Source organism: Ictidomys tridecemlineatus, chromosome 2 (genome assembly GCF_052094955.1).
Source record: "Ictidomys tridecemlineatus isolate mIctTri1 chromosome 2, mIctTri1.hap1, whole genome shotgun sequence".
NCBI classification, from domain to species: Eukaryota; Metazoa; Chordata; class Mammalia; order Rodentia; family Sciuridae; genus Ictidomys; species Ictidomys tridecemlineatus.
Window position 1 is genome coordinate 62761415 of NC_135478.1, and position 72089 is coordinate 62833503.

Consider the following 72089-nt stretch of genomic DNA (forward strand, 5'->3'; position numbering starts at 1 on the left):
GCTGACCACTGTTGTCCAGAACGAAAATTAAAAAATCATATTTGTAAAAACTTTGATAGGTATACAATTATCTCAAGTATTAAAAAAAATAAATATTTCCAATGCATCTGCCTTCTCTGAATAGAATAAAGCTCTAAGTTTATCTGTCAACTGGTGTTTCAATCACACAAAATTTTTACCTCTGAATTTTTTGGGTTGACATTGATGACTGTAACAACCAAAATTAGTCCATGATGACATGTTTTAAAAACTTTTTTAAAACTTACTTCTCAGATATTACAACAGTTATCAATTTTTTACAGTATCAAATTTGCCAAATTTGCATTGCGGTCCTGTGGCACACATCATATAATTCAAAGCCTCAACTCGTTTGTCCCTGTGATATCTTCTTTCACACACACACACACACACACACACACACACACACACACACACACACACTCACACACATACAAAACACATTTCTTCATCAGCAGTCTTGTATAGTAAAAGTGTCCAGCTTTTGCTCATTTTCTATGCAATACACTTCTATCTACAATTTCATTACATGCATACAGCAAAAAGAAAATTATGGGGTTTACATCCTTTATGATAATTTTATATACAGGGAGGTTTAAAACAGTACTTCAACAGTTTGCCTAGTAGTGTGACACAGAATGATTGTATCTCCTTCTCAAAATTTTAATTAGGAGGTATAAAATACAGGTTCAACAATTTTAAATCAAATATCCATTTTTTAAAGAATAGTGTTGCAGCATTGTTCTTTGCATTACTTTTAAAACTTTTTAAGTTTTACTTTCATGGCACAATCTTCGAATACTTCATATATGAGAGGCGATTTTTTAAAAAATTGCAACTTTTGCTCTTAGAAGGGCTCTGCAGTGACTGAATGGCATATGAATTTTTTATTGATTTTATATATTTACATATATGACAGTGCAATGTATTCCAATTCTTATTATACATATAGAGCACATTTTTTCATACCTTTTTATAATAAGTATGTTCACACCAATTCATGCCTTAACACAATAACTTTCTGGTTTTTTTTTTTTTGCAATACAATTCTTATCCCACATATATACAACAATTTTTTCATATCTCAGGTTGCATATAAAGCATGTTGAACTGCAATTCAAATCTTCATACATATACTTTGAATAATGATGCCCATCACATTCCACCATCCTTAGTAATCTCCTGCTCTTCACTTTACCTCCCACTCCTCTTTTCTATCTAGAATTAATCTAATCCTCTCATGTTCCCCCTCCCTACCCCACTATGAGTCAGCCTCCTTATATCAGAGAAAACATTTGGCATTTATTTATTTGTGGATTGGCTAATTTCACTTAGCATTATCTTCTCCAATGGCATTCATTTACCTCAAATGCCATTATTTTATTCTCTCTGATTGCTGAATAAAATTCTATTGTGTATATGTGCCACATTTTTTAATCCTTTCATCCTCTGAAAGGCATCTAGGTTGGCTCCACTGTTTAGCTATTGTGAATTGTGCTGCTATAAACATTGATGTGGCTATGTCCCTGTTGTATGCTGTTTTTAATTCCTTTGGGTATAGTCCAAAGAGAAGGGATACCTGAGTCAAATGGTGGTTCCATTCCCAGATTTCCAAAGAATCTCCATACTGCTTTCCATATTGGCTGCACAAATTCTCAGTCCAACCAGAAATGTATGAGTGTAGATTTTTCTCCACATCCTCACCTACATTGTTGTTGTTTGTCTTCATAATAGCTGCCATTTTAACTGGAGTTAGATAATAACTTAGAGTAGTTTTTTTTTTTTAGAGAGAGAGAGAGAGAGAGAGAGAGAGAGAGAGAGAAAGAGAAAATTTTAATATTTATTATTTTTAGTTTTCGGTGGACATAACATCTTTGTATGTGGTGCTGAGGATCGAACCCAGGCCACATGCATGCCAGACGAAGGACCTACCACTGGAGCCACATCCCCAACCCAAACTTAGAGTAGTTTTGATTTGCATTTCTCTAATTGCTATAGATGACAAGCATTTTTCAAATATATTTGTTGATTGATTTTATATCCTCTTCTGAGAAGTGTTTTTTCAAGTCCTTGGCCCATGTGTTGATTGGGTTATTTGAGTTTTTTTTTTTTTTTTTTTTTTTTGGTGCTTAGCTTTTTGAGGTCTTTATGTATTCTAGAGATTAGTGCTCCACCTGATGTGTGAGGGGTAAAAATTTGCTGCCAGGACATAGGTTCTCTGCTCACCTCACAAATTGTTTTTTTTCTGACAAGAAACTTTTAGTTTGATTCTACCCCATGCATTGATTCTTGCTTTTAATTTTTGTGCTATAGAAGTCTTATTATGAAAGTTGGGGCCTAATACCAAATGATGAAAATTAGGGCCTACATTTTTTTCTATTAGGCACAGAGTTTCAGGTTTCATTCCTAGGTTCTTGATCCATTTTGAGTTTAGTCTTGTGCAGGTAAAAGATAAGGGTTTAATTTCATATCATTGCATATGGGTTTCCAGATTTCCTAGTACCATTTTTTGAAGATGCTCTCTTCTCTCTAGTGCATGTTTTTGGCACCTTTTTTCATATAAAATAATTGTAATTTTTGGGGTTAGTCCCTGTGTCCTCTATTCTCTATCACTGGTCTACATGACTGATTTGGTGTGAATAGCATGCTGTTTTTGATACTATTGCTCTGTAGTATAGTTTAAGGTCTGGTATATTGATGCCACCTGCTTCACTTATCCTGCTAAGGATTGCTTTACTTATTCTGAGTTTCTTATTTTTCCTTATGAATTTCACGATTGCTTTTTCTATTTCTATGAGGAATGTCATTGGAATTTTGATGAGAAATGCATTAAACCTGTATAGTGCTTTTGGTAGTATAGTAATTTTGATAATATTAATTCTGCCTAACCAAGAACAAGGTAGATCTTTCCATTTTCTAAGGTCTTCTTTGATTTCTCTCTTTAGGTTTTTGTAGTTTTTATTATACAGATCTTTCACCTCTTTTGTTAAGTTGATTCCCAAATATCTTAATTTTAGGTTATTGTGAATGGGGTAGTTTTCCTCATTTCCTTCTCAGTGGATTCTCACTGATATACAGAAATGCCTTTGATTTATGGGTTTTGATTCTATATACTGCTACTTTGATGAATTCAATTACTAGTTCTAGCCATTTTCTGGTGGAGTTCTTGGGGTCTTCAGGTATGAATCATATTGTCAGCAAAGAGTGCTAATTTAAGTTCTTCTTTTCCTATGTGTATCCCTTTAATTTCTTTCAACTGTCTAATTGCCCTGGCCAATGTTTCAAGAACTATGTTGAATAGAAGTGGTGAAAGAGGGCATTCCCGTCTTGTTCCAGATTTTAGAGGAAATGCGTTCAATTTTTGTCTGTTTAAAATGATGTTGGCCTGAGGTTTAGCATAGATAGCCTTTAAAAGGCTGAGATATGTTCCTGTTATAACTATTTTTTCTAGTGTTTTGAACTTAACTGGATATTGTATTTTGTCAAATGCTTTTTCTGTGTCTATTGTGGTGACCATATGATTTTTACCTTTAAGCCTATTGATGTGGTGAGTTATATTTTTTTTGATTTCCGTATGTTGAACCAAACTTGCATCCCTGAGATGAATCCCATTTGATGATGGTGCACAAACTTTTTGATATGTTTTTGTATTAGATTTGCCAAAATTTTATTGAGAAATTGGCATCTATGTTCATTAGAAATGTTGGTCTAAAGTTTTCTTTTTTGATTTGTCTTTGCCTTGTTTGGAGATCAGAGTGATATTGTCATCATAGAATGAGTTTGGAATGACTGCCTATTCTACTATATCCTGAAATAAATTGAAGAGTGTTGGTATTAGTTCTTCTTTAAAGGACTTGTAGAACTCGCTTTTGTAAACATCAGGTCCTGGGCGTTTCATGGTTGGTAAGCCTCTGATGGCGTCTTCTATTTCCTCACTTGATATTGGTCTGTTTAAATTGTTTATATCTTCCTGACTCAATCTGGGCAGATCACATGACTTAAGAAATCTGTCAATTCCTTCAATGCCTTCGATTTTATTGGAGTTTAAGATTTTAAAATAATTTCTAATCATCCTCTGTATTTCTGTAGTGTCAGTTGTGATATTACCTTTTTCATCATGTATGCTGGTAATTTGATCTCTCTCTTCTCTTCATTAGCATGGCTAAGGGCCTATTAATTTTATTTATTTTTTCAAAGAACCAACTTTTTTTGTCAATTTTTTTCAATTGTTTTTTTTGTTTAGATTTCTTTGATTCCAGCTTTAATTTTAATTATTTCTTGTCTTCTTCTGCTTTTGCTACTCATTTGCTCTTCTTTTCCTAGGGCTTTGAGATGTAGTGTGAGGTCATTTATTTTTTGACATTTTTTTTAAGAAATAAACTTCATGAAATGAATTTTTTTTTAGTATATGCATTTATAGTGTCCCAGAGATTTTGATATGTTGTGTCTATGTTCTCATTTACTTCTAAGAATTTTTTAATCTCCTCCATGATGTCTTCTGGAAACCATTGTTCATTAACTAGCATATTGTTTAGGCTCCAAGTAATGGAGAAAATTTTGTTTTTTATTTTTATTTCCAATTTCATTCTATTATGATCCAATAAAATGCATGGTAGTATATCTAACACTTTGTGTTTCCTAAGAGTTGCTTTGTGGCAAATTATATGGTCTATTTTAGAGAAGGATCCATGTGCTGCTGAGAAAAAAGTGTATGCACTTGGTGCAGGTTGAAATATTCTATATATGTCAGTTAAGTCTAAGTTGTTGATTGTATTATTGAGTTCTATAGTTTCTTTATTCTACTTATGTTTGGAAGATCTATCCAGTGATGAGAGAGGTCTGTTAAAGTCAACCAAGATTATTGTGTTGTAGTCAATTTGACTCTTGAACTTGAAAAGTGTTTGTTTGATGATCATAGCTGCATCAATGTTTGGGGCGTATATATTTATGATTGTTAAGGTTTATTGGTGTAGGGTTCCTTGATCAGTATATAATGTCCATCTTTATCCCTTTTGATTAAATTTGACTTGAAGTCTACTTTATTTGATATGAGTATGGTAACCACTTCTTGCTTACAAAGTCCATGTGAGTGGTATGATTTTTCCAAAACTTTTACCTTCAGTTTGTATATGTCTTTTCATATCAATGAGGCAGCATATTGTTGGGTCTTTTATTTTGTCCAATCTACAAGCCCATGTTTTTTTTTTATTGGTGAGTATAAGCCATAACCATTTAGCGTTAGTATTGAGACATGGTTTGTATTTCCAGCCATATTTGTTTATTTTTGTTATTTAAGTTGACTTGGTTTTCCTCTTTGATTAGTTTTTTTCTTTACTGCATACCTCCCTCTGTTGATTTTCATTGCTGTTTTTCATTTCCTGTTCATGAAATATTTTGCCAAGGATGTTTTTGTAGCACCAGTTGTCTAGTTATAAATACTTTTAACTTTTGATTATCGTGGAAAGATTTAATTTCATTTTCAAATCTAAAGCTTAATTTTGCTGGATACAAGATTCTTGATTGGCACCAATTATCTTACAGAGCTTGATATGTGTTGTTTCAGGATCTTCTGGCTTTCAGGGTCTTGGTTGAAAAATCTGCCATTATCCCAATTGTTTTTCTCCTATATGTAATCTTTTTACTTTTTATCGTGGCTTTTAAAATTCTCTCCTTATTCTGTATGTTGGGAATGTTTATTATCCTGTGCCCTGATGTGGATCTGTTGTGATTTTGTACATTTGGCATCCTGTAGGCTTCTTGAATTTGGATTTCCAATTTATTCTTCATGTTTGGAAAGATTCTGGTATTATTTCATTGAATAGATTGTATATTCCTGTGATTTGGTCCTCTATGCCTTCTTCTATCCCAATACCTCTTAAATGTTAGCTCTCAAATAACTCTGAAATTTAAAAATCGTTTTTTGGACTTTCCTTCTTTGCATTACTTTTAAAACATCTTCTTAAGTTTTTCTCTTATGGCATAATCTTCGTATACTTCAGGTATGAGAGGAAATGTATTTTTTAAAATGCCTTCTGCCCTTAGAGGGCACTATAGTGACTGAACAGTACATGAAATTGTAATACTTTTCAAATCACTTCACCAATGACTTGCCTGACCGAGTTCATGAATGTTGGATCAGCACACAGTTTATTCAGAGAGAGTATGATTTTCTATGAGAATAAAAGTTTTCTAGAAGTGTTTCACCGTAACTCTCTCTGTCACTGTGTATTCAAGGGCCATATGTCTCCCATGGAAGCCTTCTTACCATTCTCTTGGTGTAGACATTGAAAGATGATCAGTGCTTGGAATGATTTGGTCCCTAATACTTTACTATTATTAAGTACAGTTTCTAGAACCACTTTCATCTACACAGGGGTGGAGTTGGTGGACAAAAAGCTGAGCTGGAAGACAATGTTTTATTTGTATTTTATTTGCCTAGATGGTAAGACAAATGAACAAACAAGTCTCTCATCTTGCTGCATTTACCACGGGCAAGCAAAGGCAATTGTCACTTAAGTGATAAGCAGGCAGGATGGTCAAGTCATTATTGGGCAAAGAGTTCAGAGACAGAAATTCATAGGTTAATTGCCTATGAACTCCACCTTCGGTCACAACCCTTTGGAAATGATGGAGACACATATTGTGCCTTCAAACCTTAGTAGACACTGCATCTCACACAACATTTGGTTCAATAGGGCACTCAAGGACTGAAGTGGCTGGTGCAAACGTGTAAGGTATTTGTAGGGTTTGTAGATCTACCCAGCCTCTGGCCCTGGAGGGAGGATCACAGTAGTAGTGCCAGGAGTTTCTTTTGGCATGACAGAGGTCTGTATTTGTCTGATAAAAGGCCTTATGGTAGCGTCAGCTGGAGAAGAGTACTCAGGGTCACTGGTGAGAGAAAATGTGCAGCTCCAGTTATGACCCTTGGAGCAGCCAGGGTTGTTGCCACAAGAGAAAACGCAAGGGCTGGTGATTTAAAGTTGGCACCTCTGCAGGTGTCATTCAGAATCAGAAGCTCATAACTGATGTCTTTAGTTTTACTTTGCTCTATTCTGAGCATCTTCTACATTGATTAGTACATCTGAATATTCATGTATATGCCCCCAATTCAGTTTGTTCTATTTCCTCCTCGTTCGATTTATCTTTTACTGACCCATTGCCTCAGGTTATTGTTTTACATAGATTTTCTGTCCCAAGCTCTTTAGCTGTAAATCCTCTGGGGCCAAAGTTCCAACCAAGAAAATTAAAATCTAGATATTTAAATTTTTTGATAATTTTTACACAAATCGAGCACATTTTTTTCATTTCTCTGGTTGTACATGATGCAGAGTCACTCCATTTGTTAAATCATACCATACAGAGGGTAGTAATGCCTTTCTCATTCCACCATCTCACCCCTACACACACTCCCCTCAACCTGCTCTCCTCTGCTCAATCTGAAATTTCTCCTTCTTTCCTTGAGTTTCCCCCAGAATATTATGGACCTGATCCACTTATCAGAGAATATATTTGGAACTTATTTTTTTTCATGATAGTCTCCAACTCTGTCCATTTACCTGGCAATGCTACAATTTCATTCTTCTTTAAGGCTCAGTAATATTCCACTCTGCATATGTACCAGTTTGTTTATACATTAAACTGTTGAAGGGCATCTAGGTTGTTTCCATGAATTACATACTGTGAATTTAGCTGCTATGATCACTGATGTCACTGCATTACTATGGTGTGCTGATTTTAAGTCTTTTGCATATACACTTAGGAGTGGGAAAGCTGGGTCAAATGATGGTTTCTTCAAATTTTTCTAAGGAATCTCCAATCCACTTTCCAAAGTGGTCACACCATTTTTTTAGTGGCAAAAATCTGAATATTCTTTTACAGACACATTCAGTTTCTGTCATAACTGACGAATAGATCCCAAATAATAAGGCAATTTTGAACTCTTTTTTTTTTTGTTGTACTGCCATTTAATGTGTGTACATGTCTTTAGATACTCTGATAATTTCTTCCTCTGTCAACTGCTAGAATTGGCTGGAGATCCTGCAGAATTTGGACAGGCTGCTCAAGAGCATCTTGTCCTTCACCAACTGCATCTGGTTATCTGGGATTGCCACTTCCCCTGACCATATTCCAGACTCCACAGATCACTTAACCCAATGCAATGACACCAGCACCAGACAGGAGGAATGGGCAGGGGCAACCCCTGGGCACTGTCTGCTGAGGACTCAGTGTACCTCTCTGCACTGGCCCCTGCTCTGGGTCCAGAGCTGAGCCCCTTGGAGGCTTGTCTATGAACTACAGTGAAAGTTGAGGAATGTGTATATATTACACTATAAGGAGATATAGTGACACATGCCACAGTGGTTCTGGTGGCCCAGCTATATGGACAATCTTATGCCCTAGATGTATGCTAATAGAGGAATTGGTGATAGGAGACAAAATATGCCTTTTAGGGAAAGCTCCACAGAACAATTTTAATGTAGACCATGGAAGTTTTGGAACAGTCATGTCACGTGATGTAGAGAATGACACACCTTTTGAATTACAGCTCATGCTGCAATGCCTGGTAGGTACAAAACAACACCAGTCATCACTTGAACATGAGGCCATAACTGTGTGACTTGCCGGTCAAGGAGGCTCAGCATAGTGGATAATTTGCATCTGGGAAGGAGTAAGAGCAGGGATTGCTCCCAGTACTCTGCATGGGCACATGGTAAAGGCCCCATATCTCCCAAGTTTCCAGGACCAGACATTCTCCCAGGAGTCCCATGTATGTCCCATGGGTGGAGATGAGGCTTTGGGCACAAGGTGAGCGTGACACTACTGCTACCTGAGGGCTACAGTTCAACAATGTCTAATAATAATACAGTGAAACCTGATTATGCAACATCTTCTAACCACATTAAAATTAAAAAGGCATGCATAATTATTTTAATAATGTTATATAATCCACTATATAAAAGAAGTATCATTTCCACAAAGATTGAATGAACATTATTTACGATATAATTTACATTCTTTTTCTCATGTCGTTTCTTTGAAATATGTTACATGTTAATTTGGACAGTGAAATTTTCTCAGAAACATCTGATTTGTTTTCTATTTTCTCATTTATATTTGTTAAGGTAGATTTACTTAACAAAATAACCAAAGCATGATGCGTAATTTTCTAACCACTGAGTTGTTAATAGAAATGACATTTACCCTTTGATATTTACAAGCACATAATATAAATATGATTCATGATTTTTAGAATAAATTCAACTTTGAAAGAAAATGATGTTTGTTTCAAAACTACAGTTTGACCAACTATTATGAAAGTCCATAATTTAAGTAATATAATAACACAACATTCCTGAATCTACATTGTATAATTTCTTAAGATTTATTTTTTCTTTTTAGATATACATGACAGTAGAGTTGTCTGGGATATATATATATGAATGGAATATAATTCACCATTCTTGTCATTATACATGATGCAGAGTTACACTAGTTGTGTATTCATATATAAGAAATAAAAGTTATATAAATAATCTAATTTGGGGTTATAAAAAAGCAGTATTTTTACTGTTCACTGTTACAAGCTTCTGTCATTGTTATGTTTGTGTTCATAGAAATGCAATGTTGATTTTAATTGACGTTTTTGATCATCAAGCTTTTAGAGTAAAAAAAAAACTAACTCTGTGTTTGCAATGTCAAAAAAAGCATGAAGATATTTTGGTGCCAGGTCATATTCAACAAAGAGTGACCTGAGAAGGAAATGACCCTGATGATGAGGTGAATCTTAATTCAATTGGTGTATCTCAGATGGCTTCCATCCCTAGACACAAATATGTTTTCCCATTCAAGTCATGAACACAATGCCCATGCTTTCATGAAGAGAGATTATTCATGTGGTAATGAAGACAGATTTCCACTCACAGAGGTGACCTGCCTACAGCCAGGTGGCAACAGCCAAATCAATCCCTGAATTCTAATATGAGGTTATTTCCTATGGGAAGCAGCCAGGTACCTCATAGCAGATTGATGACACTAGACCTTTCATCATGGCAGATTGACATTAGTTCTCCGTGAAACATGCATTTACCCTTGAGGGAGCTTGTTTTCCTTTCCTGCAGTGCTTCTGCCAAAACTCTTATCCATGGACTTAGTGAACACCTTAACCACCATCGTGGTATTCAACATGGGGCTTCTGAGCACAATGCTTATGTCAAGCCAATAAAGGGGAGCAATCAAGCCATATTCCTGCCATTATTGCTCTTACATTTCCCCAACATCCTAAAATATCAGGTCTGACAAAAAGGTTTACTGGCTTCTGAGGAGTCAAAGATCAATTTTGGTGACTGGTTTCACCCATATTCAAAACATGATGATGTTTGTGGCATAGGCAGGATTTCTGGAGCTGGAATGAGGGCCTGGGACTGGAAGTGACTCCATACACTAGTGATCCACTAGCACAATGTTTACTTCCCATTTCAGTAATTCAACGCTATATTGGTCTAGTGCAGAGGACTTAGCTCCACACATGATACAAGAATGACTGCTCTAACCTGGGTCCAAGCCTCCCTTTTGCTACTCATGACAAGGAATCATTAGACAAAGTTGGGGCTATTGGGACATGATTGGTTTGATAATCAGGGGAATTAGGTTGCCACTGCTGACTCAAAATAAAGAGGCAATGCATGGAAAGAAGCATGTTCTCTATTTCTTCATTAGAATGCAGTTAAGGTCAGAAAACCAACACAATCCACTTCAGCAGGGCTATTGGTGCACATATGTTGTCTGCAGTGATGATTTGGGCCATTCTACCTGGCACTACTAACTAGAGACCAACACTAGCCAAAGCACTTTTTGGTGGTCAAGAAACTTAGAAATGGGGAGTGAAAAAAATATCAATGATGAACACAGGAATTAGAATTCTATGAGAAAATATTTATTTTAATGTGAATGTGTTTGAATATGATTTCCTTTCTCTGTCTGATCCTAGTGTCATCTAACATAGGTGTGTAGAAAATAGGTAACTCTAGCCGAGCATGGTGACACATGCCTGTATTTCCAGCTGCTCAGGAGACTGAGTCAAGAGAATCATGAGATCAAAGCCAGCATGAACAAAAAGCAAGGCACTAAGCTATTCAGTGAGACTACAAAGCAATCTGTTCAACCTGCAGAGCCCTTGGAGCAGGTAAGGAGTCTTGGGGGAACATGAAAGTCTGAGTTGAAGCTGGGAATGGGTGGTAGAAGAGGGCAGCAGATGTAGCAAAAGTGGTAAGAAAGGATCAGCCTGAGACAGTGGCCTAAAGTGCTGATTTTTGTCCATTGTGGGTTTGTTTGAATTAATTTTCAACATTCTATTGAAGTATTGTTTATCTTGGTTCCTCAATCTTTGTGCACTAAGGATAGTGCCTCACTCACTCTCCCTAGTCCATTATTAGTATCTCCCATTTGCACAGGGTTCAGCCATTTTACTCCTCCTTCGCCCTGTGTCCTCCTGGCTGTACTCTACACCCTTATGGTTTGGCTGAACCACTGAAGGTGGGAATCAGGGATCCAGTCATCAGACCCTTAGCCTAGGATTCTAAACCAGGGCTGAATTTGAGGTTTCCTTCCTCCCCAGAGATGTAGATGCTTAATCATGTCTTGTATTTTGTGACAAAAAAGGGAGGTGCTAGGGTGTGTGCCCAGTGATTGGCCCATCATAAGCACATTTACCACAGAGCTACATCTGCAGCTCTGTTTTATGATGGTCTAAGAGAAAGGGTGTTCTGCAAAGCCCTCTCCTGAGAATAAAGTATGGATTTCACTTGATCTCTCCCAAGCATGTGCCCTCACTGCCTTGTTTATTAACATTTCCTGCATACTAGGCCTGGAGACAACAGAGAGGACTGGCCTGCACCAAGGGACCTGTCTAGTCATGAGGATCAGATTTGTGGTCTTTTCTAGAAGCCATAGAGTTAGAGAAGAGGTGCTCCCTCTGTGGGTTGATGTCCAATCTGGTCTCACTCTACAGATGAATGGGTGCTGGCTACTGATACTACAGCCCAGCGGAGACACTAGAGTTCCATGGAGAGTTAAACGGGTGGGCACCAAGGGAAGCAGGGAGCTTCTGGGATAAAGCAGGTGGAACACCTAGGTCTGGTTCCCGAGACTATGTTTTGCTGTCTGGGTGCAGGCTCTGGGGGATTTAAGTCCAAGTCAAACTTGTGTTTCTGAAAAACCAGCTCAGGTCTGGAGTCTTTGTGAGGCCAGAATTGAGTCCAGGGACAGAGACAGAAGACAGAGATGGGGCAGCAGCGGGGGATCTGGAAGGTGGTTAACTGGGACCACAGACTGCTCCTAGGCATGGGGAGAATGCATCGGTCAACAAGCTAAAATTGCTATGAAATTGATGAATGAATTCAGAGCAATGATACCTGGGAGGAATGTGCACTTTCATGGACCATTTATAAGGGTTTCAATGTAAAACAAATTCAGGAATAGGCAGCAAGACATGACAGAAACTGGGCTTATCTAAAGTGTGTAATTACATTTCTCAAAATTTTTCTGAAGGTGGAAAATAAAGGCATAACCAAAGATTTATAAACAAGGCCGTCTATCTAGCTCAATGTTATTGATGATGGGAAAAATTGGAGATAACCCAAATAACCATGAGAAAAGGTGTGACATAGTAGTGTCGCACATCATAATAAAGCATCTTTCACAAACTTCAAAACTATATTTGAAAGATTGAAACTGGAAACAAGTTACTGCTTAATAATGTTATTTTAATAATATCATGAGAAAGGAATCAATTTCATAAAAAACTGTTTCTGAAACATCTTTAGTAATAAGAAAACTCATTTTTAAATGATAATTTGGTAATTTATAGAATGTTACATATGATGTTCTTAATATATGTGTGCATTTTGAAAAGCCAGTCTTTTAAATTTGAAAAAGTTTTTTAAATTTTTTTTTTAATTTTCATAGTTTGTCTCCAGCTGGTGTAGTTTCACTTCATTTAAATTTTAGTTTTTAGTTTTCTGATGTTATGAAAATGTTATCAAAGAGAAGTATTTCATTTTTTCTAAGATAATTCTAATAAAATTGTAACAGTTTTTGTAAATATATTAGTACTTTCCTAAAAAAAAAAAAGTAGGGACTGGATTGTGGCTCAGTGGTAGAGCACTTGCCTCCCACATGTGAGTCACTGGGCGCAATCCTCAGAACCACATAAAAATAAATAAATAAATAAAATGAAGGTATATGTGCATGTAAAACTCAAAAATATATAAGAAGAAAAGAAAGAAGTATATTATATACAGAAGTATAAAAATAAACAGCAGATATTTTCTGTTACCCTCTCTCTTCTAACATTTTTCCCTGAAAACCTATTCCACTTTCCATGGACACTGTCTTGTTCTGTATAGTTCAACTTTTTCACTGTAAGTGCATTCTTGAAAACACATACACACACACACACACACACACACACACACACACACACACACATGCTCAGCGAAGAGAGTTGGTGTTGATATTTTATTTCTTTAAAATAAAGTCATACTCTTTATATTACCTTGAAGTTAGCTTTCTAAGCTATCTATGATTTATTTTTCTAGGTAAGTTCCTATATATCTATGGTATTCATATATCTAGAGAAAGTTTAAGTGTACCAAGAATTTTGTAATAATTCCCCTTTTAAAGATCACGTAGATTGTTTCTACTAGAAAATAGGAAGTGATGATGCATTGAAAATTTGGGGTTTGAGGGTGAGCTTAGTGTACTTCTGTATTTCTAAAGATTAAATGCCTGAAAGTGGAAATTCTGAATCTCAGAAGAACTCTTGAAATTGTTCAGGTAGTTCCAAACTACTTCCGAAAGACTGTTCACTACAGTGAATTAGAGTGCCCTTTCTCCTACCTCCTTGCCAATAATGTGATATTATGGATCTTTCTTTACTTTACCCTTGTGTAGAGAATAAAGGGAATGTGTTTGATTTATTATTTATTTGCATTATTGGTTAAATGTTTATCTTTTTTTATTTTTTACTTAGTGTATTCCTCCTGTGAATTAAGAAGTCATAAAGTTGCCTTCTTTTTTACTCCATTGCTTGTATCTGCTTATATTATCTATAGAAACTTAACCTTTTTATAGAAAATGTGTTCTAAATATTTTTCCCTTGGTCTATTTTAAAACTTTGGTTTATGAGGTCTTCCACCATAAAGTGGTTGTTAATCTTATTGTGTCACATTGGTTTAGCATTATGTTGATGGTTTCTGTGATCCATATCAAATTTAGGAAGGTGATTTTTATTTGGATGTGATAAAATCACTCTTCTATTTTGATCTATTACTTTTGTTGTTTTGGTGCATGTGTGTTTAACTTTATCTGGAGTTCATGCTATAGGCATATAACTTTGTTTATTTGCTAAATGGAAAGACATCTGTGAATATAAATGAGACTTTTATCAAATGATAAATAATGACTTATCACATCTTTTATGTGCTTCTCTTGAAGTATTGATTTATTCCTGTATCCTTCTATTTTGTTTTGATTATTTTAGCTTTATAATATGTTTTTGTATTTTCTAGGGGAAACAACCCATCATAATTACTGTTTTGCAAAATATCCATACATACTCTCCATCTTTCTTCCTGTTGAACTATGGAGTCAATTCACTAGTTCTCAAAAATCATTCTTTTGGTGTTATGTTTGTAATTTCTAGGAATATATGGTTAACTTGAGGTGAACTGATACCTTTATAAAGCTCAGCACTTTCATCCAGAAACATGACACGCTTTCCATTCACTTACTTTTATGTTCACTAATCAAGTAGTCTTGTATTTAATTCATTGAAAATCTAGAGTTATTAATTTATTAATCTTAGTTATTTATTTGAAAGATAGGTTCGGAAGTCAAATATATTTTTTTAATTAAAAATTTCCTCAAATTTTATATTCTAAAGTGTTACTGCTTATGCAGCAAAGAAACCTGATGATTTTTACATTTAACTCTTATGTTCAGCCACTTTAAATCTTGTATGGATTCTAACAGTTCAAATAATTATCTTAAGTACGTTTGTTTGCTTTTTAGCAGACAAGCACATCATTTTCAGAAAACATTTTCACTTTCTTTTCTTAATACTTATAACTTTTCCCTCTTCATCTCATTACATTTTGTAGAATCCCTTGAATATTGAAAGTTGTGGGTGAGGGGCTGGGCTTTGGCTCCGGGGTAGAGTGCTTGTCTAGAATGCACAATCCACTGGGTTTGATTCTCAGCACCACATAAATGTAAAATAAAGAAATCATGTCCACCTAAACCTTTAGAATAAACATTGAATTTTTTTTAAAAAAGAAAAGTTTGAGTGAGCAACTTTTCTAGTTTCTGACACAAATGTCTTTTTTTTTTTCTCATTACGTATGAATGTTGTAAGTTTTGGAAGACATTATTTAATAAATTGAGAAAATTTTCTTGAATAAGTTTTTGCAAGGATAAATGTTTCCTTTTTTATTTAGAAACAAGAGTTGGATTCATATTAATATTACACTAAATTCTGAGTTTCCAAAGATAGGAGGGTATTGGGACAGTTTGAGCAAAGTCACTTACCTAGAATTGCGAGCTGGGTCTCAGCACCAAAGTATACCACAGTGATTGAGGTATGACTTGTACACAAATTCTACAATAATTTCAAAAAACCTAGGTGCATGTCTTTAATACATCCATTGTCAAATAGTCCTGATGGTAAGTTTAAAATCATGGTGATCCCAATGCAATTCATAATCTTCCAATGTACTTTATTTTTAAAGATAAAATCACATTTGGCAAAGACACCATCAATTCTTAGAGTATAACTTCTGTAATTTTCTTTTTATTTTTCTTTTGACAATTTTAATGTGTTGTGGTATAAGGTCTAGGAGACACAAGGTGATTCAAACAGGGAAAGCATTCTAAGATGACTCCAGGCCACTGACTTGGAGACAAATTGCTGAAATGAGGACATTGCAGGGGATCAGATTTTCAAGGAAATGTATTTAGTTGAAAGCTGTTGAGTTCAAGGTGCTGCCAGACATTCAAGCAATGATAGGTTCAGAAATCAAAATAAATGTAGATCTGGATTTGAGAAGAAATTTCAGAGTAAGAAATAGAGATCTGAGACCTCTGGGCAATTGTGGAGTGCATCATAAGAGTCAAATCAAAGACAGTGAGAACAGAGGAAAACCACATGGTCGTGGTTTAGGCTCATCAGCTATGCATGGGTCAGAAAGAAAAGAAAGCTATAAAAACAAGAGAGTGGACCATCTCCATAACCAAGGAGAAAGGAATGTCCAGAAAAAGGGAACTCCTACAGAGACCCCAGGTTACTGGGAAAGACCTACAGATTTAGACAATGGCCTTTTAGACCAAGACTTGAGAAGTTTCAGGAAAATATGAGGGTGAGAGCCAAGGGAATCCACCCATATTCTAGAATGCAAAACAGTTCCTGGTGTATCTGCGTGTTTCATAGACATTTTGGATTGATTAATAGACGGACGGATGGATGGATGGATGGATGAATAGATGGATGCATGGATTAATAAATGGAAGTATGAATGAATACAAAGAGTGGTCTGAGAGATCAGGGAAGGTTTCATGAATGTGGCAGGACTGCACTATGTCTCCACGGAGAGAAATGCAAGTAGAAGAGTCTCCATATGGAAGTTCGTTAAGTCAGGCATGACCCAGTGTTTGTGGGTTCAGCAAAAAAACTTTCAAGATTGGAGTACTGGGTATTTGTCTAAAGGAGATTAAGAAGTTCTAAAATGAGGCCAGGAAAGGTTGAACAGGTCCAAGACACATCAGGACTCTCTCACACATCACATAGCCACTTCAGAATATACTCCACTATAGGATTTTTGGCAGGAACTATGCTTACCTTTTCTGTCAGTACTGAGAAACTCAGAGATAGGGGACACACATGGGGAATCTCCAAAGCCATGTGCAAAGCATGCCTGGGAAAGGGAGATAAGTGTCTGGAGAACAGTCAACAACCTGCAGTATGCCAAGGACACAACCCTTCCCATCACACCCAATAGTTCCCACTCTTGCCTAACCCCCAGGGGGCAGACCCCAGGTGTTGATGCTGTGGGATTTAGTCCAAGCCTAAATCACTGTGGTATGTCTTTGGTAGTGAGACCCTGCTCACTGTTAAAGGTAAGTGGCACTTCTGACTTTTCTCACTCTGTCATATACCCCTCCTGTCTTGGGAAAGTCTATTTTCTCTTCTTAAGGGCTTCTTACCTTCTTCCCGACCCTGTCTTAAGGAAAGACCACTTACCTTTCTCCATGGGGTATAGGGGAGGTTGGTGGTCATGTGGTAGCCAGCAGAAAGGATTGATCAATAGAAAAATCTACCTTCAGATTTCAACAATTTGATATGGCCTTGTCCTGGAAGCTTGGGCTGAAGACAGGGAGAAGGGTCTGTTTTCCTCCTCTGAGGCTGTAGACCATGTGGGGACCAGAGTTCAGGTCTAATTAGGGAGCACTAGGCCATAGTGAGAGTTCACAAGACCTCAGAATCTAGGCTGAGGGCTGAATGTTAATCAAGTTTTGGAAGGCTTCACATAATACTCAGTGACGAGGCTGCAGTAGAATCCCTAGCCCCTGGGCACTCAAAAGGTTATCCCAAATAGACACGAACACAAGACAGATAGAGAGAGATCTGGCTCACTCTACAGTGCACCTATCTGGTCCACTAATGGGCCATATGGGCAGAGGGATTCAGAGCCAGATCAGACTAAGCAAGATGACCAGAGTCCAGCCCTGGAAGGGTGGTCCTCAGAAAGAAGCAAAGACTCCTCTGTCCTTTGAGCCCCTTTGCCACAGGGAATGACACCTTGATTATTCTTGCATCAGACTCCTGCCTTCCTCAAAGCACAAGTTAAATTCAGGAGATGATAAATGAGAAAGCAATTGGAAGTCTCAGAGATCTATTTGGCTGCTAGGTGAATTCAAGGGTCATCAGGGACTGTGAGGGAAAGTGAGGGCTTCTGTGCCCCCATAGTCTGGGGCAAGAAGTGGTCCCAAGAACACAGCAGAGGCAATGGACTTATAATGAGGAGATGTCAGACTTGAAGGAGCCTCCTCTTGTCTAGGTATAGCACAACTCCTTGCCAAAGAGCTGAGAGGAACAGGCTGGAGCAGAACCTGATGCAGTGGAGGACAAGAATTTCAGGAACCCTGTGAACTGAGTACAGGCTCAAGACTTCCCCACACCCACCAGAACCATCCTTCCATGCTGGATGGACGAAGTTTACAGAGGAGGTTCTGGGCACTAGAAGGAAAAAGAGGTGGAAATATGGACTGTGGAGAGGGCTCTAGGAGTCAGGGCCAAATTCCAAACTCAGACTTCAGACCAGAGAAGAGGGTGCACAACATACTCTTTTGATATCTGGTAAACTAAAGTTACAAAGGGGAGGGACACAGACTATCTGGGAGAGATAACTTGGAAATGGCTGTCTGTTCTCCAGGTGGCTTAAGTTCACAAGAAAGGAAAGAAGAGGGAAGGAGATTCCCTGAAGGCAGAAGAAAACCACAATGAAAATGGTTACAGAAACTTTGGGGGTTATTCCCAACAGCCTGGCTGTCCTCTGCTCACCCATATCACTTCTCTATCCACACAGGTCTTCACAAATCTTCCCCCTTGATCACTATATTTCCATCCTTCTCTGAAGAACCACAGACCAACAAGGCCACACTGGTGTGTCTGATCAATGACTTCTACCTGGTGCTGTGACTGTGGCCTGGAAGCAAGATAGTACCACAATCACCCGGGGTGTGTGGACTACCCAGCCCTCTAAATGGACCAGCAACAAGTACATGGCCAGCAGCTACCTGACTGTTACACCTGACAAGTGAAAATATCACAAAAACTTTAGCTGCCAGGTCACACATAAAGGAAACATTGTGGATAAGAGTGTGTCCCCTGTAGGATGTTCTTAACCTCTTTCACACACCCCACTCTAATTATCCTGGAAGTGAAGGACCCTGGTGAGGGACTCCTCATTTCCCTAGTCTTCCCACTAAGCCTTTTTCTCTGAACCCACTGACTGCTCAATAAAATATCCCATTGTGAATCATAAAACTTGTTCTGTCTCATTTGTTCTTATCTTTAGTTGCAGTGGTCTCAGAGTTCTCAGTGTAGTGTGAAGGGAATCCTGGCACCCAGTAGGAAAATTAGGGTCTTTGGATCATCTCTTGGGGAATAACCCCAGGAGGTACCTTCTTCAATCATATACCAATTTCCCCAACTCTCTACTGTATTCTTGAGCCCCCAACACCTAAGTTCACACCATGTATATCTCACATGTTCCTCATTCCTAAATCTCATCAATAAAGACCTAATAATCATGTATCATTTCATATTTTTAATATGACACTGGTAACTCATTGTGTCTCTAAGCAGAAAGGTCACTGCTCAGAGGCCTGGATCTCCTGAACCCTGGGGCTTGGGGCCTTCCTTATTCATGCATCAGACTCCTGCCTCCTTCAAATGAAATGCATGTGTGCTAAACTCAGGAGATGAGATATGAGAAAGCAAATGGAAGTTTCAGAGAACAAGATGGCTGCTAGTTGAAATCAAGGGTCATCAAGGACTGGGCTGTAGTTCAGGGTCAGAGTACTTGCCTTGCATGCATGAAGCACTAGATTTAATCTTCAGCACCATATAAATATCAACATGTAAAATAAAGGCATGCTGTACATCTACAACTGCATTGTATTTAGAGAGTCACAGAGGCTGTGAGGGTGGGTAAGGGCTGCTGTGCCTCACAGTTTGGGGGTGAGGGGCACTCCCAAGGACACAGCAGAGCCAAAGGCTAATGAGATGCCATCTCCTGCTCATTCGATCCACCAAACCCACCATAGACTTGGTGAGTTCCCTATGATTGATGAGACTGTAAGCAGAAATTTTATCCCTGCAGAATGGCTTTGCCTACCTGGAAGGGACAGAGGCCTGTTAGAAGAATGGCATTGGCCATAATGAGGAATTAGGGAGAATTAAAGGGACTCCTGATGCTCATCTACAAGCTAGAGGTAGAAACATGAAGATAAAGAAGAACCTTGAGCCAAAGTCATAAACTTTCCATATCCTCTGAGAAACCATATTGGGAGACTATTAACCAAGTGAGTTCTCCATAGTTTGTCATCACCAGGAATCCCATGGAAAGATTTGGAAAATGAAATCTACATGTGCATTCCTAAGGCCTTCACATTGCATGTTAACTAAGTAAAGTAGGAAAAACAGCTGATATAATGAAACAGTATTTTCCACACTATGTTCACCTGCTTCTTCACTCTTGGGAGTCCTATAATACTCTCAAAAAGACTCATATTTCATGGAGATAGTTAGGGGAACATAGGGTAAAGCAAAAGCATAGAGGAATGATCACTGTGTGATCCAATGAATGTGAAATCAAGATTAAGTTTGACAATATTATGGTGTTGGAAAGAAACCCTGAAAGTTTGGACCACAAGCTTCCAGGATGAAGGTTTATGGATGGTTGATGGCTAGAATTGTGTGATGGTCAGCCTGTTAAAGAAGGAAATTGAAACAGTTGGAAAAGATATGGAAGAAATTAGACAAGTGAGAAAAGTCACCAAACTGGGCACAGAACCAGCATTCATTGATTGTTCCTAGGAAGATGTGTCAGAGATCATTTAAAGACAAGAACTGAGTAAAGTTAGAGTAAATCAAGGGAGGATGAATACATCAAAATAGCTACAAGTGAAGTCTAGTTTAAACGGGGACTCAGAGCTCCCAGATTCTCCATCCCACAAGATCCACACCCTTCCTCTCTCATATGGCTCAATCATGTGAACCTCCAGCCCAAAGTCAGAGAAACACTCTCAGGGGCCATGAAAATAGGTTAGATAACCTAAATATACATCCCTGCTGTCTCTATTAGTCTTCGTGCCCAAAGTGCTCACAGACCCCCCTTTCTGAGAGTCCACCTCATCAAGAACCTGACAAATGTCCTCACCAGAGCTGCCAAAACAAAGACAGCAGTTGCAAAGACAGGAAGTTCTGGTGTCACAATGGGACAGAAAAGAAGTCCTCCTTGACCTTGATTATAGACACACCTGATCACAAACCTCATCTTTAATATGCGTCAGCACTAAACTTACTCCAAGGTATGGATATAGAAGCTGAGACTATCCAATACCATATCAATGCTCTCAGTGGATATAATGCAAGGGTTCAACCCATCCCAAAAATCTGCCCCAAAAATAATCTCCTCTTCATTTTAAAAATTGGTGTTTATGGTGAGAATTTTCAACACAAAGAGAAAACAGGAATAAGAATGACCCCCATGGTCTCATCAAACCACCTATCAAAATGATCAATTCACAGATGATTTTGATCCACCCACAACAGAATAATATCATGCTTACATGATATTTTGACATAAATGCCAGACATCTTGTCTTTTCATCTGCAAATACTCCGCTTCTGTTCTGGAAAGTTCAGACATAACTAAAATATATTTATCCAACCTAAGCTGAAATTATCAGTGATATGTGAATACCAAAAGACAGTGAGGGACTCATAAAATCCCTCCCAAATGTCAGATGTATTTACTTTGTTCTGAGTATAGTGCTGTGGTTATTTGTGGTTGTTTTCTGTGTGTAAGAAGCTGAAACAAGAGTTGAAATGGTACTTTCTGCATGTGTTCTTGACCTCTCATCATCTGGCATGGTTCGACATTCCTCTGGTGACTCCAGGCTAGGCAGAAGGTAAGAGGAGCTGAGCTCTTGGTCCTGGTACTTTCCCCAATTGCCACCCAGCCCATGGTATTCAGGAGTTGTCACTGAGTACTTCTGTTTCTTTCTTTTCCAAAAAGTGGTTCTTCCATGGAGAACATGAAAAGGTCTAGTTGACATTTTGGTGAGATGTTGGGATGGTGGCTCCTGAGAAAAACCTCATGTACTGATCATCTTTCAGCAAGAGTAACTTCCCTTCATGCAGGTTGCCCAGTTCTATCAGCGGCTGCTGCCAGCAGAGATGCAGCTGGTTGGGGGAGGGTCAGGTCAACACAGAAAGAGATTTTTTGCACAAGTCTGTGTCACAGTGTTTGGCAGAGGGGCCAAATTGACCATCTTAGGTTACTTTTTGTTCTCTTCCTCACCTTTGTTTGAAGAAAATTTTCTGCTTTTTTGCTCTTTTTCTGTGTCCTGTTTCTGTTCTGGGACAAGCAGTCTCCATTGATTTTATTTCTGGGACACTGAACTCTTCCCTTTCTGTTCAGATGCTTTTGATTAACTCAGTGATTTGTAGGCAACTGTTTAACCTCTGACTCCAGAGGAAGAAGACTGAACAGAATGAACTACTAAGATTTCATTGTCTGTCTGCCTGTCTGTCTGTCTTGGAATGCTGGTCCATAAGAAGTACTATGAACTGTTCTCCCTTGTTAGTCACTTTTCTAATTTGTTTGTGAGGGGTTAATTTGAGGCCCTCTCTAAGGGGAAGAGGAAATAAAAAACAAAGGGTGGACATAAAAACACTTAGCACATCAAGGAGTAACAGTGGGGAACAACATTTCATAACTCAGTCCAGACATCCTGGACTGTAACCCAGGATCACAGGTCACAAAAAGGATGAGAAGTACAAGGAAAGCCAAGTCTTCAAGTTTGGCCAGGGTCAGAGCCCAGACAGACATTGGGTTTCAGGAAACTTAGGAGAAAGAGAAGAAGAGAGGCTCTGGATAACAGATAAGCAAGAGAAGAGTGACTGAAGATGAGAGTGGTGGTGGTGGGTCTCCATAGGTCACATGCTGCAGAAGCACAGGCTCCTGAGTTTCCACATGAACAGGTCTCAATACAGGAAACCTACAGATATGACCAGTAAGCAAGGCATTCTGGTCTGACTCTGCACAAAGAGAGGGGCCAAGCCAGACAGACAGACAGACTTAAAGAAACAAAGTTTCTTAGCCATGGTAGAGACTCAACAAGACATAAATTGTGGTGAAAATGGGCTCCTTAGAAAAAAACTGGACCTCAAAGCCAAGAAGTCAGGTCATAATTGACCCACAATGAAAAACACTGGGGTCCTGGAGAGCTCAGAGGACAGACAAAGACTACGGGTAGACCATAAAGCTGTCAGAAAGAGGCAGGCAGGAAGGCAAGGGTGACATATTTGTGTGAAAGACCATGGTCTAAGAGGTGCCATGGTCTTTCACACAAATATGAATAATAATAATAAACAGGTGTTCTGGGTTTCTTTATGCCTATGAACATGGGGAAGGATTTTTAAAAGTCCCCAACACACCCTCTACATCACACATGCTCTAACACAGAGTTCATGAACAAGAGGACACTCCTCTCACACTGAGCATAGGGCCTCCAGAGAGGACACCAGAACACTGATCCCTTTAGCCTTGTCCATTTGGCAGTCAGCCTAAGGCTGGGCCCTTGCTCACCCTGTTCTCACCGTCCTCTTAGGAGCTCCCGAGCAACAAGGCCACCCTGGTGTGTCTGATCAGCAACTTCTACCCAGGTGTTGTGACCGTGGACTGGAAGAGAGATGGCGCCATGGACACCCAGGGTGTGGAGACCACTCAGCCCTTCAAACAGATCAACCATAAGTACATGGCCAGCAGCTACCTGACTGTGACAGCAGATGAGTGGATCTCATGAGACATAGACCTGCCAGGTCACTCATGAAGGGAGAACCATGGAGAAGAGTGTGTCTTTGGAACAGTGTTCCTAGGTCCCTGACCCTCATTTCACCTTGGAGCTGAAAACCCCAGGGAAGATTCTCTCTTCCGGCCCTACCATCCCAGCCCTTCTCTCTCAACCCAGAACAACCTCAATAAACATCCTCTATTTCAACTAAAAATCATGGTCTTTTTCATTTTAGCTTACACACTTCCCATCTTAATTTTGACCATCCCCTCAACGTGGTCAAAGACTTTGAGATATAAAGGCCAGGAAAGGCTCCTGATATTACCCTGGCAGATCCACAGGATTTTCTTCAGAAAAAGAATGGCCTTCAGTAGGAACACAGCCTACATATTTTCACCTATCCACCCTGTACTTGCTCCTCTTGTGCAGACTAGTTTACCTACCTACTCTCTCTGGGGATCAGTCTCTCCTGGAATCCCCAAGGCCTCCAAGAGAATGTGTGAGCTTCCTTCCCTGGAGCAGTCTGAAAATCATTCTATCCTCAAATGTCTTGCAGTCTCAGGTCTAAGCCTCTATCACTGAGGGCATCCCTTTTTTTTCTCTTTGTCTCCCTCCCTTACCTGTAATACCTTTTCTTGCTGCCTAGAACCACTTGCTCTTTCTTCTGTGTCAACCCTGCTCCTACCTCTCTGGGGATACAGCATGGGCCCCATAGCACTACTCACTCCCAGCCCCATATCACTTATTAATAGGATATTCAGTCCATTTAACTTGGTGATTCATCCTACACTCTCTTCTTGGTATCCCTTGTCTATTTGTGTCCCTCTATTTTCTGAGGAACAGAATTCAGTATTGCTTCTAATGAACACACCATAGGTACCCTAAGATTGTCATTGGGTCTAATGTGTTCAAAGTCAGTAGTCACATTCTGGGATACGTTCCACATACTTGTGTGCAAGCTGATGCACCTTTTTAACAACTTGGTGTAAGCTCCCTGCTGTTATAGAAACACATACACATAAACATATATGCCTGCTAACAAACACGCATCTTTACACACAAAATGCATATAACAAGCATAAGTCCTTTGATACACATTGTCATGTTAAGCATCTGTATGAATGGATGGGGAAGACTCTAGGTAGCAGGAGAGGCAGTAAAGCCCTCTGGTGTAATGAAATCAATTATCAAACATCATCATCAAAATCCTAGAATAATGGTCTCTGTGGTAGGCCACTCACATTCAGGAAAGGAAGGAAGTTTCTATCCATTCCAAGAGTGAGAAAGAGTTGAGGAGAAATCTTGGAAAGGGCTGTTCTCAGGGAGCATCAGGTGACTTTGGAGAACTAGGGAGATACTTGTAGGAAAGGACACTTCAGGGATTTCAAGCTGTTGGTGTGTGTCTCCTTGTGAGCTCTACAGGTTAATGGGCAACCACAAGGAAGTTCATTGAGAGCCTGGTGCTGGGATCTGATTCTGCTTACATCCTTCTCATGAGGGTTACCATGTGTGTCTCTAGGCTATAAGTGATGGTGACAATATGAACAGATGCTGACTGCTTCATGTTTGTGCAAAGGACATGTTGAAGCAAGTATAGTCATACGTGCATGTGTAAGTCAGAAGGAGGTCAAGGGGAAAGCAGAGATTTCACCCTTAGAGCTTATGAAATAAACTCTACTGTGAAGAAGGGAAATCTACCAACCACTATCCAGGAACTACCCCTGAAACTTTTAAATTAGGATCATCGATCATGAGATTTATACTGCTGTTAGAATATTGTATTATTAGAACATTATTTTTATTAGAATATTACATGATGGGTGTTTGTCCAGTATATTCCTGTGATTTAATTTTGAGTATTCTCTGAAGTTTAAGGAGAGAGCAATAAATCTTGTAAAACATGTATGTATTTGAGTTATCAAATATCTGCAAATATATATATATATATATATATATATATATATATATACATACATATATACTTATATATACACATATATACTTACCTATACAAATATTACTTACATATGTGTATATATATATATATATATATATATATATATATATATATATATTCAATATATAAAATCATCATCAAGTCAGAAATTTTAAGGTTTTCATATTGTTTTTAGAAATTACAATAAAAATTATAAGATGAGAAGAAAGTTATTCAGAAACTCATCACCTCATGTAAATGGCATTAATTTTTGACAGGTTTCTGCACTTTAAAATTTTCGTATCATAATTAAAATGCATATATATAAAAGTTTAATAAAGAAAAGAAAGAAATCCTCTCCAACCCTTGGGAGGACTCAAGATGGTTCTATTCCACAGCCTTTAAAGAGGTCATGATTCAGCTCAAGCAGAAGCACAAAATCTCACTCACCCATAGACTGAGCAGCCCCTGTAAAAGAAGGCCGAACCTATGATCTCTGATGCAGCTGCCTGGGGGTCTGGGTTATGTTGCAAAAAGTGATTCATGTACAGATCTGTGTCACAGTGTGCTGTGTTTGGCAGTGGGACCAAGGTTACCATCTTCCGTGAGTTTTCTTCTTCCTCTTTCATTTGGTGAATTCTCTATCCTTTCTACCTTTACAGAGCTGAGGTTTCAACCTGTGCAGGAATGTGTCATCTTTGCCTCTCCTCATCTGCTTACTCATTCTCTCCAGTTCATCCCCTAGTCTTAGTTATTTACTGGGGCAGGATAGAAATGACCCTTTCCTGTGTCCTGCTAGAAACTTCTTCTGTCCTAAGGGACGTTTTCAAGGGGTTTCCTTTGACTGTTTTTCAGAGTATCCACTTGCTGAATTCTCTGGACCACAGGGTTCAGAGTCACACAAGTGTCTCAGGCTAAAGCTCTAGGGTTAAGGGATCTACAAAGTGGGATGGGAAGTGCTTGCCCTCCAAGGGTCAATCTTCCATGGTCTCTGTTATGATCAACCTCAACACATTAAGGAGAGATTTAGACTGGTGACTTGGAGTAATAGAGAAGGAAATAGAAAGGAGACAAGGATGGACGAAGAACTTTCTGTGAAAAGGTAGATTCAGTTATTGTGTCCCTTCTCTGCTTCGCCCTATAAATAAGATGCCTTGGAGAGGGGTGTGTCCACTCTCCATCCTACTACTGGAGGAGATATCCAACAGAAAATTCGCATGGAAGACATTCTGATAGCTGCAAGTGATGGGGAAATGTTGGCAAAGAAAGATATTCAAGGACTTACACATCATCCAAGAACTTCAGATAGCAGTGTGACGCTTTAGAAGTCATAGCCACAAGCTATGTCACAATTCCATGGAAACCCTCAATTAACTGGACTCCTTGGGATCCAGACCCAGGGACTGTCACTTCCACATGAGGTAGGCAGCCCAGAGGGGTCCTGTGGGCAGAGGGTGCAATGAGGTTCCAGGGCAATGTGTAAGCATGAAATGGGCACTTCCTATTTTCTTCTTTTCCTAACAAGTGAATCTTCCATAGTGAAGAGAAAAACATGCTGGTGATCCTTTGATGAGGTGTTTTCTCAGGACAGATGGCACCTTCCATTAATGACACCATGTACTGGTCATTTCTCAGGGATTTCATCTTTTTCTCATGAAGATGCCAGGTCTATAAGTGGAGGCTCCAGCACAGCTGCAGCTGAGTCTAAGGAAATGGGGTAAGGCAGGAAAGGGTTTTTGCACAAGCTGTGTCATCTTCTTTTGTGTTTGGTGAAGGAACAGGCTGACAGACCTGGGTGAATGACACCTTACCCCACTTTCTTTGTTATCTCTGAGTATTGTAAGAGTTTCCTCCTGGTTGTGTTGTGTCTTATCTCAGCCTGAGGTTAAACATTATCCATGAATTTCAGCCCTGGGGCACTGAACTTTTGCTTTTCTGTTAAGACATCATAAAAACTCAGGTAATACCCACAACCCTTCAACTCTGACAATAAAGGAACGAAACTGGACAGGATAACCTTTGGATACTCAGCTGTCTTTCTTACTGTTTGTGCCATATATTTTCCCTCAGATGTGCTGTGTTGTTCTGTCTTCCATTGGCCTAAGCCCTATCTGATGAGCTGTGTGAACATGTGCACTGAGGCACTATCTTATGGGGAAGAGGGACCAGGCGCTATGAGGAGCTGAAATTAGTTGAATTAGAAAAGAAATGGAACACCTAAGGCTGGGAAATTAGAGGTCAGAATATCACGTGCCCAAGGCTGTGAGACTCATTATACAGTGGCAGACAAGATAGAAGTGATCCTTAAGCCCCCATGGATTTTTAGGTAAAGGGCCCAGAGCCACTTTGGGATGCATAAAACTTAGTCAAGAGAAAGAAAGGAGGAGAAGACTGTCTACATGATGCTGGGTAAAGATTCAATGAAGGACATGATATGGCAAAGTTAGCTCCTCAGAAGTATGAGATCTTGACTCATAGAACATACTTGCCATTGTAGAAAACCAACATATCTGCCCTGTGGACAAGGACCCTTACCTTGAGGCCATGCCAGAAAAACAAACTTTTAGGAACAAAGACACTTACCCATGGAAGAAACTCAAGAGGAGGCTCATTGGGTGAAAATGGGCTTCTTAGTAAAAACACTGGCCCTATGAGTCAAAGAATCAGGTCAGAGTTGACCCATAATGGAACATACTGATATCCCAGAGAGCTCAGAGGACAGACAGAGACCACACATGGACCAGACAAAATGTAGGTGTAATCAGGACAGGAAGGCAAGGGTGACATATTTGTGTGAAAGGCCATGGTCTAAGAGGTGCTAGGTAAGGTGATACACAGGATTCCTGGGTTGTTTAAAGCACAGGAACACGTAGAATAGTTTAAGAAATTTTGCAGCACACCCTCTACATCACACATGCTCCAACACAGAATACCTGAACGAGGAAACCCTCCTCACACACTGAGCAAATGGGCTTCCCAAGTGAACATCAGAACACTGATTCCTTTTGCCTAGTCCATCTTGCAAGTCCATTGATGCAGAGCAACAAGGCCACACTTGTTTGTCTGATCAATTAATTCTACCTGGGTGTCATGACCATGGCCTGGAAGAGGGATGGCCAAAAGGTCACCAGGGTGTGGAGACTACTCAATCCTCCAAGCATACCAACAATAAGCACATGGCCAACAGCTGTCTGACTCTGATGCCGGACAAGTGGAAATCTCACGAGACTTACACCTGCCAGGTCACTCATGAGGGGAGGACTGTGGAGAAGAGTGTATCCCCTGCACGGTGTTCCTGACTCAACCTTGAAGCTAAAAACCCCAGGGAAGCTTCTCTTCTCCAAACCCTACCAACCCAGCCCTTAGCCCTTAGCCAGAAACCCCTCAATAAACATCCTCCTTTTTTATCAGAAAACAAGGTCCTGCTTATTTTAGTTTACACACTTCCTATCTTAACTTTGACCATCCTCGCAGGTGCACACAATTAGACCTTGAGAAAAAATGGCCAGGAAACACTTTTGATATTTCCCTGGTAGATGCTTTCACTCTCACCCAAACTTTACAGAATTTTCTACACCAAGGGAATGGCCCTCAACGGGAACCAAGTCTGCATATTTTCACCTATCCACCCTGTGCTTGCTCCTTTTGGGCAGACTAGTTCACCTCCCCACTCCCGAGATCAGTCTCTCCTTGGATCCCCAAGGACTCCAGGAGAATGTGTGAGTTCTCTTTCCTGGGACAGTCTGAACATCACTTCATCCTTGAATGTCTTTCCATCTCCAGTCTAAGTCCACGTCACAGAGGCCATCTCTTTTTTTCTTACTTCCCCCACCTGTAATCCTTGTTCTTACAGCCTGGAGCCACTTGCCCTTCCTTCCACGTCCATCCTGCTCCTACCTCCACAAGACACAGCCTTGGTTTCCATAATCCCTCTGTATAACACTCACAGAAAGAAATTTTTAACACCTAGATACTTTGTACTTGCTCCACACTTCTCTCTGTGTGCCCTGTTTGGCTAATTTTCCTTTTACAAAGTCCCTCAGAAACATGGGTCAGCTCTAGTCTCCACTGTCACCAGTGGACAGCTCAATAGTTTCCTTCTTTAGTTCTTCATGTTCAGCAGTTCATGTCTAGTTAATGAGTGCTCCAGATTACAGTCAAGTTTTGGATCAGTCTTTGAACTGACTTAAATCTTGCATCAGTCTTTGAACTGACTCCTCTCATTAGAAGCTCTGTGTTACTCCTATTAAACAGGTTATTGTCCTGGCAGTCCCACACTCTGGGTACCTGAGCTATGAGACAAATAAATGCACACGTGAAATCCCATGCATGCACCCACATATGTTACAGACACGAGCACATATACACACATTCTCTATGGTACATCCTTCTTGGGTTTAAAATGGGCACCCAGGACAATCCTAGGTGCCTCAGTTCCAACCAGTTTCCCAATTCCACTTTCACTTTGATATATACAAGCCTCTCTATTTTGCTCAGTACATTACCCAAGATGAGCTGAGCTGGGGACACAGCCCCTTTCTGAAACAGACATTAGTAATGAAACCAGTTGTGAGGAAGAGTTATCCCTTCTCCCTATCCCACTCCCTTTTAGGTGAATGAATTCCATGTACCTAATACTGTGTGATTCCATGGAAAAAGGGGCCACCATTTGCCACTCTCCCATGTATTGAAACTGTCCTCTGAATATGTGGCTAGTTCCTGAATTCACAGTACAGCTATAGGTGGGTCTGGGCATTGTGATAGGAAGGGCTGGATTTCAGGTCTGCACTCCTGTGTTATGTGTGCAGAAAAAGCACCTAGCTAACCATCCTTGCTGAATCTTTTTTTTTCCTCACCTTTGTGGTTCAGGGTGAAATCTAGGTAGATTTTTCTCTCTTTTCTGTCTTATCAGCATTAAAGTCTTAATTTATCTGGAGGTCTTAAACTTTCTCTTCCTTATCTATCCCCTCACCTCCTTCAATATATCTCCTCTTCTAAGGTTCCTTTTGGAGCACGTTGGATGATTCAAGTAACCCCTTCTTGCTTCTTGCTCAGGCTTCACTGTGATTCCATCTTTCTCTCCAGTGAACATTCTTCCCTGAATGGGTGAATGGATGTCTACTTCTTCCCTTTGGGTCTCTTGTCCTTAGGGCCCAAAGAAATAGGGCAGTTAGCTTGGGCTTCCAAGACTATTAGATATAGGAGGAAGGAAGAAAAGTGCTAAAAGCATCAGTTTCCCAAGGTCTTGGCTATGGGACTCCCTTGAACCAATTGACGGGATCTTTTGTTCTGGGACTCAGAGATGATGGAAGAAATAAAAGGAAGTAAGATGCGGAAAGGCTTTCCATTGAGAAGATGGACATACAGCTAGATGCAATGGCAAATGCCTGTAATATCAAAACTCAGGAGGCTAAGGCAGAAGGATAACAAATTCAAAGCCAGCCTGAGCAAATTAGCTAGGCCCTAAGTAACTTAGCAAGACCCTGCCTCCAAATCTAAAATAATAATAATAATAATAATAATAATAATAATAATAATAATAATAATAATAAAATAAAAAGGGCTGTAGATGTGGCTCTGTGGTTAAGCCCATTTGGATTTAATCACTGGTAGAGGAGAAGGAGGGAGAGAAAGGTGGGCATAACTGCTGAGTACCACCTCCTCCCTCAGCTCAAGCAGGACACCATAGACATGATGGAGCTCAGGACACACAGGCCCAAATATGGGCACCTTCCCATCCTTTAACAGAAGGAGAGAAAACAGAAAAAATTTCCTGACCAGACTCCTGAAAAAGACAGGTGATAGGGACAGGCATGTGTCAGGCAGGACCTTCTAGGACAGAGAAATCTTCCCCCTAAATATTCATGGCAGGCAGGCCTTTTACAACTAACATAGACCCGATCTCTAAACAGGAAAGACTTCAGAAACTGACGCCCTGAATCCACTGGACTCTCTGGAATTCAGACTCTGAGCCTCATGTCCCCTTTCTTACCAAGGAAGCCCTAGAAAATTCTTCACAGAGAGATTGAGCAGGGTCTGCAATGATGTGCTTTGTTGATCAGAAATCTTTCTCTGTCTCCATTTCTATTGACTCGCATTAATTTGCAACTTCCCTGAGATTTTTACTGAGTAGTGGGGATAATTCTGGCACCCCGAATAAAAGCAGCCCAGAGAAGAAGTTCACAGTCTCTTGGAGCATCAGATGGAAAGCAATAGTCAGAAGGACTTGGGTCTCTCTTCTCTTCCCTTCCTCTTTTTCTTCCTCCCGGTACATGGACCCCAACTGCCTGGGTCCTTACTGTATGGAACTTAACATGGCTGGGACCTCCTGAGTTAGTTTCTTTCTCCACCCTGGTCAGGTCACTGTACCTATCCCATGTTCTCACTTCCCTCAGCCTAGAGAATAAATGGATAGATAAATGGATAAAGAAAATGGCCTAGAGAATCTGTCCTGAGTCCTGAATCCACCTTGGGGGCAGCACTGAGGAACTAGAGGGCGAGCAGGGGCCATGGTTTCTGAGCACATTCCCTCACACTCTCCTCCTCCCCTGGGCTTCTGGAGCCCCAGCCACCCCACAGCCATCTGGCTCCACAAGCAATGTTCCCCTCTGCTGTTCCCTCTGCAAAATCACTGATTTTTTCTCCTCTTCGAAGCCAGCCCCTGCCCTGTGGGTTAGGGGGCCTTCCTTAAAAGCACCCTACATAGATTCTCTGTCATGTGGCCCCTTTCTCTTTTGTTCTGAGTCCTCCCTGGTGTAGGCCTTGGGAATGTGTTCACACATGTATTTTTGTCTGTACTTTGGGTACTTTTTTCAAACATAGGCATGCATGCATGTAGCTCCTGCCTGGTCATATGTATGTGTTGTGCATACATGTTTACAAGGGCATGCAGATCCTCAAAGGACAGTTTCTGGTCTGTGGGTGTGTTGTAAGAGGAACAGGAATCTGGCTGTAACCCTGGGCAGTGGTAGGAAGGTGTACACAGTTCCTACCTGGCCCCAAGCCTGGCTTTACCAACTCACCTGTCCTTCAGGACCACCCTCCTTCTGCCATCTCCCAGAAAATGGAGAGTATTTTTCATCTCTTATCCTCAGTCTCTTCTTGGGGGCAATGCATAGTTGGGTGGAAGGTACTAGAGTAGATGTCCCCACAAAAGCAACCTCATCTAGACCCATGGTCCTGGCATCTGCTCTTTCAGTCCAGTTCTCAGAGTAGGTGTTTAGGCTCAGGAGCAAGCTCAGAAGGTGGCAGGGATACCAAGTCATACCTGGTACATTCAGCTGGGTGACTTCACTTCTCAGGGACCTTGTGTGATGGTGTCCAGTAAGATGAAGCACCTGGTCCCACTCATGCCTCTCACCACTCATAGCACCTCAGCCTGAGAGGCCATAATTTAAGAAAAGAGCTCTTTATTCCAAATCATCCATTTTTTTACACAGGTAAAACAAAATGCATATCTCTAAATTCTGCAATCTTGGTGGGAAACTGCATTCTGGAATAAACGTAACCCCAAACCCTGTAAACATGATGGGTTAGAGATGGGGTTGGGCTGGTGGGGAGGCATCCATCAGGGAGGACTGGCCTGCCCAATTGCCCTTTCTCTGGTACTGGCAGGTCCTTGTCCTCAGAGGTTCTGAGGTCTGATATCTGGTCAGCAGGGTGCAAACATTGTCCACAATATCAGCACAAGGCTAAAGTTACAACACTGCATTTTGTGGTCAGGGCTGAAAGGGCACCTGAACCCTCTGCAGCTCTTGCTCCGCTGCCCCCACTTCCCGCCTGTCCTAGATGACACTGACTGCGGGTGTGGTTCTTGCGGGAACAGCCTGGCCTCCAGTGAGGACCAGTGGTGTGGACTCCTGGTGACTTAGACCCCTCTGGTATAGTGCAGCCAGTGGGGGCTCTGCAGAGCTGGGCAAGGTCCCAAAGGAAGAGTCACTGATATGACATGGGCCTGAGCCCTTGCCTGGTGGGCTGTCACCAGGTTGCACACGTCCCTTGAGTGCATTGCCGACAGAGGCTGGCCTATCAGATTCTAGCACTGAGGCCTTGTCTGAAGCGTCTGGCTGCCACAGCACAGCACTCTAGGTCATTGGCAACCATATGCTTGAAGTCACAACCAGCCAGGCATATGGGCACGTTGCAGGGCACCTCAGATGAGGAACCTCAGAACATCTGCAGCCAGGACCAGAGTGGGCGTGTCTGGCAGTCACATACCCTGGGATTATTGTGGAGCCGCAAATACTGTAGAGCACAAAAAGGTGCCAGGACCTCTACAGGCAGCATTGAGAGGTTGTTGGCAAACAAGTAGTGTGTCCTGAGGTGGCCAAGGTCATGTAAGGCATGTGAATACACATGGGCCACATGATTCTGGTGCAGGAGGAGACGGTAGACTGTTCAAGCCACAGAAGGTGTGCTCAGGCATGCTGGGGATGTGGTTACCATGAAGGAAAGGGTGCGTGAGGTTCGTTGCCCAGGTCATGGAAGGCATCATATGGCAGTGCCTGCAGCCCATTTGCTTGAAGTTAGAGGAACTGAAAGGCAGCCAGGACATGGAACAAGCCAGGGCCCAGTTCCTACAAGCCACAGAGGTTCAGGTGCAGTGTGTGCAGGTGGCCCAGGTCTTGGAATGTTGCAGGAATGAAGTTATAAAGCTGGGCATTGTGGTTGATATCCAGTTTCTCCAGAAGGGTCAGGCCAGAAAACACGGTGGCATCAATCTGGGCCAATGCATTAGACTATAGCCACAGGATGATGAGATTCCGGCAGGCGTGGAAATCAGCAGCTAGCACATAAGAGATGTGGTTCCCATGCAGGAAGGTGAGCTGGTTGTAGGCTGGGATGCCAGTGGGCATGGCCTTCAGGCCTTGTTGAGGGCAACTTACTGTCACTTTCGGCTACTGTAGTACACACAGGCACCTGGACATGGTGCTGCCACCTGCCAGGCTTGTAGCCACAGCACCAATGCCAGCAGCCAGCTTCATGTGGGTAGAAGAAAGGGTAGTTAGGGGTAAGAGATCCCTAAGGGACTGGGAGGCCATTTTGGAGCCAGTGTGTCCCTTGGGATTGGGCTTTAGAGGGGCTTGAGACAGGTCTTAGATGTGGCCTGAGATTTGGAGGTTTGGGGATCATTGCTTTGCATACCACATAGATGATTCTTGGCTATAACTTGCGCCTGGAGCTATACATTCTAGTAAACCATGTCTAAAGACTTCCCACTTCACCCTTCTGGATGCTCATATCCATAATCAAGGGTAGCCTATTAGGTCACATAACAAATACTCATGTGAAGGACTGTTGCTCAAATCTGCATATACCTTCTTGGGACTCTAGTGAACAGAGTCCTCCAGGACCTGGTCTCTATCCCCATATTCTAAGCAATATTCTTGCCAGTACCCAGCCTCCTAACAGCTTGCAGGCCATGCTGGGTGAGGAGGAGATATTCTCTTGGTAAACATTGTAGTACCACCCAGACTAAGCTCAGGGACTACTAGGAAGTGAGGTTCAGGCAGAGGAGCTGCAATCTAAGTCTCAACCCTAGTCTGTCAGCTCTGAGATTTTTATAGCTTATGCAGAAATATTCCTCCCAGACTCTAGAAGGAAAAACACTGAGGTTCATCACCCTATTCTCTGCCTAGGCCCTCATAGCTCTTGATAAAATCTAGCAGGTGGGAGTCTAGGGAGTCCCCCTCAATTCATAATGGGGAGTTGTGTTTTAATAAAAAAAAAACTGCAAAAAAAAACCACTATAGGGTTCCAGGGGGTATGAACTGGGTCTACCTACCAGCACTTCTGCTATCACAGGAACAGGGGTCTAGGTATAGGAAGGGCATGGGGTGAAGGAGTACAGTCTCCACCTCAGAGTACCCTGCCCCCAGCAGGCTGCTCCCTCCTCCACACATCCTTCTTTTTAAGCACTTCCTGAGTTGGCTTGGAACACCTCCTGCAGCCTTCTTCCTGGCCTCATTCTCTGCTTGATGACCTCCCAGGGGAGGAGTTCACTCATCCTAGCCAGTCACTGCATGGTCCCAGCTTCCCTCAACTCTTCAACCCAGGTGCACACTCAACTGGAACAGCCTCCCAGCAATGATCTCCCCCTTGCTCATGGTGTTTCACCCTGTCTTTCCTTGAAGGGCCAGACACTCCTGGACTTTCAAGGAGGCTCCATACTAGCAAAAGACTTCTCCTAGGGCTAGGGCGACCTGGCCTCAACAGCAGGGATTATTATTCCACCATTAGATTCCCTACCCCTTTTGAATGCTGAAGGTTCTTTTAGCCTGCCTTGCCTTCAGGAGTGAGTGTATTAAAATGTGAATCCCCATGCGGACAAATTACTCGTGGCAGAACTAACATCATCAAAATGGCGATATTACCAAAAGTTCTCTAAAAGTTTAATGCAATGCCAATCAAAATCCCAATGGCATTTCTTGTAGAAATAGAGAAAGCAATCATGAAATTCATATGGAAAAATAAAAGACCCAGAATAGCTAAAACAATGCTAAGCAGGAAGTGTGAATCAGGTGGTATAGCGATACCAGATTTCAAACTATACTACAGAGCAATAGTAACAAAAACAGCATAATACTGGTACAAAAACAGGTGGGTCGACCAATGGTACAGAATAAAGGACACAGAAAACAATCTACAAAACTACAACTATCTTATATTTGAAATAGGGGCAAAAAGCATGCAATGGAGAAAGGATAGCATCTTCAACAAATGGTGGTGGGAAAACTGGAAATCCATAAGCAAAAAAATAAAACTGAATCCTTTTCTCTCGCCATGCACAAAAGTTAACTCAAAATAGATCAAGGAGCTTGATATCAAATTAGATACATGGCGTCTGATACAAGAAAAAGTTGGCTACAGTCTACATACTGTGGGGTCGGGCTCCAAATTCCTCAATAGGAAACTCATAGCCCAAGAGTTAATAACTCGAATCAACAAATGGGACTTACTCAAACTAAAAAGTTTTTTTCTCAGAAAAAGAAATAACAAGAGAAGTAAATAGGGAGCCTACATCCTGGGAACAAATCTTTACTCCTCACACTTCAGATAGAGCCCTAATATCCAGAGTATACAAAGAACTCAAAAAATTGGACAATAAGATAACAAATAACCCAATCAACAAATGGGCCAAGGACCTGAACAGAAACTTCTCAGAGGAGGACATACAATCAATCAACAAGTACATGAAAAAATGCTCACCATCTCTACCAGTCAGAGAAATGCAAATCAAAACCACCCTAAAATACCAACTAACTACAGTAAGATTGGCAGCCATTAGGAAGTCAAACAACAACAAGTGCTGGCGTGGATGTGGGGAAAAGGGTACTCTTGTACATTATTGGTGGGACTGCAAATTGGTGCAGCCAATTTGGAAAGCAGTATGGAGATTTCTTGGAAAGCTGGGAATGAAACCACCATTTGACCGAGCTATTCCCCTTCTTGGTGTGTTCCCTAAAGACCTAAAAAGAGCATGCTACAGGGACACTGCTACATCGATGTTCATAGCAGCACAATTCACAATAGCAAGACTGTCGAAGCAACCTAGATGTTCTTAAATAGACAAATGGATAAAAAATGTGGCATTTATATACAATAAGCTATTACTCTGCATTAAAAAAAATCACAAAATCATAGATTTTGGAGGGAAATGGATGGCATTAGAGCAGATTATGCTAAGTGAAGCTAGTCAATCCCTAAAAAACAAATGCCAAATGTCTTTTTTGATATAAGGAGAGTAACTAAGAACAGAGTAGTGATGAAAAGCATGAGAAGAAAATTAACTTTAAACAGGGATGAGAGGTGGGAGGGAAAAGGAGAGAGAAAAAAAATTGCATCAAAATGGAAGGAGACCATCAGGGTTATACAAAATTACATACAAGAGGAAGTGAGGGGTAAGGGAAAAATAATACAAGGGGGAGAAATGAATTACAGTAGAGGGGGTAGAGAGAGAAGAGAGGAGGGGAGGGAGGGGGTGGGGGATAGTAGAGGATAGGAAAAGCAGCAGTATACAACAGACACTAGTATGGCAATATGTAAATCAATGGAAGTGTAACTGATGTGATTCTGCAATATGTATACGGAGTAAAAATGGGAGTTCATAACCCATTTGAATCAAAGTGTGAAATATGATATATCAAGAACTATGTAATGTTTTGAACAACAAACAATTAAAAAAATACGAAAAAAAAAAGAAGGCCCCATTTGATTTCTAGGTTGAGCGGGTGCAGAAAAAGGCAGAGCCCAGGAGGCAGGGCCCAAAAGAACAAAGCTCCTCAAGTCCCATTCTTGGGAAGAGTGGGTGGGCCCGTTAATTTACCAGAGCTGCCATGACAAAGTACAGCAGACCAGTGGCTCCAATAGCAAAACGATTGTCTCAGTTCTGAAGGAAGGTGTTGTCTGCTGGGTTCCTTCTCAGGGCTGCGGGGATACATAGCCTCTCCCTGGTCCTTGTCTTGTAGATGTGTCACCACATCTGTGTGTGTCTGTCTGCAGTTTCACCTCCTAATGAGGAATTAGGCAACCCTGTCCTACTGTGGCTGTATCTTAAGCATCTGCAGTCACCCTATTCCTACATAAGGTCATATCTAAGGTACGGGGGTTAGGACTTCAACATACGAACTTTAGGGAAGCACAAGTCACCCATAACGTGTTTTGATAGCTCTCTGGAGCAGAACTAGTTTTCCACCTGCTGTGGGAGGGGCTGTTTAAGGGAATCCCAGCTCCATCTGAAGAGGCGAACAGGCCCCCATATGAAGGCACTTTGTGCAGACACTGCCTGGGGTTTGCCCTGTACTGGTCAAACAAAAGGTCAACAAGTGGCTTCCTCAAAACATTCTGCGAAATGCCTGATCTTTGTATCCGGAAAGCAGTGTCCCCAGCTCCCTGGCCCTGTGAGGCCATCAGTAGGCTAGGATTCAAATCTCACCCACACTGTGGTAAGGGGAAAATCATTGGAAATTTTGTGCATATTTGGGGAGGAATAAAAAAGAATCTGGTGAATGAAGTCAAGGCTGAAAGGCCAGCCTCCTGGGGAGAAATCCAGCTGCTCTGACCTTCTTGGGGCCACTGGCCAATGGGGTAGCTCAGGGCTGCATCCCAAAAATGAGGAGCCAGCTGTTGTGACCCTCCTCTCCTGCCATCTAGGGGCCCAGCCACCGAGCCATCACCTCCAACTGAGCACAATAAATAGTTGACACAGTCTCTTAAGAATCGGTCTCATTTACGTTCTCTAATTGGCTCATTTTCTTCCAAGATAACACAGTCGAAAAGTAGCATTTCAGTGAGATCAAGGCAGGTGTGTTAATTATCGACTGCCCCATTCTGAGCGTGCAGGTTGACAAGAGGCAGTGGCTTTGCAAGCAGTGGCCATTCCTGGGTGTCTCCTCTCTGGCCCTCTTATTCTTAAATCCCTTTTCCTTCCAGTTAGTGTGTGCCTGGTACTAGCAGCTCACACAAGGTTATAGCTAGAATGGTCCTAAAAATTATCTAGCAGGATTTTCCAGGTGGGAAAACCAAAGCCTCAAGAAAAGGAGCCACCATCGGCAGACCCACAGCTGTGTCAGTAGCAAAGCCCCTGGGTTCCAGGGCCTAGTGGGCCACCCCTGACTGTCTCATGCCATCCTGAATATCTGGGGATGTGATAACTCTTATAGAGATTAGCTGTGAAGACAAGCTAGGGAAGTTGCTCTCTGCTCACCGCCACCTCCAGGAGAGGGGTCTGTCAGGAGAAGCCATTGCACGCCACCAGGAGTCTCTTTGGCCCATGTGCTGTTTCTTCCTCCCTCCAGAACCCCAGAATCTTCCTAAGGGCAACATGTTTTGTAGTGTGCCTGGCACAGACCGGCTGTGAAAACAGAGAAAGGACAAGGAGTAAGATTCTTTATAAAACCAAAAATTGACCAGACAGCTGCCGTCGTCAAGCTGTATGGCAATCCTGTGGGTTCCAGGTCTGATTTGGGGTCCTCTGAAAAAGTGGTCCAACCTCTGTGATTCTGCTGAGCCGCCACTCAAAGTTAGCTACCAAAATTGCATCACAAATCACTTTGCCAGCACTTGCTGTCACATAACAAAAAATTGATGCCCAGAGTCATGAGGGCCCAGCTGGCCACAGGAGAGAGGCTTCTTGGAGACAGTTGCAGATCCAGAGCAGCCTAGGATCTAAGCCTCCTCTGAGCATTCCACCTGCGGACTCACCTGGCACAGGCCAGTGGGAAAAAGGCTCCCTCTCTGGTTTTCATTCCGTCAGAACTTTCTCTTTGCTCTCAGTGCATGGAGAGAGAGCAGCAGCTCCGCTCTCATGCAATGACATTGGGGTTGGTCCCAGGTTTGAACTTGGGCTCTGCCATGGTGGCTGCGCCATTGAGCTTCTTTGCTTTAGATCCCCACTTGTTCAACAGTGGTAGCGATGGCAGGATCCCTCTCCGTGGCTTCAATCCACTGTGGACTGAAAATAATCAGGAAAAAAAATGCATTTGTGTTGAACACAAGCATACTTATTTCTCATCTTTATTCCCTTTGAAAAAATAGACTGAGCTGACCTTGAGCTCAGGATCCACGTGGTCCTGGGTGTGAAAAGCCATGCAGAGATGCTGCGGAGTTCTCAGGAGGCTGCGCCACAGGCTGAAAGTTAGCAGGATGCTTTTTTATAAGGGGCTTTGAGCCTCTAAGATTTGGGTATTCTCGGGAGTCCTGAGATTAGTCCTCCATGAACACCAAGGGACAGCTATAGCTAGCAGGTAGCTGGGCGTGAGGCCTGGGTGAGGGGTGGCTCAGTAAGTCCTGTTTCCTTTCTCGGGCACCCAGAGGAATGCACTGTACTCCTGAGCACAGCTGCAAGCCACGGAGGAGTCTCCTTCTCACAGGTGCCTGAAAAGCTTTCCCGCAGCCAGGACATTGCCTGGCTCAGAAGGTGGATGTCCAGCCCCAAGGGCTCTGCTGTAGCTGACAGATTGAGCCCAGGTATTTCTGCACCTTGATGAGCATCCCCTTGTGATCCTCAGGGGAATCTGGCCACACTCTGAGAAACCTCTGCTTGTATTTAAAAAGAGGGGAGGGAGCAGGTCTGACCTGCGTATGGGAGATTGTGACGCCTGGGTTGGGGTTCATGTTCCACATCTCTTGACGTAAAGTGAAATAACCCAGTTCAGGGGACCAAAACGTAAATGGTCACAGGGTGAGAAAGCAGCAGCCTGGGAGGGAAAGTCCACAACTTGGACATGGGTTTCTTGCAGAGATGGCAGCTTTTACACAGCTCCCGTGCAACCCGTCAATTTGGACAGCAGCCTGGTATTGCCAGACTTACCACTGATTTGTCAAAAAAACCCTAAACTATCGATATTGGCATAATATCTGAACTTTTAAAAGCTGGAGATAATGAATAATAAATTTCTACTTCTTATTTTTTCAATGGTGCTGGGGCTGTCCCCAGGACCTGGTGCAGGCCGAGCATGTGCTTGTAACAGTGGCTGCAGCCTCTGCCCTATTTTCGAGGGAATTTTTAACCATGTGGGCTAAACAGAGCCTACTATGGGCCTGAATTGGCCCCTGGGCTGACAAGTGGTCACCGTGGGGACCATGCTGCCTTCTCAGTTCACAGATGCAGTCTCAGGAGACTGGAGGGGAGCAAAGCTGGCACAGGCCATGCTGCCAGGGACCTTGAGCTGCGCTTTTGCACCTTCCCAAGATGCAGAGGGATGGGCCTTCCTCGACCTCTAGAAGCATCTGAAGCCAGGTCTCCAGGCTCCCGAGCCAAGCTTCCAGATCCAACTGGGAGTGGGGTGAAGGCCTCTGGGGCCAAGGCGAGGCCAGAGCTAGGCTCACTCATGCGCCGCTGCCACCTTCCCCTTTGATGTCTGGGCATTCCAGTTCTGGCACCCCGTGTGGCAATGGCACCAGGCCGCCTGCCCCTGCAGCCTCCTCACACCAGAACAGCACTTGGCAGGAATTTTTGGGGACTTCAAAGGAAGTAAATTGCCCTGGGATAACTTCAGGAAGGAGCCTAACCAGTGTGAACAGCAGCAAGGGGAGACAGGAGATCAAAGTGGAACCAACTTTGAATACAGTTGAAAGGACGACCTGGCCCTGCTAGCTGCTCAGAGGAGGGTGTGTGTGGGCCTTCAGAACGAGAGTGACAGGGTCAGATTCAGAATGTTGTCTCTCTGCCCCTCTTGATACGTCCAGGGCCTGTGCCCACAGAGGGTCTCCTCTGACAGGAGGCCTTTTTTGAGTTTTGGAGCTTCCCGCGTGCATCACTGCTGGGTGAGGCAACTTGATTTGACCTGCTGGAGCCGGGGATTGCAGAAGGGCAAGGCAGCCAGCCAAGTGCCAGTAAATCTCTTGCTCTTGGGAAGTGCCAGGCAGCACCCTGAAAAGGGAAGTAATGTGTGGGCCCACTTGCTGATGACTTGTTGCCATTCCTTAGCCTGTCACTGCAGCACCCGCTACAAACTAGTTGTTGGAAACCAAGCTCCCAGCTGCCAGCCATGGCCCCAGGTGCCCTGCTGCCCAGAGGGGCTATTTGTGTGTGTCTGTCTGGGTTCTGGAAGCACACACAGGCCATGCAGCAGGAGAAGGCCCTACCAACCAGTCTGGGGAGCTGTCTGCTGACTGACATGTTGGCGCCCGGTGCTGGGGCCTGCTCTAGCTGTCAAGATTGTCTGGAGGCCCAGCACAAAGTGACTAGACCAAGAGGAGGGGCGGGCTCTGTCCAGCCAGCAACTTGTCACCATCATTTGAGAAACACGCATGAATGAGTTATTTACAAAAGCAATTATGGCCCATGCTAATAATTTCAAATAGGCTTAAAATGAAAAGTGTCCCCCCATTTTTAATCTTGCGCCCAAGAAATAAAGAGTGTCAAAAATGTCCTGTTCTAGAAAACAAGCATTTTTCCTAATGTCCTTCAGAAATGAGCATTTATTTTATTTATTTTTTTGGGGGGGGATACTGGAGATTGAACTCAGGGCACTCAACCACTGAGCCACATCCCCCTGCCCTATTTTATATTGTTCTCAGAGACAGGGGTCTCTCTGAGTTGCTTAGTACATTGCTTTTTGTGGAGGCTGGCTTTGAACTCAGATCCTCCTGCCTGAGCCTCCCAAGCTGCTGGAATCACAGGTGTGCTTCACCATGCACAGCACAAATGAGAGCAGTCTGCTTCATCTCCTTTCCTTGTCACATATCTTTTGCGTCCTAATGGGCCACGTTTTTCTAAATCACTCCATAAAACTTCATGGATGTGCTGAGAGTCGCCTATCCCTTCTCGGGTGTCTTTGTGGTCCCTCTGGTTGTATGAGCTCTAGGGTGGTTTACTTGTTTGATGAGATGTCTAAATTTCTTTTAGATTTTCACCAAATGCAAATTCTTCTCCATAATCTTTGGAAGAATGGAAGTGGGCACCCATTTTACAGTGGAGAAAAGTAGCATTGAGACTAGTAAAATGATCTTCTATGGGCCACATACCTGGAGTTTAGAACAATCATTTGTTCAGAAGATGTTTGTAAAACATGGTGACTGTCATTTACAGGTCCTGAGGGACACCATGGAATCCCAAATCTTGCCCTCTCAGTGCTTACAAACTGCACTAAGTGCTTTGAAGGGGAACCAGGGAGCCATGGGAACACTATTTAAGTGAACTGAGCTTGGACTGAGGAGTACATATGGACTCCATGCAGGGTCCCCTGGAGAAGGTCCCATTTAAGGTAAAGTGAGAAGGAGCATCAGTTACCAAGGCAAGGCAGCAATCTTTTCAGGTTAGGACTGTTCATACCATCCCCTTGTGGATGAAAAAATTGAGAAGAGAAAGATTAAGTAACTTGCCTAAAATAATTATGATTAAATCATAGTTAGATACCTATAGTGTACATCAAGATAGACTGCATTACAGTCCATCAAACAGGACTCAATAAATTTAAGGATAACAATCATAAAATAGTGTTTTCTTTCTTTCTTTCTACATTATAGATTTATTTATTCCTACTTTAAGATGAAAATGATAGCACCATTTTATTTATCTTTAAAGGGTAAAAGAATATAATACCCCCAAATATGCCGATTTGGCACAAAGATTATTTTGAGTTCAGGGCTATTGAGAAGAAACAGATATCATATTTTACTGCGTAAGTGTCACAGATTTTATGCCAATTAATTTTTTGCAAAAATGTGGATGCAACAATTATACTTTCTGACCAAAGTAGAATGAAATTAGAAATTAATAATAATAAGATATTTGGGAAAACAAAATATCTGGGAATAAAATAACATGTTACTAATTAACTTATGGGGCAAAGACAAAAATGAGAGAAATTAGAAAATATTTTGATCTGAAAGAAAAAAAATGTGACATATTAAAATATGCAGAATACAGCTAAAGCAGTTACAGAGGAAAAATTATAGTCTTAGAAAAGAATAAATGTCTAAAGTCAGTTATCTAAGTTTTTCGTTTCAAAAAAATAGGAAAAGAGAGCAAAATAAGCCAAAAACAAATAGAAAGAAGAAAATAATTACAAGAGCAAAATTAATAAACTGCGAAACAGAGAAAATTAGTGAACACCAAAGTTCGTTCTCTAAAAATAATTTATAAAACTGATAAAGTTTTAACTAGATTAATTCAAGGGGGAAAAACATATTGACCATCAATATCAGAAATAAAAAGAGATTATCAGCACAGATCCTATGGACATTGAAAAGATAATAACAAAATACCATGAACAGCTTTATGCCAACAAATTTGACAAACTAACTGAAGTGAACAAATGTTTTGAGAAACAAGAACTTGCCAAAATTGTCATGCAAAAACTAGAATATATGCATAACCCTATGCCTAAATTGAATTTGTTGCAAAAAACCTTCCCCAAAAGATAATTTCATGCTTGGATGGTTTTACTGCTGAATTCTATCAAGTATTTCAAGAAGAAATGACACTGAAATGTCACAAGTATTTTTAAAACATAGAGGAGGAATGTTGTATAAGCCTGTTTTATAAGTCCAATGAATCTTTGATGCCCAAATCTGATAGACATGATTAAAAAAATTGTAGAACAATACTTCAGAACTATAGACACAAATTCTTAAAAGTTAATAGCAAATTGAATCCAGTAATACATAGCCATGATAATATATTATGACAAATTAGAGTTTATTCCAAAGAGTGAAAGCTTTGTTTTATATTTGAAAATACAAATTCAACATAATTTAATTCAACAAATTAAGCATAATTCAACAGAATGACAAAATATAGGAGGAAAACCAAATGATTATTTCAATGATTTCAGGAAATGCACTTGAAAAAAATTATACCAAAGTAATAATAGTGGGGAAGTTTCTCAAACTGCTAAAAAGCATCTAAAAAAAATCAGAAGCTGACATAATTAATGAAGAAAGACTGAATTGTTTTCTTTTGAGATCTAGAACAAAACAAAGAGAACTGTTCTTACTACTCTGTCCAACATTAAGGACCTAACCATTGCAATAAGGCAAGAAAACATATCATATGGAAAGAAGAAAAAACTCTACCTTTCCTTGCAGCTAATATGATGATTTATGTAGAAAATCTAAGGAAGAATAATAAAATAACTACCAGAATTAATAAATAAATTTGAAATTACCATGAATAAAAGATTGATATGAGAATTAATTGCATCCTTATATACCAACAGTAGAATAGCAAAGTTGATTTTAAAAAAAGAGTTATAGACTTGCATAACTTACTATACCTAGTAAAAACATAAACACATAGATCAATGGAACAGATAAGGATAAGTTCATAAATAGAACCATGCATATCTGGTTAGTCATTTTGACAAGGGTCCCAAGACATTTCTACGCCAATAGAAGTAGTGCAGGATATCCATGTAGGATAAAAGATGAATATTGATACTTCATCCAGGACATAAAAAATTAACTCAAAATGAATTATAGACCCAAATGTAAAACTGTTAAAAGTTTTAAGCTTTTAAACTGCAAAACTTTGAGAATAAAACCACAGGAGAATATCTTTGCAACCCTGGGGTAGTCAGGATTTTCTTTAATAGAACACAATAAGCACAGATCACAAAAGAGACAGATGACAAATTAGACTTCAAGTAAAATAAGAACCTTCTGTTCTTTGAAGGACAACACTAAGAAAATGAGTGGGGAAGCAATGTTTGCAACACATATGTCAGAAAATGAATTAGTCTTGAGAATATAAAAAACTCTGACACTCTAAAAATAAGACCAACAACTGAACAAGAAATTGGGTGAATATTATAATAGATACTTCTCAAAAGAAGACATAAGAATGATCCTTCAACACATGAAAAGATTCTCAATATCATCAGGCATCGGAGAAAGACAAAATAAGTGTCAGGGATACCAGTATATACCCACTAGTATGTCTAGAATGGATACCATGCTCGTCAATGATGAAGAGCTAGCTCTGGGTGGGGAAGGAGTGGAATGCGTCTGATAACAGCGTTTTTAAGTTTCTTTGGTGTAAATGCTCCCACCAATGGTAGATTTCAAGCTACTAATAATAGGCCCCTGAACCTGGACTTGGGAAGCAATGCATACAATTGATTGACAGGTTCAAAACTCTACCAGAGGTTGATGAATATGTGGGGCAACAAGAGCTCACATATAGTGCAAGATGGTCAGACACTTGGTAAAGATGGTTCTGCAATTTTTTAAAAACTAAATGTCACCTGCTGCATGATTCAGTTATTCAACTGTGACGTCCACCTGAGTACATGGATGATCACCGCAGCTTTACTGGTCAAAGTACCCTGGAGGGAAACTCATGTCTGTCTGCAGATGACGGGGGTTTGGCAGCTCACATGACACAGTGGACTACTAATTAGGAATGAAAAGAAACCAACTGTTGTCCATGAACTCCTAGGACGGGTCTCAATGTCGCCAAGCCAAGCGTGAGGAAACCAGAGAAGAAAGAGAGTAGGAGCGTGTGATTTCACAAATGAGATGTTTTCAAAGTGCACAATAACCCACGGTGACAGTGCCAACAAGTGGCCACCTGACAAGGTGGTAGAGAGAAGGACAATGACAAGGTGAGCTTCCGTGGTGCAGGGCCTGCTGCAAGTTTGTGCTGAGGAATCCGCAGACCTGGACTGTGGCAACTTGAATGGGGAAGGTTTCTAACAGCTGAGGAGCCATGGAGGTGGTGGGACCTTCAGAAGGATGGACCTGGTGCAAGGAAAGCTAAGTCATCAGTGCTTTAGGGGGCTCTGGGGAGCCGGCCCCTCCCGTCTCTCTGCTTCCTGGCCTCCCTGAGGTGAGCAGCCCCCTCTGCTGCATGCTTTTGCCACCACAGGTCCAAAGAAGGAGGTTTGCCATGATGAACCCTGTGAATCAGGGTTCCATACAGTGTCACCATTAACAGAGAACTAATCTATAGACATATGTCAATCATGATCACATTGGACCATTTAAATATGTGCCATTTAGCAGATTTTGATTATATATATCAATGCAGCTCAAAACTTTTTTTTGTACCAGGGATTAAACTCAGGGACACTCAACCACTGAGCCTCATCCCCAGCCCTATTTTGTATCTTATTTAGAGACAGAGTCTCACTGAGTTGCTTAGTGCCTTGCCATTGCTGAGGCTGGCTTTGAACTCACCATCCTCTTGCTCAAAACTTTTTTTTGTACCAGGGATTGAACTCAGGGACACTCAACCACTGAGCCTCATCCCCAGCCCTATTTTGTATCTTATTTAGAGACAGGGTCTCACTGAGTTGCTTAGTGCCTTGCCATTGCTGAGGCTGGCTTTGAACTCACCATCCTCTTGCCTCAGCCTCCCAATCCTCTGGGATTATAGGCATAGACCTCCACTCTGAGATCAAAACTATTTTAGAATGATGCAAACTCCTGGGCTGGACCCCAGAGCTCAGAGACAGGAGCCTCAAGAGAAGAACGATGCTCGCTCTTCCAGAGACACCTGTGAAGTGAAACCTGCTGCTGAAGCCCTCCAATCTCATTGGGTGTGACAGCCCCAAGGTGGGTGAAAAAGGCTGCTTCGGCTTCAGGGTGGAGCCTGAGGGGCTTGCACACTCAGGCAGGAGCATGTGCGTCTCCACTCCCTGGAGGTCCCCGAGTCTGCAGGGAGCTTGGCCTGAAGTTGCACAGCTAAAAGGTGGGCAGAGGGTCACAGGTTTGGACTGAACCTCCCCTCACACTCCCTAGCTGGGTGACCTCTGCAAATGCCTCTGGAGCCGTGGTCTGCTGCTATGCATCCAAGTCACCCCAGTGGTGTAGCCCCAAACAGCTGTCATCATTTGTTTTGCTCACGATGCTTTTGCAGTGGCACACGGCTCTGTGGCGATGGCCAGTCTGCTAAGCACCGGGTCCTTCGGTGATCCAGTCAGTCTGACAGTGGAGCCTTGCACACCTCGGGGATTAGCACAGCAAACTCCCAACACAGTGGAAAACTTACATGTAACTTTGACTCCCCTCAAATGTAACCTGTCACAGCGACAGAATGCTGACCATGTGCCTATGTCCGCACCCATCAAACGCTGATTAACTGCTAATAGCCTGCTGTTATAAGCTTGGCCAGTGACATAAACAGTCAATTAACATGTGTATATAATACTTACAACACGGGTGTTGTAAGTATTATATACACTGAAGAGTCTTGAAGAACTGTGAGAAATGACTTTACTGAGACATGCCATTTAGTAGAGAGACAAACTGCTAACACAGAGGTCATGGGCACCACGTGGCTCGTGTTTCCAGCATAGACTGGGCACACTTGAGCTCACAGATGGCAGCAGAAAGTGGTCACGGCATTATCCTGGGAGTGCAGTGTTGTGCAGTGATGATTTTCTGCTGCTTCTCCTCATTCAGATGCTTCTCTCCACTGCAGATGGAGCCACGTAAGGCTGAAAGGCCACGCATCAGTTTTGATAAATTTTATTTTTTTTATAATTGACTCAGGTATCTATGATAGCAAAGGATAAGCTAGACTCTTACCTGCATGTGTTTTAGACATTTGTTCCATACCTATATTGATCTTATTGTTCGCAATATTTCTAGGCTACACAGTTTATCTGTGAGTTTCTTCAAATTGTCATAAATTAAAAAAAAAAAGAAAAAAAATCTATGTGTAAGTGGAGCCCCTGTGCTCATGCTGGTGTGGGCTCTCACTGGGCCGTGGGCACCATGCCCAGCCTCTGCCTCCACCTGCCTCAGCAGCAGTCTATTCGAGCTGCTCTCAGGGCCTCCTGCAGCAGGAAGACCCTGTTCCAAAGCCAATTGTAGGGAGAATCAGGCAGAAGTTGGACCCCTTTTAGCACCTGGCCTCAGATGTCACAAAGTGTCACCTTGCCCACTGGCCAGTTTCATCCATAAACGTCCCTCCTCTGTCTCACACCTCTTCCAGCCACGCTGGCCTTTCTGCTCGGCAGACATCAGACACCATGGTATTCCTTTCCCTCTGCCTGAAGCATGCTGCACAAGGCTGCCTCCCGGGTCCCAGGCCTCAGTCCAGTGCTTCCCTCGCCCGCTGCCCCCTTCTGCCTGCTGCCCACTCCTTGGCCAGCCCAGCCTGCAGCACTTTCTGGATGAGTGGAGATATCGCTGCAGGCTCCTGTGCTGCAGGCAGTCCTTGCCGGGCTTCTCTCTGAGCTCTGTCACTTGCGGACGGTGGACCATGACTGCTTGCCTCTCGCTGAGCTTTAGCTCTGTGTCATCACAACAGGGTGCTGCTACTGTACCCACATGTCTGATTGTTGGAAGGGATAGCTGAGAGAAGGGACATGCACTGTTTAGCACAGTGCCAGGGACATGGTGGATGACGCCAAACAAGGAGCTCTCATTATCATTCAGCTGTCCCTCAGTATTCACAAGGGACTGGCTCCAGACTCCCTCTTAGGTACCCAAATCGAAGGATGTGAAAGTCCCTTATGTAAAATGGAGAATGTTCAGATAGCCCAGGAATGCCCTATCATATGCTGAAAATAAAATCCAATACAATGTGGATGCTTGTTATATTTTATTATTCAGGGAATAATGACAAGGAAAATAGAGGACTACATGTTCTATAAAATTTTCTTTTTCGGTCTATGGTTGGTAGACTCCCTGAAAGGGGAGCTGTTACACATTTCCTCATCTGATCTTCCAGCAGCTCTGGGAGGCATCTCCACTGACAGATGAGGAACCTGAGGTCCAGGTGGCCATGCAGATGCCCAGGGCCACACAGCCAGATGGTGAGGAGGCACAGGAAGAAGCCAATGGAGACACTTTCTCAGTGATGGTGGAGGATGAGGGCTGGGCCTGGTGGCCCTGGGGTAGGAAGCGCCCATGGCACCTGTGTAGGGCAAGTGGTTCTTTAGGTATTGGGGGGGCCACTGCCCACGTGCACTGGGTAAGTGACAAGTGCTTGGCAGAAGAAAGACATTCATTTTTTTATTGCCAGAGCTTCAATGACGAGAGAGGCCACATGACATGAAACTGAGGCAGGCGGCTGACTAGTGGCCAAGGTTAAGAACCTGAGCTCGGGGTGTGTTTGCATCCCGGGCAGGTGATCTTTGGTAAGTTACCTAAGCTCTCTGGGTCTTACTTTTCTCACCTGTAAAACCTGGGGTATCTGTCCTGGCTGCTTCCTTTGCCAATGGCACGGACCTCCACAGCCAGAGGCAGCCCTCATCTCCCCTGTGTCTTTAACACACCAAGTAGTTCTGCCTTTACCACCTTTCTTAAAAATGAAATTGACTCTCAGGTAAGTCCACTTGTCCCTAGACTTCTTCTCGCTACTCAATACTGGGAACTTATTTATCTGCACCAACTGTTCATTCATTCGTTCCTCTTCACTTTGCTACTGTGTAACCTCCTCTGGAGCTGTATATGCCTCTATGGGTCATAGTTCAGTACTGAATTCAGAGCACTGAGAAGGCAGCCTGTTCATAGTAATAGCTCAGCTAGCTGCAGTTCCTGTAAGCAGATCATGCTGCAGGGCTGACTTGTAGGAAGTGCTCCAAACACGCAAGGCTATCTCATTGTTGGATATTCAGCCCTCTCTGGAATTCAACCACAGGTTTAATGACAAATTCCTGCCATTTTTATTTCTAAACTAAGGCCTCAAAACTAGCCAAGGACTTTTTCTCTTCTTCGGAGGTTCCAGGGTGCAATAGAAAGACAGAATCCGGGGCCCTCCCCAGAGGAGCTGAGTCAGAAATTTTTATGCATTGTCACCAGATCCTGGGGGTGGGGGCACAGTCAGGAGCAGAAGGCGCTAAGTTAGGCCACTTTCTTCTTTTCTGGACTCTCTTTACCACCTCCCCAGGCCCTCATCTTATCAGTGGCCCCTGCTTCTAACGCATTGAGAGGCTCTTTCCTTTGGGTGTTTCCTCAGTGCAAACCATCAGTCACACCCTCAGCAATATCTCTTTGCTTCTGCCTCTGAAGGAGTGTCTCATGTTCCTGTGTCCCCTTTTGATGATATCTGAGAACACATTGTGTCACTCTGCCCCCTCTTAATGAAATAGTCAGCTTTTTGAGGACACAGCCCATTTGTCTCCAGATTCTACAGCTTTTCCAGCTTAACTTAATTAGGATCTACTTTGGAAGCAAATGATTTCAGCCTTTCTCTCCTTGTGTATGCTAGAGATCCAAAGACATTTAACAGTGTCATGCTCAGGCATTTGTGGTCTTGAGCTGCACACTTGGAAAGGCAAGACCATTTCATCTTCGATCTCATCTTGTGAAGCCTCAAGCTACTCAAACTGACTTTTCTTATATTCAACAAACTTGAAGACAGTGTGAATGCCACTGGCCAGCTAGAGCACCTGCCAGGGAAATAGACACCTGCAAATAAGCTCGCAATCTTGTGGAGGAGACAGACCCAACACTTGTACACACCAACAGAGTCTTGCTGTAACATCGTCTGCACCAGTAGAAAGCAATCTAGAAGTCAGTCCTTTGACACATCACACCCAAAACTCTATGTTGCAGTTGTTAAAGAGAATGAGACGGGTAGGGAATCAGTGCCAGGAAATGAGGTCTAGGGCATGGCGAATGACGGGAAACATCTTGCAGTATGTGTGCCGTTCAGTCCTGGTTACACCTAAATAGAAACAGGGTTGTATGTCCTGGGTACAACAAGGGTTGAAAGAACAACAAATTAGCGATGATGGTCAAAAGACACCTGAGCCTTATCTGTAAATATTTGTTTTCTCTAAACAGGAAAAATATATGTATGTATTATTTGTGAAATTATGGAATCCACCACAATTTTACAACCTACCAATATTAAATTAATTCAAATTTAAAAAATTAAACAGGATAAAAAAACAATTAAAATCACCAGAACTGGGAAGTTAGGAGATATTCATAAGTTGGAGACTACTTTATGAAGGACTCCCCTGGGCTAGCAGAGGTTCAAGGGCTTGCTCAGAGTCTCGCAGTTAACAGAGGAAGCAGGGTGACTGTAGTACATGTGCCTTCAACTAAATGTGGAATGGACATGACAGACAAGTGTCAGGTTCTCACCCTGCCAGGGTATATGTGGCATCCTCATTGGTGCCAAGATTATTAATTAATCCATTAATCCATCCCCTTTTTTTAAAATAAAGGCTTTTGTCTTTTGCTCCAAGACTCCCTTCCCTAGGAGGATGAGACAACTGCTTTGCAGCCCTGATTTCTTTCAAACTTCTCTCTGGCCCCGAGGTCTTGCTGCAACTTTACAAAAAAAACTCTCTGCAAACTGCCCACCCCAAGGATATGTGGAGCTGTGACCCAGAATCTGCATCAACTGCCCCTTCTGCCAACCTCTGTGCTTCACCATCAACCCCTGTTACCACACAGGTAGGCAGGGCCAGTCTCATCAGTCCAGATCTGATAAGGCACCACCCAGGGGATCCTGGGTCTTTTTTTTTCTTTATAACTCTCACGCACCATAAGTAACTTGCAAAGGGTAAGTTAATGGGGAAGGCAAGCAAAACACAAAAAATCAAACAACATAAAAAAAAAACAAAGGTGAAAAGCTTGGTTTCGACCATGTCTATATGTGTATTTCCAAAGGCTAGAGAGCAAAACCTGTTTTGGGGGCTGGAGGAATTCAGACATAATCAAAGTAGAATAAGATGGTGGTATCCAAAGAGTATCTTGCAAAATGCTCTGTCTACAGTTGTTATGAAGAAGGGGGCTTGACACCCATGGTGCTAGTCCTTGCAGGGGCCCCATACATGTGCACAGTGGATTGAAATGAAGGGAGAATTTAGTCCTCTTGAAAACAAGAGTATCAAGCCCTGGAAAATATGATGAAACATCAGAATGCCATCAGAGGCTTAACATGTAAGTCAACTTTGCTTTGCACATTTATTGTCCAGAAGGAGTGCAGGATACAGAGCAGAACCAGATTTGGAAATGGCATCTCTAATTTTTTTTGGCCAAGTTTGCCTAGCATAATCGGTTATGAGCCTGTATGGGTGTTCCAGAGTAATTACACTTAATTGTTTGTGCAAATCAGAGTATCATTCAACTACAAGCCCAATTAAATAAGTGCAGACACACAAGTCAGATTGGGAAGCAAGAAGGAAGGCTGGGCTTATTGCAAAATTGAGCCTGTATTCTTTCACTTCATTTTGAAAAGCCGCAGGGACAACACTCTGAATGGCAGTAGCTTGTATGGAACATTCTGTCAGAATATGGTAGGGCACTTTCCAGGGCTTCTCTGGACTCTGTGTGGGCCCTGAGATTCCCAGCACTGGGAGTGAGGGAGCAGATACCTGCTTTGATATTGATCATTTCTAAAAATGAGCTCCCCCACACTCCTGCCGTCCAAGGACTACTTGACAATTTTTGCAGCATTCGATGGTCCACTTGTCTTACCTTCTACTTTACATTTTTCCTTTAAATTGGTGAAGCAAGTTCCCAAAAGACTGTGCCCTTTGGCACTGCCAGCACGAGTGTCACCTGAGTGTTTCTGCCACCTCCATCCCAGCACCACCTCCCAGATCCACCTGCCCACTATGTGAAAGCTGAGCTTCTGTTCTTTGGGACAAAGAAGCAGTGGCCTGATTTTCATTGGCTAGGTTTAAGCCTCCCCAGTCCCTTCGTCACTCAGAGGTCCTAACTTTGTGAGACACCCGCTGGAAAGAGTTTTCCAAAAGTGACTCATTCTAGATCCATTTTCTCTTTTTGGGTTCTCTGTATTTGTAGCTGAAACTCAGGTCTCCCTTCAGAGGCAGGGGAGAGACCCATAGCTGAAAGGTGGCCCCAGGGGTGCTGGTCAAATCTGGTCACCTAGGTTGTGAAGGCTCACCTCTGTGGGTGGCTTTAGCGGCCACCCTGATTTCTTCTTGGAACTCCTCTGGCTTAAGTTGGCACCCGGCCTCAGAACTGGTCCAGAGCCTTGTGTGCAGATTACTGAGGTAGCATGGAACACCTTGAGAGACCAAGCTGCAAGAGGGAACTTCTTAACAGCCACTGGCCCAGCGTCTTCATGTACAGTAGAGTCAGTCGGTTAGAGAGGGGAGTAAAGGACACTCTGAAATGGCTCGAAGACCCCTCCTGTGACTCATTTCTACATGCTCCATGCCCACCCACCTCCACGACTTCCTCCCTAAGCTCTAGAAGAATATGGCCCTAGAAGCCACCCTCTGTGTCAGGAATCAAAGGAAGAGACGACAGAGCTGGGGCCAAATAAAAGGATTAATTAAGTCATGGCTCCAGAGGGAAAGACAGCTTTATGATTCAAGCCCAAACGATAACACAGAGGATCTGAGAGTCCTCGACACCTCGCCTCGCTGCTTGTTTGTTTTAACAAGAGTTCCCTTCTAGAACCAGAGTCTCCTGTTCCTAAGAGCTGAAATCTGCCTCAGGCAGGTCACCACTGCTACCTGCCCAAGATGGCAGCTGGTGAGGGCAGCCTGGAAGGAGCTGTGCACTCTCTGAACTCGACTGCATGAGTCTGGCCCGGCCTGAGGTCCTGGGGGTGCTTGCTGTGCACCCAACGTCACCTGCACTGGCAGGCCTGGGGGTAATCAGGGCTGGAATCTATATCTCGCTGTCCTCATGCCCAAGACCCCAGGATGGCTGTCTGCAAAGCTTCTCGGCTCAGGGATCTTCTGCAGGCACCTCAGGAATTCCTGGCTCTTAAACTAGATGTGCATCCATGAGTTTAGTGTAGGAAGAGTCAACAGAAATCTTGGGTGTTGAGAGCCACAGCTGAAGGGGCCCCAGCAAACTTCCAGCTGCCAGCAAACTTCCAGCTGCCAGCTGATGATTGGCTCACAGCGGCCACAGCAACTTCTAGCTGCCAACTGATTGGCTCCTCTGTGGTGATGCTCATTGGGCTGTTTCCCCGCCCTTTCAGACCATGGAGCTGCTCATTGAAGGACGTTTTTTGGCTCCACCCACGTGACTCAGCCAATCGGCCTCAAGAGCAGAAGGAGTGGGGGAGGTTGAGAGGCATGTGGGAACCCGGTGGTGGCAGTTGGGTTCTGAGGGTTTTTTCTGAAGAGCTGTGTGGTGTGGTATGTGTGTTCTAAAAATAAAGTTTGTTTCTTTTGACAAGTGGCTTTTGAATTGTGCCCAGCCAGACTGTGGTGCTGATAATGCCTAGGTCATGGGTTCCATTCCCCATTCGGGCCACCAAATGCTGCAGTCTGGCTGGGAATAAGTACATATTTTGAGCAGTTGCCACATATGAAAGGCATTCTGTACATTATCTCAGATTATTTCCCCCAAGAACCTATAGAGTGGAAACTATTATTAGCCCTATGTATAAATAAGAAGACTTGGACCAGAACCCAAGGTAAGCAGCCGGGCCAACGTTCCCTGCAACAGGTCGGTTATCCTCAGAATGACAGACCATCCTGCGTTTCTCAGTACTGAAAAGTTTCCCAGGACATGGAGAGCCTGCTGATGAAATGGGGATAAGCCAGTCACTGGAACTGTCCTTATGACAATGCAGGCTTGTTTAATCTAGGGAGTTTTGTTCATCTCAAGTTTTATTCATCATAGCTTTGAGTATTGCTCATCCATTTTACTTTGTTCCCTCATATTTTGTAATTCTGAACTCTTCCAGGTGTAGATTTGGGTAATTACATTTTATTTTAATAGCTATTATTCTACCAGTGATATTCATTATGAATTGGATGTTTTTAAGAGACCTGTAATTATTCCTTGATTAATGGGTGATCTAGGAATTTCCTGCGAATCTCACTGCTAATCTGACTCCCCCATAAACTTCTCATCTCTTTGCCCCCTGACTAGCCACGGCATGCGCAGTGCACGGAGCCACCATCACCATCAAAACAGGACAGGGAAACCCACCCTTGACCTGAAGAGCCAATGGGAATGGTGGAATATGGAGCCTGACTTTGTCCACACGTTTGGGATGTTTCAGCCTTTGGACAGTCAGCAAAATGCCATGAGGCTCCACTTCTTGTCTACTGCTCTACAGAAGCTAGGACCCAGTGGTAAACAGCATGATGCTGAGCCCCAGAGTCCAGCAGAGGAGGTCTAATAACCGACTGCCTCTTGCTCATCTGATGAGGGCCTGGACCACACAGGTGGAGGGCGAGGAGCATCTGGAGAATCTAGGTGGGGGCACTCCACCAAACTAGGCAAAGGCTCCTAAACCAGCAAAGGAGGAACCAGAATTCTGAACTGGGGTAGGGGCAGGATCCTGAATTGCAATATGTGGGGTCACCGCCCTTGGCCAGAGTGAGACCTTTCCTCCCGTGTGTCCTCCAGTTGTGACATGGGTGGGACTAAAGCGTGAATGGTTAGAAGGAAGCTGTGGAGTGGAGGACGCTCGAGACATGGCAGAGAGCCCCGATGTCTCCAGGCACCACCACTAATCAGAACAGTGTGCCTGTCCCAAAGCCTCCCAGAACAGGGCTCTGGTGCCACCACCTCCAGGAGAATGTGGAGATTTCATCCTTGCTACCATCCTGCCTGAGGGCCATATTTCCACTTCTCTGATTCGAAGAAACTTGAGATTCAGAGAAGGGAAGGTGGAAACTCACCTTTTGAGAAAATACTAGAACCACAGACTAAACACGGCAGGGGAAAGTGATAATCCCTTGGTGTGCACGCTGTTTCCAGGGCAGAAGCGAGATCTTGGGTGCTAATTGCCTACTAGGTAGAAAGTGCACAGTAGGCACCTCGAGAAAGTCCCATCTCCCAGGGCTGGGCTTTTCTCTCTCCTCTGTTGATTCTCTAGGTCATCTCAGTGCTGCTGTGCTGCGGACTGGAGGCGAGTTCCCTCATCTCTGCAGCCTCAGTTGCCCTCTTTACAGGGGAAAAGAATGGCATCTGCCACTAGGATGGAGGGAACACCAGAAGGGAGGCCCGAGGCTGAGAATGGGCACATCCACACCACCTCCTGCATCACCATTGCGCACAGTGTGCCTGGCCCTGGAATGTGTCTGGATAAACGTCCTTCCTGCACTTGTAAGTTAATTGCTCAACTTTTTATCATGGAAAACTTTGAACACAGACACCAGGAGGCTGATGTGGTGAATCTCCCCATTCCTCCCTCTCACTGCCCTCAGTCCACTCAGGGCCAAGGTCCCTTCACTTTCCCTTCTTTCCTATTCCTCAACCTCAGTATCTGTATTTTTTTCAACACTGTAACAATGAAGTATCTACCAACGGTGATGAAGATGATTTGATCACAGTAGGAGTGTTTTGAGAATCAATTGTGGAGGGAGGGGAAGGGAGGGGCCAGGGGGTTACCCAGGAAGGTGGAATGTGATGGACATCATTATCCAAAGTACATGTATGAAGACTCAAATTGGGTGTCCAACTACTTTATATACAAAGAGAGATGTGACAAATTGTGGTATATATGTAAAATAAGAGTTGTAATGCAAAACAAATAAACAAACAAAAAAAACAAGTACATGTATAAAGACATGAATTGGCATGAACAGACTTAAAACAAAGATGAAAAATTGTGCCCTGAATGTGTAATAAGAATTGTAATACATTTTGCTGTCATGTATTTATAAAAATATAATCAATAATAAATAAACCAATAGATAAATAAAAAATTGGGATGTAGCTCAGTGATAGGGTGCATCTGGGTTCAATCCCCAGTACCACAAAGAACAAAAACGAAACCAAAACTGTTAGATTTATGAAGAGCTTGATTTTATTTGTAATCAATGTTTACATATTTGGAGAAATATAATTTGTTAAATTTAGAAATTTTTATGTATTGGTTGCATATGTAATACAGAATATTTAGGGGAATGTGAATAATTGAATACAGAGGTTAATAAATTGAAAATCAAGTACCAAAGAGAGAGAGAGAGAGAAAGAGAGAGAGAGAGAGAGAGAGAGAGAGAGAGAGAGAGAGAGAGAGAGAGACTCAAGTGTGTGTGAAGATCAATTTGGTTAAATGTTTTTGTTTGGGGAACAGGGGACTGAGCCCAGAGCACTTTACCACTAAGCCACATCCCTAGCCTTTATTATTTGTTTATTTTATTTTTGGGACAGGCCTTCACTAAGTTGCTGAGGGCCTCACTAAGCTGCGGTGGTTGGCTTGGAAGGTGCAATCCTCCTCCCTCAGCCTCCGGAGCTGCTGGGATTACAGGCTTGCACCACCATGCCCAACTCCAACCTCGCTCTATTTTAATGCAAATCTCAGGCATTTCACAGGTCTTAAAAGTTATTTTTAAGCCGACTCTTCAGTTCCATCTTTTTTTCGGAAAATAACCTAAATCCCTTTTTTGGGTGAGGTTTATTAAGGTAAAATTTATATACAATAACATTAATGCTGTTTTGGATCATAGCTCTGAGTTTTGACAAACTCCAATATTTTGAGCACTCTTCAGTGTTTCCTTATCAACTTTTAAAATAACAAATTTCAGCCCCCGAATAAACGAATGGACCTACAAAGTGTTTTGACATGGAATAAGAGGAAATGACCTCTCCAGGGATTTCCTTGATCAAGTTCCTTATGACTTGGACACCGACATGCTTAATTGGCTAGAATTCAAGCCACTCAGGGACAGATTTATTAGCATCAGGTATTGTTTAGTGCAACTGAGTTTGTGTTGACGCCCTTATTCTTATTGGCCATAATAGAAGGTTTCTAAGAAGCTTGATTATTATTGGGTTCATTAATAACTAACTCTAAGAATGACTTCGTTGGTACTGGGATCAATCCAAACACAAGTGACTCTGTCAGTGAGGAGGAGACGTTTTCCTGGTTAGTTGCACATGCTCAACCACAGAAATTAAAAGGCAAACAAGAAACAAGTGCGTATGCCAGGAAATATACTACTTCCTTTTTCCTGGATCCCAGATGAGATGCCACGCAAGAGCGCCCTCTGTCGCTTCCCAGTTCCTTTTTCATTTCTTAGTCTGATTTTGAAAGATGTCATGGTTTCCTGGTCAGGAAACCTCTGCTGGACACAGAGGGCCATGTTAGAAAGGCCTCCTCTCCATTCGGGTGAGCAGAGAACTGCACATACTATACGTCAGAGCCCCTTCTTCTAATGCATCTATAAAAGGGCCCTGCTCTGTGGTGGTTTGGTTCTGGTTCCCTTAGGATGCCCGCTGCTGAGCGAGCCTGTCAGCACTGGCCGTCTGAGTGTTTCCACTCCTCCCTGACCTTTCTGCTCATGGTGCCCAGCATACTCCTGTGGTTATGTGTTTTGTTATGTGATGCTGGATGTGGAACTCAAGGCTGTGTTCACACTAGAAAAGGGCTCGTCACTGAGCTGCAGCCTCAGCCCTGAGACGTGTGTGTGAGCATGGCTGAGGGTGGGTACTGGGGAACCCAGGGATGCTTATCCTGGAGCCACATCCCCAGACCTTTTTTATTGTTTGTTTTGAGATAGGGTCTTTCCAAGTTACCCAAGCAGGCCTCAACCTTGTGGTCCTCCTGGCTCAGCCTCCCCAGGACTGGGATCACAGGAATACACCATCATACCCAGTCCTGATGCTTGGTTTAACTCTGAACATTTATCGGCAGTTCTTTCAGTTTTTTTTTTTTCTGTATGCTTCAACTGGAGAAGAGAAGCTAAGACTCCTTCCTGGCTTGCTTAAGTCTGTCTCTTGGCTGGGGAGGGGATCACCTTGATATCTGTTTTCTGATAAACATTAGAGCTGCCAGGTTCGAAGAGATGAATGCATACACCCTCCTTGACCTGACACAGACAGAGGATTTCATGTCCGCAGAGGTCAGGCTTCCCAGGTGGCTGTAAACTGTGTCATTACACCACACTCTAGGAATATCTGGTCCACGCAGGAGAAAACTAATGAATCAGATCATAAATTCTCATATTTCCTGGGAGCCCTTAGGTTAATTGGCTTATATAGACTTAAAAGTGCTCACATAAATTTAAAATGAAGAACTCAAGAATGATAAAAAGGCAAAACAACTTAACTACCAGTGTTATTAAATCTTTTAGCTCTTTTAAGGAATATTTGCCTGTTGAGACTTCATCTCTGAAAAAGAAGGGCTCACTGGGAACTAAGTTAATAATTCTGGTTACTAGGGTGCACCCCAGATGGAAGGAAGTTCATGCAGTGCCTTTAAACAGAAGAGGGTAATCATTGCTGCACAATATATAACAGGAGAAAGTAATTATCAGTTGTGTGTTTATGTTGAGAATATTTGAAAATTAACTTATTCTGATAATTACTTCTCCTAATTTTAAAACAGTATAAAAATAATGTTAACATAATATTCTTGTTTATGCTAGACAGCTTAAATACCCCAGGTTCTTTAAATTTTCTAGACTTAAGCTAACATTGTTTTCATACATATTTCAAATTATAAAAATGTAAAGAAAAATGTCAAATTAGATTGTGTGTTAGTAACCCATGTCTTCTTTATTTTATTTTTTTTAATTTTTAATTTTTTTATTGGTTGTTTACAACATTACAAAGCTCTTGACATATCATATTTCATACATTAGATTGAAGTGGGTTATGAACTTTTAATTTTACCCCAAGTGCAGATTGCAGAATCACGTTGGTTACACATCCACAATTTTACATAATGCCCAATTAGTAATTGTTGTATTCTGCTACCTTTCCTATCCCCTACTATCCCCCCTCCCCTCCCCTCCCATCTTCTCTCTCTATCCCATCTACTGTAATTCATTACTCTCCTTGTTTATTTCCCTATTCCCCTCACAACCTCTTATATGTAATTTTGTATTGCAGTGAGGGTCTCCCTTCATTTCCATGCAATTTCCCTTTTCTCTCCCTTTCCCTCCCATCTCATGACTCTGTTAAATGTTAGTCTTTTCTTCCTGCTCTTTCTCCTTGCTCTGTTCATAGTTGCTCTCATTATATCAAAGAAGACATTTGGTATTTTTTTTTAGGGATTGACTAGCTTCACTAAGCATAATCTGCTCTAGTGCCATCCATTTCCCTGCAAATTCTATGATTTTGTCATTTTTTATTGCTGCATAGTACTCCATTGTGTATAGATACCACATTATTTTATCCATTCATCTTTTGAAGGGCATCTGGGTTGGTTCCACAGTCTAGCTATTGTGAATTGTGCTGCTGTGAACATCGATATGGCAGCATCCCTGTAGCATGCTCTTTTAAGGTCTTCAGGGAATAGTCCGAGAAGGGCAATTGTGCACCATGATCAAGTAGGATTCATCCCTGGTATGCAAGGCTGGTTCAATATACGGAAATCAATAAATGTTATTCACCACATCAACAGACTTAAAGATAAGAACCATATGATCATCTCAATAGATGCAGAGAAAGCATTTGACAAAGTACAGCATCCCTTTATGTTCAAAACACTTGAAAAACTAGGGATAACAGGAACGTACCTTGACATTGTAAAAGCTATCTATGCTAAGCCTCAGGCTAGCATCATTCTGAATGGACAAAAGTTGAAGGCATTCCCTCTAAAATCTGGAACAATACAGGGATGCCCTCTATCACCACTTTTATTCAATATAGTTCTCGAAACACTGGCCAGAGCAATTAGACAGATGAAAGAAATTAAAGGCATAAAAATATGAAAAGAAGAACTTAAATTATCACTATTTGCAGATGACATGATTCTATACTTAGAAGACCCAAAAGGGTCTACAAAGAAACTACTAGAACTAATAAATGAATTCAGCAAAGTGGCAGGATATAAAATAAACAAGCATAAATCAAAGGCATTTTTGTATATCAGCGACAAAACTTCTGAAACGGAAATGAGGAAAAACACTCCATTCACAATATCCTCCAAAAAAATAAAATACTTGGGAATCAACCTAACAAAAGAGGTGAAAGATTTATACAATGAAAACTACAGAACCCTAAAAAGAGAAGTAGAAGAGGACCTTAGAACATGGAAAAATATACCCTGTTTATGGATAGGCAGACCTAACATTATCAAAATGGCGATATTACCCAAAGTTCTCTATAGGTTTAGTGCAATGCCAATCAAAATCCCAATGGCATTTCTTGTAGGAATAGATAAAGCAATCATGAAATTCATATGGAAAAATAAAAGACCCAGAATAGCAAAAGAAATTTCAAGCAGGAAGTGTGAATCAGGCGGTATAACAATACCAGATTTCAAACTATATTACAGAGCAATAGTGACAAAAACAGCATGGTACTGGTACCAAAACAGGCGAGTGGACCAATGGTATAGAATAGAGGACACAGAGACTAATCCACAAAGTTACAACTATCTTATATTTGATAAAGGGGCTAAAAGCATGCGATGGAGGAAGGATAGCATCTTCAACAAATGGTGTTGGGAAAACTGGAAATCCATATGCAACAAAATGAAACTGAATCCCTTCCTCTAGCCATGCACAAAAGTTAACTCTAAATGGATCAAGGAGCTTGATATCAAAGCAGAGACTCTGCGTCTGATAGAAGAAAAAGTTGGCTCCGATCTACATATTGTGGGGTCGGGCTCCAAATTCCTTAATAGGAAACCCATAGCACAAGAGTTAATAACAAGAATCAACAAATGGGACTTACTTAAACTAAAAAGTTTTTTCTCAGCAAGAGAAACAATAAGAGAGGTAAATAGAGAGCCTACATCCTGGGAACAAATTTTTACTCCTCACACTTCAGATAGAGCCCTAATATCTAGAGTATACAAAGAACTCAAAAAATTAGACAATAAGATAACAAATAACCCAATCAACAAATGGACCAAGGATCTGAACAGACACTTCTCAGAGAAGGACATACAATCAATCAACAAGTACATGAAAAAATGCTCACCATCTCTAGCAGTCAGAGAAATGCAAATCAAAAGCACCCTAAGATACCATCTCACTCCAGTAAGATTGGCAGCCACTATGAAGTCAAACAACAACAAGTGCTGGCGAAGATGTGGAGAAAAGGGTACTCTTGTACATTGCTGGTGGGACTGCAAATTGGTGCGGCCAATTTGGAAACCCATGTCTTCTTTAAAAGAATGGGTTTTTGCAACTTCAGTCAGGCCACAAATTACATAAATCCACTCTAATTAGAGTAATTAGGGAATTAATCTAATTACACTACTACCAAGGTAAATTCTACAGTGGTATTTTTCTGACACTTTAAATATCATTAGTTACCACCTCATTTTTTGAGGAAATGACTTGAGTTCAATTTGTAAGATCTCTGATTTTGAAGAGGCCTTGAAAGTTAGTGTTGAATAACTTTTATCTCAAGTTACAGAAAAACGGGAAAAGATGTCATTGTATTCCTTTTCTTTGACTGATGTAACAAGTTACCATGAATTTAGTGACTTACTAAAGCAAGCTCATCCTCACAGTCTGGAGGTCAGACTGAGTCTAAAGTCAGAGGCCATGTGTGTGCGTGTGGACCCTCGGGAAAGACAAGCTCCTCACCCTACCGTGCCTCAGGGGAAGGGGCCGCCAGCCTGTTCCTGGGCTTCAGGGCAGCCATATAATATAGAACAAGAGAAACCAGGAATTAATTAATGTCCTTCCCTCCTGTCCGACCTCCTGCTGCCCCTCCTGAGTGGGGGTGAGGTCCCTGTGATTGCATTAGACCCCACCTCAGTGGCCACCTGGAGATCCACCTCTACCATGCATGTGCGCCCCTGGTGGGGCCACTTGTCCACGCAGTTTGATGTCTGGAATTTCATGCTAGGAGTCTGAGTGCCATCTGCTGATGGATGTGGCTGAGCCACACGCTGGATAAGTCCCATGGTTTTTACTGTCTTTTTCTTTCTATACTGTGTTTACTCAGTGACTGTCCAGAAAACACAAAATACATTATAAGTTTAAATGACAGCCTTAGAACTTTATGATTTTAGACTAAGAGTCCTGTTTATATATATATATATATATATATATATATATATATATATATATATATATATATATATATATATATATATATAATTATAATGCACCAATTATAAAATAAATAAGTAGAAGAAAGACCAATAGAGAAAGGGGGTCCAGGGGAGGAGGAGGGGATGGGAAGGTGAGGTGTTGGGGAAATGAACTGAGGAAATTGTTGCGGGCATGGATGAATACACCACACAGAACCCACTATTATGTACAATTATAATACACTAATATAATAAAAATAAATTTGGAGATTCATTTTGGGAAAACAATATCAAAGAGATTCTTCAGAATAGATTGATCACAATAACCAGGAAAACTCCTTAAACAGATGGGGTTGAGTTGTTAAGAGGGACTCAGGCTGTTCCCTCCATTGTTGGTTAGTTACATGGGCTAGTTATTGGCAAAGTGGGTGCTTACAAAGCCTTCCAGCCTGCCCGCCTCTTGCAGGCACCCACTTGCCCTACTGCTTTTCTGCCCTGTTACCATGTAGCACAGGGCCCTTGCCAGATTCTGTAGCTCAACCTTGGACTTCTAAGCTAAATGTAAGCTAAATGAACTTCCTTTCCTTATAAATCTCCTAGCCTCAGGGATTTTGTTTTAGCAACAGAAAATGAACAAAATTACAAATAAGTAAAACAGCCTATTCCTGACTCCTGGGTCAGGTCATGGACATCTCTGAGGGAGCTTATTCAGATACCCTCCCCTGGAAATCATTTTAATGTGCATTCTGCCTGTACATGGAGCATTGGCTCTTTTTGACACTTAGATTGAAACAATCAATAAGATCAATTTGATATATAGAGGTTGCCTTATGTTAATAAGACGAACAGGTTAGCAGATTATTCAGTAGAACTTTTTGTCTATGTTTTAGTACGAAAACATATCTGCGTGAAAATGTAAACAAGCAGGTCACCACTGGTGTAGAGGAAGCATTTCAGGACACAGGACTTCCACTCAAACACAAGTTGGGAGCGTGGAGGCACCTTGGAAATGTCCTTCCAGGGAAAAGATGATAAGAAACTTGACATTTTTTTCTCCTGTGGGAAGATGACCATGTGTGCCTTGGAGGCTCTCAGCACAAAACAGAATAAGAATTTAAGTACCTGGTACTCAAGTTCAGCTTGTGCTGGGCTGAGACTGCAGGTATGAAGGTCCACATGCCCTGTGAAGCCATGGAATATGTTCAAGCAAACTATGGCAGACCTGGAAGATGTGCTGCAGAGCCTTCCTCCCCAAGTGTGCAGTCTGGAGGAATCCGGGCTGTGTCTGAGCAGGATGAGCTCATCCAGTTGTACTGAACTACTAAGTGGAAATGGAATAAATTTTCTCCTTAAAAGGAGGTTGTTAGCTATTTTAAAACATAACATGACTATTTGTTAATCATAAGTGGAACCAAAGGAAAAATTGACGGTTGAAGATATAAAAAAATTCCAACCCTTCAGCCACCTGTTCTCATCCTCTCCTTCATTGTGTATTGAGTGCTAGGTGCCAGGTGATGGTAGATTACAGTTGAGATGCAGAGACAAGTGGTCAAATGCCCACCTTGCTCCTTTCCTTTTGGTAAGCACCCCAGAACTCCTTTGATGGAAACTCCCCACCTTTTGAAGAGCTGGAGAAGAGTACACTATATTCTGTGATGGTTTTGTAAAAGTTAGGAAATGCACAGACTGGAAAAAGAGCTTTTCAGGAAAAGCTAAGGATTGACATAGCTGTGTAAAAGAATGATGTCCTCTTGTCTTGGGGTCAAAGCTGGCAGAGCAGTGCTACCTTTCAGATTATGGATCCAACTTAATTTTCAAGTGATCAGGCTTTAGGTAGCATCAGGAAAAGATTGTAACAGATTCATTAGACAAACCATCTGAGGTCAAATTGATTTAGACACAGGGCATTCTTCTGTAAGGGAGGGCTGGAGGGTATTTCAGACTTCGTGAGGATAAATGAATTTCTATACACTTAACTATTTTCATAAAATATATCAATAAGCAAAAACTGTAAACATAATAGAAAGGTAAGGTCTGATAACTAAAAAAAAGTTATGATCTTAGACTATGTATATCTTCTTTCCATAAAAGGAAAGAAAGATTTATTTTTGTCTGATTACACTCAATTCTTAAGCCTTAATTATTTATTGATTGATTCATTGATTTTCTGCTTCTGCTTTTTTCTAAGTTATTTTTTAAGTGAAGCAGTACAGATTATTTACTTTAGGAAGGGCTGACATTCTTAATTATTATGTAACTTCTGGTAATTTGTCCCTGTGTCCAGTGGGGCGACCCAACCTTTCCTTGTTCCTGTGGCCAATCTATTCTGAAAAATGTCTTTGATGTTTTTATTTTCCCCAAAAAACTGGGGCTCCAAATTCAGAATCATAAAATTCTAAGGATGTCATGTAAACTCAAAAAATCTTTGCCTTTTTCTGGACAGTCATTGAGTAAACAAAAATTTCTTCTTTTTCCCCTTATAAAAGAAAAGACAATAAAAAGAATAATTAGGCCTGTCTGGTATTCTCTAGATTATCATGAGGGTGCATTCTATATACCGAGCTCAGTCTGACTTTGCCTCTCTTTTGAATGTCATGAAGTTCTTTTCCAATGGGTGCTCTGTGGAACACATTCCCAGATGCCCTTCTCCCCTTCCTGGGTGTCTCTGATTGGCTTACAGTTAAAGCACTTGTGGGTGTGGACTGCAACTTCCAACTCCCTGGCAGCTCCAGCCTAGGAACAGCAACATTGTTTCAAAGATGCCATGTCTCAGTCCAAATCCTGTTACTGTAACCAATCGCTGGGTCATTTACAAAGAGTACTAGGGTTTATTCCATGGGTTTTATTTGGCTCCCAGTTCTGGTGGCTGGAAGAGCCAGAGCTGAAAGAGCCAAAGGGGCTTCCAGTCACTAGATCTGAGAGCCAAATAAAACCAGCGTCTTCTGTGCATCTGGTGAGGGCTCCCTGGGTAGAATTAAGATGTGAATCTGAATCGTGATGAGATGGAGACCTCCGCCACTGTCATCCCCCCCTGCACCAGACTTCTCCAGCCTGGATAGAGTTCCAGGGACCTGGACTTAAGACATGTCACAGGTGAGCATCTGAGACGCTTGGGTGTAGACTCAGAAGTCTGGGTTTCTGAGTCCTAGTTCAGTTGTGCTTGCATCTGATAACTGGGTGAGGTCTGGAGTAAACCTGGTTATGCCTGGGGTGTAGACACTTACACCACTAACTTACGTCTATCTGAGTTCTGCAGTTTAAGTCCATCTAAGTTCTGCAGTTCACATTGCATCACAGGCACATGCTTACAGTCCTGCACTATTCAATCAACACACATTCCGGACATAAACTTGGGGGGTTAGATACATTCCAACCATAACATTGCATCATGTAGAGTTTTCCAAACAGCTAGTTAATGTTCTACAGGAAATGCTTCAAAACCTTTTTTGCTTGACTCTTTTTGAGAGATCAGAGAAGATGTTCTTGTGATGGTTGAACTTACTATTTTTATTTAAACTTTATCTATATTTGCTTAGATGCCTGAGAAGTGGATGTAACAACATTTACCAAGGGCTAGGTGGTGTCTCTCATGGGTCGGCACTTTTGCTGATGATATTGCCACGTGATGTGGGAGGAGTCTCCCCTCCTGGTCAGCTTAAACAGGTGTGCATGCCTGCTTGGGGTTTGAAAACTGGTGGTGTCCCCAAAGATCCAGAGTGGACGTGTTGGGAGGTTCTGGGGCCTTTAAAAGGCAGGCCTTAGATCACTGCGGGTGTGCCCGCACAGGGGACTGTGAGTTCTAGGGATCTGTCTCTCTCTCTTTTTTTCCTGGATCAGGATGTGAGCTGACTTCAACCTGTGCTCCCACCGTGATTTGCTGCCTTCTCCAGAGGCCCAAACAATGGGGCTGCCTGATCTTGGACTTGAACCTCTGGAGCCAGAGTCAGCGTCTCTTTTTCTCCTGACTGGCCTGGCCTGGGTAGTTCCCCCCTAAAGGATCTGCCTGTCCAGGAGCAGCTGTCCTGGAGAAATGGGGTGCTGGGTTCCTTGCCTGGTTGTGGGTTGCTCCCTTGCTTTGGGATCCTTATAAGATTAGCACATTAGAATCTTCCCCTGACAATGTCATTTACACCAGTGTGACTGAGTGTGTCTGCCAGTCAGTCTCAACTGTGAAAGCCTCCCTCACTCCCTCTGGGACCTTGGCCCACAGAACCTCTAGGAGTTGTTCACCAAACAGCAGCTCACACCTCCGGTGGCCTTTGGATGAAAGCTTTGAGGCAAGTCAAGGGATCCCTGTGCACAGTGCAATGAGGGCTTCTTCGTGAGGCAGGACAGATGGGTCACTGGGACTCTCCTGGTGACTGGGGCTTGTCCATGTAGGGTCTGGCTGGCACTCTGCTAGAACAACGTGGTGCCTATGGGTGCTGCATGGTGTGGTTGGACACCCTTAGTCCTGTTCTTGCCACTGTCTGGGTATCCACACTGCAGCTGATCCTGCTTCAGAAAGAGACTGAGGGAGCTCAATGTGGGATCTGGGGGGACAACACTGAAACAAGCAGCCGTGGACATCCCCACAGATGACCTGCTTAACAGAAAGGGTGACTTGACGTTCTCAGCCGTCGTCACTGGACGGGGAGAACCACAAGGAGGGGCTTGCCACTGCAGCCACGCATGCCCAGCTGATAACAAAACTGAATGTCCTATGTGTCACTGTTGACGCTGGACAGTCAAAGCTGGCAAGTGCGGAACAATCAGTGTCTCAGGTCCTTGACAAGCACCACTGAAGATGTCCCTGGTCTGTGACACCGGACTGCCTCTTCCCTCTCAGGAATGCCAGTCTACATGACAAATCAGACCAGACAGCCCCCCCCCCCACGCTGCCCCTCCTGAGGCTGACAGTTATTTTTTACAAAATTCATTTACTTTTTCTGCTTTATGCGTCTATTTATTTCTCCGGGGCTAGGGAAGGAACTCAGCCTCCCACTGGCCAGGCAGGCGCGCTGCCCTGGGCTGCAGTATCACCCTTTATGTTATTTTTGACCCCACAGAAGAGGTATAGCTCCTGAGCCTAGGGGTGGCTCTGCACGCAGAGTCCTCCCTGTCACAAACTGCATCACCAAAAAAGTTCGTCTCGTGATGACTCAGGTTAACAGTCTCAGGACCTGCAGTTAGGTGACTGAGATGAAGAGGTGTGCTTTCCCGGTGGCTTCTCCAGATCTGATGACAACATTGGGCTTGGCGTTGTCATCAGGTGTCAAGTCTCATTAGCTGCGTCATGAGGTAATTAAGGAGCCACGTAGCACCTTAAGTGTCACTTATTTTTTTATGCATAATTGTGATAGGCGCTCTATTTATTTAAGGATTTTTTTCTAGTGGACTCATTTCCCCTTCACTTAATCAACTGAAATCCCCTTCACTTAATCGACCTCTCGCTGGAGTGGAGAGCGGCATTGTAATAGAAACAGATATGTAAAAATAAAGCAGGGGTGCGCTTGGGTGGACGTCTGTCTTGATTCTGCAGTGACATGCCCGTCCCAATACACAGACAGCTGCTGGGACCTGGTGGGAGAGACCTCTGGACGGCTTTCACTAGAGGACAGCGGCCCGCAGCCTCCAGCAGCCCAGCCTCCTTCCTCCCTGGTCCCGAAGCTTCTATCTCCATGAGCAGCTGCTTTTTAGGTTTTCCTATTTTTTTAAGTTGTCATTTTAAAATTTTTGTTTTCAGTGGGGCACATCCATGTGCGTCTCATGGGGCACAGCGTGACACTTCAGTAGCTGCAGACACTGTAGTAATCAAGGCTAGCTGCCATCTCGTGCAGTCCTCATTTCTATGCAATGAGAGCATTCCAAGTCATCTCTTCCTGTTGTTGGAAACACACAGCACATTATTCTGAACCCCAACCACGCTCCTGTGCACTTGCACACAGCACTGTTTCTCCTATTGGGCTGTGGCTCAATGTCCATTGGCTATCCTCTCTCTATCCCCTGCTGCCTGGCCTCCTGTACCTGTTCTTCTTCTATTCATCTGATCTTTAGATTGCACATGGATGAGGTCTGTGTCTCCCTGTGGCCAGCTCATTTCACTTAGGACAATGTTCACCAGATTCATCTCTGTTGCCTCAACTGTTAGGATTTCATCCTATTATATGGCTGAGTAGTATTTCTGTGTGTGTGTGTGTGTGTGTGTGTGTGTGTGTATGTGTGAACCATATTTTTTCCTTCTTTATTTTTGATATACTGAGAATTGAACCTGAGTGCTTTCTACCATTAAGCTACATCCCCAATTCTTTTTTTATAAAATAGAATTTAAAACATGGTCTCTCTATGTTGTCCCGCTGATTTTGAACTTGCAGTCCGCTTGCCTCAGCCTCCTAAGCAGCTGAGCCTGGTAAAAGAGGGTGCTTTCTTTATCTATTCATTCGTGGATGGGCAGTTAGCTTGCTTCCACTCTTGAGTACTGTGAATAGTGCTGCCATGAACGTGGGGTGCAGATGCTCTTCAGCTAGAAATCTGGTTTCCTTTGACCCCTGGGGGTTGCTGATCATATGGAAGTTCTATTTTTAACTTGTTGAAGAATTTCCACCCTGTTCTCCATATGGCTGTGCTGACTTCCTGCCAGCAGTGTACTTTCACTCATTAATTTTTTTTCTAATTTGTTATACACGATGGCCCAATGCAATTTATTTCATATTACACATATAGAGCACAATTGTTCAACACTGGTTGTACACAAAGTATTTTCACACCATTGGTGTCTTCACACATGTACTCAGGGTAACGATGTCTGATTCATTCCACCGTCTTTCCTACCCCAATGCCCCCTCACTTCCTCTCCCTCCCCTTTGTTCTTTCTAAAGTTACTCCATTCCTTCCATGCCCCCCCATTGCCATTGTGAGTCACCATCCACATATCAAAGAAAACATTTGGCCTTTGGTTTTTCGAGATTGTTTAACTTTACTTATCATTATCTTCTCTAACTTCATCCATTACCTGCAAATGCCATGATTTTATTCTCTTTTAATGCTGAGTTATGTTCCATTGTGTATATATGCCAAAGATTCCCTATCCTTTCATCTACTGGAGGGCATCTGGGTTGGTTCCACAATTCAGCTATTGTGAATTGTGCTGCTATAAACATTGATGTGGCTGTGTCCCTGTAGTATGCTGTTTTTTAAGTCCTTTGGGTATAAAGCCTGGAGTGGGATAGCTGGGTCAGATGGTGATTCCTTTCCAAATTTTCCAAAGAATCTCCATACTACTTTCCAGATTGACTAATCCAATTTGCAGTCCCACCAGAAATGTATGAGTGTACCTTTTCCCCCACATCCTCACCAACACTTATTGTTGTTTGTCTTCATAAGAGCTTTCATTCTGAATGGAGTGAGATGAAATCTTAGAGTAGTTTTCATTTGCATTTCTCTAATTGCTAGAGATGTTGAACATTTTTTTCATATATTTGTTGATTGATTGTATATCTTCTTCTGAGAAGTGTCTATTCATGTCCTTGGTCCATTTATTGATTGGGTTATTTGTTTGTTTGTTTGTTTTTTTGGTGTTAGGGCCTTTGAGTGCTTTATATATCCTAGAGATTAGTGCTCTATCTGATGTGTGAGGGGTAAAGATTTCCTCCCATTCTGTAGGCTCTCTATTCATTTCACTAATGGTTTCTTTTGCTGAGAAGAAGCTTTTTATTTTAAATTCATCCCATTTATTAATTCTTAGTTTTAATTCTTGTGCTACAGGAGTCTTATTAAGAAAGTTGAGGCCTAATCTAACATGATAGAGATTAGGGCCTACTTTTTATTTTATTAAGTGCAGTGTCTCTGCTTTAATTCCAGGGTCCTTGATCCACTTTGAGTTGAGTTTTGTGCATGGTGAGACATAGAGTTTTAATTTCATTTTGTTATATGTGGATTTCCGGTTTTCCTAGAACCATTTGTTGAAGAGACTATCTTTTCTCCAATGTTCATTTTTGACACCTTTGATGTAAGATATAATATAATTTAATATGAGATAACTGAATTTATGTGGGTTGGTCTCTGTGCCCTCTATTCTGTACCAGTGGTCTTCCAGTATGTTTTGGTGCTAGTACCATGCTGTTTTTGATACTATTGCTCTGTAGTATAGTTGAAGGTCTGGCCTAGTGATGTCACCTGCTTCAATCTTCTTGCTAAGGATTGCTTTGGTTATTCCGGGTCTCTTATTTTTCCAGATGAATTGCAGAACTACTTTTTCTATTTCTGTAAGGAATG

General features: G+C 42.2%; 2 pseudogenes; both read right to left on the reverse strand.

Moving 5' to 3' along the window:
* Positions 1 to 6486: 6486 nt before the first annotated feature.
* Positions 6487 to 17321, reverse strand: LOC110597008 (KH domain-containing RNA-binding protein QKI pseudogene; annotated as a pseudogene).
* A 15921-nt stretch (positions 17322 to 33242) lies between these two features.
* On the reverse strand, positions 33243 to 41423 carry LOC101970134 (reticulon-4 receptor pseudogene; annotated as a pseudogene).
* Between the last annotated feature and the right edge of the window lie 30666 nt (positions 41424 to 72089).